The 72089-nt window shown below is 34.8% G+C and overlaps 1 pseudogene; it reads right to left on the bottom strand.

Annotated features, from left to right (window-relative positions):
• Window positions 1-15767: 15767 nt before the first annotated feature.
• LOC149558120 (G-type lectin S-receptor-like serine/threonine-protein kinase At2g19130) lies at window positions 15768-70177 on the bottom strand (annotated as a pseudogene).
• Window positions 70178-72089: the final 1912 nt, after the last annotated feature.

The raw sequence follows: 72089 nt of genomic DNA, 5'->3' as shown, positions 1-72089 counted from the left end.
ATCCATTTAATAATTGTTGGAATTAAAGATGGAGTAACCGAGAGGGAGGGGGGTGAATCAGTTGCTAAAAAAGAAAATCCACATATCCCTTGGATGTCTTAAAACATAGTTACAGCTATCACTTGGTAGCCACATAGAAAAATGCTATAACTCAGTAAATGTACTGAGAATTAACTTATTACTAATCTTTAAGCATTCACAAAGATATAACATGCATACATAAAAGAAATAACATCAACACAAGAGACACCACATTTAACATGGAAATCCAATATGGGAAAAACCACAAAGTAACTAGCTACCAATTTTCACTCTTCTGAAGTGAGCCCTGTTAGGAGTCAAACCTGAATGAGATGCAACTGAACTTTGTTGTTACAGATCTATGTTCTGCTTCACTAGATCCTCTCTGATAAAATACAACTTTGTTGCTTCTCAAGTATACTTGATCCTCCTTCAAAATTTGCTCACACCTTCCTCTTCACAATTAATTCACTTGCATAATCGCTCATTCATCCATACATTAAAGTCACAACTTGACCTTTTATTTATACATTACAAATTGCCAAGTCAGCTCATTTACAAGTTACAATTACCAATAATAATTACATCAGTCGACTACAATCATTACATTAAACAATTAGACTTTATTTGCTAAAACAATGAAATCCTTCATTGGCCAACCCTACTCAGTAAACACTGCTCCAGAAATGATTTCCAGTGTTAACCAAGTGAAGCTTGGTAAACACTACAAACTCTACAAAATACTTTGGACATCGAGTGAACTTGGTAAACACTAACTTTCCTTCACTGACCTTGTGAGCTCGGTAGAAACTAACTTCTATCATAGAATCCTTCAGGGCCTGAGTGAGCTCGATAGAAACTGTCTTCACAATGTAACTTCTAGAAATGCTTGGTAGACTCTATAATTCACTTTTCTTACCATCTAAGCTCGATAGACTCTATCTGATAATTGATAAGACATTTGTGTAACATCAAAGATAACACACAATTGAACAATCATATATAACAATCTCCCTCTTTGGCATTGATGGCAACACAATATGTCATAGTAAAATGAAATTTGAGAATGAGTATTTTCTGACAGAACATTTCTCCCTCTTAGATTTTATTCCACAAACTTCACAAATATAGTAATCTCCCTCTATGAAGGAATTACATAGCTTCACAAACAAATTCAAATTTCAGAAGGCTTATGATAGCATACTCTCCCTCTTTGACAACACATGCCAAAGATAACAAAAACCAAATGACTAGAAATGTAACTTAAGTATTAATTCTTATGCAATGTTCTCATGATTATGCTACATCAACTGATAGATCTTTAACTTGATACTTTTTGATGCATCACTAAAACTTCATTTTAGTGAACTTTAGATAGGGGAATGACCCCTAACTTACCTCTTAGATACAAGAATGCATATTTAGGTAAAGGCTTGGTGAATATGTCAGCAATTTATTCTTTTGTATGGACATATGCCAATCTGATCTCCTTATCTTGCACCAATTCTCTGACAAAATGATACTTTATTGCAATGTGCTTGATTTTTCAATGCATCACTAGAATTTTAGATATGTTGATTGCACTTGTATTGTCACAAAACATAACAACAGGTTCTTTGATTTCCTCCTTCATGCCCTTCAATAACTATTTGAACCAAACAATATTAGAACAATTTACAGCTACTATAACATACTTTATTTTTGTTGTAGATTGGGACGTGCAATTTTGCTTTTTACTTGTCCAAGAAACCAACCTCTTTCCAAGAAAGAATGTACCTCCACTCGTACTTTTTATGTCATCAATGTTTCCTACCCAATCTATATTAGTAAACACTTTTAAATCTAGATTACCTCCAAATTTGTACCATAATCCATAATCTTCGGTGCCTTTTAGGTATCTCACGATCCTTTTAATTGCCATCATGTGATTTTCTCTTGGTTTTGCTGAAAAGCTTGCCACAATACCAACTATAAGAGCAATATCTAACCTTGTATGAACTACATACTACAACTTTCCAATGATTGATCTATATAATGTCTTATCTACCTCTTTTGATTCATCATCCTTGGTAAGCTTTAGACTAGTGCACATAGGAGTCCCAACTAGTTTGCAATCCTCCATACCAAACTTTTTTAGTATCTCCTTGATGTATTTTGACTGAGTAATGCAAATGCCATTCTTACTCTGCTAAATCTAAAGACCAAAAAAGAATTTTATCTCACCAAACATAGACATCTCAAATTCCTTGTTCATTTTCTCTAAAAACTCTTTGCAAAGATCATCATTTCTTGTGAACAAAGTGTCATCCACAAAAATTTTTGCCAAAACAATCTTTTCATCTAGTCCTTCCTTGATATACAAGCTACTATTATCATTAGTTCTCTAAAAACCAAGCTGAATAAGATAGTTATGCAATCTTTCATACCATGTTCAAGGGCTTGTTTCAGACCATACAATGCTTTGTGTAATTTGTAAACCATGTCCTTCTTGTCTAGATCAACAAAACCTTCAGGCTACTCAACATAGACTTCTTCATCTAGTATACCATTGAGAAATGTTGACTTTACATCCATGTGATAAACCTTAAATCCTTTGTATGCAACATATGCAAGTAGGGTCTTGACACCTTCTAATCTTGCAATAGGAGCAAAAGTCTCTCCATAGTCTATTCCTTCTTCTTGAGAGTATCCTTTGCATACTAGTCTAGCTTTTTTCCTTAACACTTTACCATCTTCATTCAACTTATTTCTGAATACCCACTTAGTTCCAATCACATTTTTATCTTTAGGCCTAGGTACAAGAGTCCATGTTTTGTTTCTCTCTATTTGCTCTATCTCTTCATTCATAGCCTCAATCCAACTTTCATTTGCTAATGTATCTTTGATGTTTCTAGGTTCAAAGTTAGCAAGTAAACAAGTACCTTTTAACTTACTTCTTGTCATAGTACCTTCATATTTGTCTCCAATAATCGTATATGGTGCATGATGTCTCCTAACATACTTGGCTAATATAGGTTCCTTGCCTTTTGAATGAATTGCATTGTCATCTTCTTGCATTTCAACTTCAGGTTCTAGCTATTTTGTCTGATTTGACTATTTCTTGAGTCCTTCAAACTCGATAGGCATTGGCTCGGTAGAATCTGAATGTGACTCAAGTTCCTGTAGCTCAATTTGAACTTCCTACAACTTGGTTACTTAAGACTCAAAAGTAGAAGATTACTAATTGACAGATGTATCTAGCACTGTATCAGGTTCAATGAAAACAAATCTCATGTAGTCTTCTAGTTCCTTTTTTCTTTCTCCTTCATTATTTTTTGAAAACTCATCAACTCTCACATGTGCACTTTCTATGACTTTGTGAGTAAAAAAATTCAAACATCTATACGCTTTACTCTTGCAAGAACATCCCAAAAATATTCCTTCATCACCCTTCACATCAAATTTACCTTTTGTAGATTCTTTCAAAATGTAACATTTTCTTCCAAATACTTTTAGGTAACTTACATTAGTTTTATAGCCATACCATAACTTATAGGGGGTTTTGAATAAGTCCTTCTTCAGTTGTACTCGGTTCAAGGTATGAACTATAGTGTTGATAGCTTCCTGTCAATATTTGATAACAATGTTCTTTTCAATCATTAAAGTTCTTGCACATTCCATGATAGATATGTTCCTCCTTTTAACTATTCCATTTTTCTCTAGGGTTCCAAGTGTTGATACCTGCCTTTTGATTCCTCTGTTAATGTAAAAGTTATTGAACTCATACGAGATGAATTCACCACCTCTGTCTAACCTCAAGCATTTCAGTCTTTTCCTTGTTTCCTTCTCTACTGTGGCCAAATACCATTTGAACTTCTCAAATGCTTCTAATTTCTCTCCCAAATACATGAAAGTCATCATTCTAGAGTAATCATAAATAAAAAGAATAAAGAACTTTTCTCTAGTATAGTTTTCAATTCCAATGGGTCTACACAAGTCAGTATGCACAATTTTCAAAACTTCTTCAAACTGATAATTCTTAATTTTAAACCTAGTTTTTTCCATCTTACCAATCTGAAAATTTTTGCATAGACCAACCTTAGGTTTCTTTATAATAGGAATTCCTCTTACTTTTCTAAATTTGCTTATTTTCACCAAGTTATCAAAGTTTAGATGACACAACTTTCTATGCCATAACCAACTTTCTTCAAATTGAGCAATAAAGCATGAACATTCACCAAGTTCAGGATAGAACAAATTATGTTTCATTTTTATGTCTAATCCAATTAGTTTTCCTTTTTCATCTAGCACTCTTGCTTTCCCATGCATAAATTGCACTTTGAATCCATTATTGAGTAGTTGTGCCAGACTCAACAGATTGTGTTTTAGACCTTCAACCCAATAGGCATTATCACATACAAGCTCTTTGGTTAGTGAGATTCGTCCTCTTCCTTTTATGAAAAAAAGGTTCATTATTACCAAACCTCACACTACCACCATCATAGTCTTCAAATTATTCAAACTTAGTTTTATCACCAGTCATATGATGAGAGCAACCACTATCTATAATCCATGTATCATTTTTTCTCACATGAGAGATAAGTGCCATTTTATCTTCCTCATCATTATCAGATTCATCTTTAACAGCAATGTAAACAATTTATTCTTCATCATCATCAGAATCATTAGAATCCTTAGCCATGAAACATGTTTTCTTATCTTTTTCCTTGAATGATTTGAAGTCTTTCTTGCCAATGCACTTGTGACCTTTCTTCTCATCCTTATTCTACTTATTTGGGCACCTAGCAGCAATATGTTGTCATGTCCCTTTTTTAACAGCATAACTTTACAGGGGATTTTCCTATCATCGACTCTCGTAGGCAAATGATTATGGGAAGAGGGTCATTTTTGTCTTCCGATAATTACAATTGAGTAAGTGGGGCCTACTCGTCCTAATATTAAATAAAGGTTGTACTCCAACTTTATCAAGTTATTTATTTAATTTTATAAAGTTTTACATCATAAAAGATGATTCCGAAAAACTTCCAGAAACTTCTCAGCGAAGGGAATAAATAGAGGATATAGGGCTCCCATTTGGAACAAGCGATTTTGTGGATTCTACTACTTCTACAGTTGGAGCAATTTGTAGTCATTCGGTCTGCAAATTCTCAGACTATCTTTGGGAACGGTAACTCCCATTGATAAGAAATTTTGAGGGTGTGGAATATCACTCGAATTATTGCAAAATTGGAGGTGACACCACCGTCATTTCATTGGAGCAGACTTTTGTGGCCTAAGGCTGAATTTCGTGGATGGTTGACAGAGGGAAAAGGAATTAACCAGTGACAAATTGGAGGGCTTGAAGGGAGCTTAAAAAACCTTGTGATTATTGATCAAGTTGCAAGCAAATTACCACCTGGAAACAATCGCATGCAGACAACTTAACTCGCGCCAGCAAAGTGATAAGTTATGTGGCTTGCATTGTGATTCGACTGTAATGGTAGCGTCAGAATATCTATGGGGTCGATTCATTGAGTCACAACAGGACCGCGGAGCAATTCATATAGGGCCGAAGATAGACAGGCGTCCACATTGAACCCTTGCAAAAAAATATCACCTGCAGTCGGCATTAGGTACAAATGATAGAAGGCGGAATAGGAAGAGGGAGCAGATAGAATAAATTCAAATCTGTCCACCTGCAACATTCGGGATTGAGAGGAAACGGGCGGAAGAAACATCTTTACCATATATAATACAGGCGACTTCCTTTAGCATCCGTAAACAACACTGGCAATTGCATGGAGTTTGGAAAGATTAATAAATAATCAAAGGGAACAATGACGCGGGTTTGAAACAGGTTGCAATTAAATATTGAAGCGATTCCCTCTGAACAAACAAGGCCAAGTCTGAAGTTCAATACGATCCAGTCTGGACCCGCCTCAAGTTCGAAATCTGCCATCAGCCTTTAAAATGGAGGTTCGGACTTAGGTTCTTTTTATGCTAATTGGTTGTAAAAAGGAATATGAATAAATCATCTATTCTTAGCAAACCAAATTTGTGTTTAAACCAGACCTGATATTCATTTCCATTGAATTGTTATTAGCTACCCTGTTATAGAATACTGTCGGTATTATCATTTCCATTTAACTTGCTATTGTTGGCAAATTATTACATTTTTTCTTCCTCATGTGAATGCCAAATATATTTAAAAATACCACAGTCCAGTATTGTTTTCAGAGGTCTCAAGGTAAGAGTCATCACAGTTCGCTTACAAATGTATGACGAAATGTCAAACCACTGAAGTATAGAGATTTTTTGTTGTTTGAAGAATTCACAACCTGTTGGGGTTATTTCAGTGGTATCAGAGCAGTAGTCCTGCCATCCTGATTGGGTAAGAGTACTTTTATGCAACCATATTCCCAGTGTTATATTCACAAGAGAACCATATTTAAGGATGGAGATATGGGTGAAAGACAAACATAGAGTCCACCAAGATTTCCCAGAGTCGATGATGATGAAACCAGAGAATTTTATAGAATCATGACTACCGGACAATAAGAAATAACTCAGACACTACAGGCTTTGACTACCATAATGGTAAGAGTTATTTAGCCCAGGATTCAGGATCAAGGAAGAGGCACATCTGATCACGATGATAGGAGTGTGGCAGGATCACAAGGTGCTCCTAGGCGCAGATCATGGACAGAAAATAGGCCTACTCGTCCCACCTTCCTAAGGGAAGGGGCTCAAGAGATGGGAGAAGATGATGTACCAGAAGATTTCCAAGATGATCTTAGGGCTGCTACGGCAGAATGGCAGGCATTACCCCTGTATGTGCGTGAATTATTGAACTTCGACCGATATTTAAACCAAAGAAGGGAACATATGAGGAATAGCCGCCAGAATAGGAGACCTAGAGGAGGTTATGATAGTGAGTTACAGCGAGCTGTCAGTAAACTTACTTTACCCTTTTTCGATGGTAGTGGTCAGATGACAGCACAAGCTTGGATTCATAAGTTGGACACCTTTCTAGCATTAAGGCCTATGTCTGAAATAGATGCCATCAGATATGCTACCTTGCATCTGGAAGGCGCAGCTCATGACTTGTGGTCACATGGAATGGTTACCTTGCAACACAACCAGGTAACAACGTATCAGGACTTTGTGGATAGATTAGTTGAACGTTTTGATAAGAAGGATCCAAAAATTTATTTTCGCGACCTTGCACAGTTAAGACAGACTGGAAATTTGGAGGTTTATATTAGTGAATTTCAGAGGTTGTCAGTCATGGTACCAGATGTATCGGAAAGGAGGTTAGTTATCTTATTTACAGAAGGATTGTCTGAACCCCTCAAGGGATGGATTAAGGCATTTGACCCATCAACACTGCAGGAAGCCATGAGGAAAGCATGAAGTATGGAGCTTACAGCCCCTTCTAGCAGGTTCACTCCCAAGAGTACTACCTCTTTCAGAGACAATAGGAAGTTTGATAAAAATAAAGGGAAGAGCATTGAAACCAAAGGGAAATCTACCACACCCCTAGATACAGAGGCATTAAATGACTTGCGAAGGAAGAAATTATGTTTCTATTGCAAAGGTCCATATGACAGGGATCATGATTGTCCCTTGCGACCAAAAGGAAAAGCCAATAGGGTTATGTGGGCATATTACGAAGGATCAAATTTCGAAAGTGCGGCAAAAGAGGATGAACACACTGGTTCAGAATCTGAGGAAGAGACAGGGAAGTCAGAACAAAAAGAAGAACCTGAATTGCATCTATAGCAAGGGCGTTTGTCTAGCATTCAACAAGAAGGATCTTTCAGATTACGTGGTGTTCTAGCAGGACAGAAGGTGATTACATTGGTTGATACTGGAGCTACACATAACTTCATTGATGCACGATTGGTTGAACGTCGTGGTATTAAGACAGAAGAATTCAAAGGTCTTCGAGTACAGGTTGCTGACGGATACACTCTTAAGTGTAATAGGATAATTAGAGACATGCCTTTATGCTTGAATAACTATGAGTTCAAAGCGGATTACCACGTGGTTAATATGGGTGACTTGGATATCGTTTTAGGGATGACATGGTTACGTTTATTGGGTGAGGTTACCTTTCGACTCAAGGACATGGAGATCAAATTCGAAGTAGATGGGAGGCAGCATGTGTTGAGAGCTATTCAAAATAGTGACATCTGAACGATTTCTCTTAGACGATTGGAAAGATTGGTGAGACATGAGGATCTTGAATGGGCAGCCATGTGTACCCTCATGCCTACACAGGAGGAATAACAAAAGATAGAATATCATTCCGACATACAAATATTGAGGGAAAAGTATAGTAAGGTATTCAGCGATATTCCACCTGGTACACCACCTGATAGAGGGATTGAGCACATCATCGAATTAGAGGAAGGTGCTAAACCAGTCATGATCACTCCATACAGGCATCCAAAAAGGCTCAAAGATGAAATAGAAAAAACCATCAAGGAGCTCCTCACGATGGGACACATCAGACCTAGTAAGTCTCCTTTTGCTTCTTCAGTAGTTTTGGTTAAGAAGAAAGATGGTTCGTTACGGATGTGTATAGATTACAGGATGCTGAATAAGAAAACCATTAAGAATAGATATCCTATTCCACGGATTGATGAGCTAATAGATGAACTGCATGGGGCATGCTACTTTAGTAAGATTGATTTGAGATCAGGTTACCACCAGATTAGAGTCAGAGAACAGGACATTGAGAAGACTGCATTCAGGTGTCATTGTGGGCATTTTGAGTTTGTAGTAATGCCATTCGGATTGACCAATGCACTAGCTACTTTCCAGTCCACCATGAATAAGGTTTTCCATCATCAGCTGAGAAAATTCGTGTTGGTATTCTTTAATGATATCTTGGTATACAGTCGAACATGGCAGGAGCACATGGCGCATCTAGAAACAGTATTGAAGACCTTGCAAGAAGAGTCCTTATATGCCAAAGAGTCCAAATGCGATTTGGGAATGATTGATTTGTTATACTTAGGTCATATTATCAGCTGAGAAGGAGTACGGATGGATCCTAATAAGATTCGTGCTATTGTGGAGTGGCCTACTCCTGAGAACCTAACTCAGTTAAGAGGATTCCTTGGTTTATGTGGCTTCTACCGCAAATTTGTTTGCAGGTATTCATGACACGCGGCTCCTATAACAGATTTGCTTAAAAAGGGAGCTTTCGTTTGGACAGCAAAGAAACAGGCTTGTTTTGACAGATTCAAGGAGATCATGACTTCATGTTCGGTACTAGCATTGCCTGATTTCTCGAAACCATTTGAACTTCAATGTGATGCCTTGGGAGATGGTATTGGGGCTGTTTTGATGCAGGATAAACACCCAATTTCATATGAAAGCAGGAAACTCCGTGGGCCAGAGAGATCATTCAGAATTTACGACAAGGAGATGTTAGCTATCATGCATGCATTAGCTAAGTTCAGGCAGTACTTAGTAGGTGGCAAATTTTGCATAAAAACTGACCACAACAGTTTAAGACATTTCCTTGGGCAAAGGGATCTCAATGATAGGCAGCAAAAATGGGTCAGTAAGTTACAGGCATATGACTTTGATATATCTTATGTTAAGGACACACAGAATGTTGTAGCGGATGCCTTGTCACGCAGACCACATCTTAGTTCGATGATTGAGATCTCTGAGGACTGGAAGCATTTGATTATTGCAGAATATACCAGAGATCCATGGGCATCTAGGATAGTTGATGGGACACTTGTTGATACCAGGTATACACTTGTGGATGAATTGATTATTTACAAGAGCAGGATATTTTTAGTCCCAGGATCGAAGGTGAAGCAGTTCATTATGTGAGCTCTTCATGATTCACCTATAGCTAGTCACCCCGGATACTTTAAAACATATAGAAAGGTACGAGAAAGATTCACTTGGAAGGGACTCAAGACAAATGTATTGTGCTATGTCCGTGAGTGTCCTGTGTGTCAGCAGAATAAGCAAGAACACACCTTCCCAGCAGGACTCCTACAGCCACTTCCTATTCCAGCTCAGAAGTGGGAATGCATATCCATGGATTTCATTACCGGGTTGCCCAAGGCTCAGGGTCGTGATTGCATTTATGTAGTGGTAGATAGACTAACGAAATACGCTCATTTCTTTCCCATCACCACTACCTATACCGCAGTTCAGGTAGCCGAGGTATTTTTCAAAGAGATTTTCAAGTTGCATGGGATACCCCGCAGTATTGTCAGTGACAGGGATAGTAGATTCTTGAGTCATTTTTGGCAAGAGGTGTTCTGATTATGTGGCACTGAGCTCACACCCAGTACCAGTTATCATCCACAAACCGATGGACAAACAAAGATGGTAAACAAATGGGTGGAAGGTTACTTGAGGAATTATGTGGCTGATCAGCAGAAGACTTGGGTAAGATGGATTTATTTATGTGAATATTGCTATAATACCACTTTCCACATGTCTATCCAGATGACACCTTTTCGAGCATTATATGGCTATGATACACCCAGTTTCATTGACTTATTGATGGGAGATGTTCGGGTTCCATGTGCTGGGGATTTGATGCAAGAGAGTAAAGATATTATTAGCTCTCTACGTGATAACATCGCTCGGGCACAGAATCAGTATAAGCAATATGCAGATCAAAAGAGGACAGAGAGGAGCTTTGAGGTGGGCGACATGGTTTACTTAATGCTTCAGCCATTTCGACAATCTACTCTCAAAAAGAGTGGGTCAGAAAAGCTTAAGCCTAGGTATTATGGACCTTTCAGGATCACCAGGCGAATAGGGGAATTGGCTTATGAACTTGAGCTACCAGCAGATAGCAAAGTATATAATGTGTTTCATGTATCACGCCTCAAAAAGGTGTTGGGACAGAATACCTTCTGCAGTATTACCGCCTTTGGATGATGAAGGGAAATTGATCCTAGTACTAGAATTCATTTTAGGAAGCAGAGAAAAACAGCTCCGCAGAAGAGTAATCAGAGAATATTTGGTTAAATGGAAGGATCTACCAGTCGAAGATGCTACTTGGGAGAATGAGACCATTTTGCAGCATCCAGCTCTGAGATTGCTTGAGGGCAAGAAATTTCAGGAAGGGCGGACTGTCATGTCCCTTTTTTAATAGCATAACTTTACAGGGGATTTGCCTATCATCAACTCTCGTAGGCAAATGATTATGGGAAGAGGGTCATTTTTGTCTTCCGATAATTACAATTGAGTAAGTGGGGCCTACTCATCCTAATATTAAATAAAGGTTGTACTCCAACTTTATCAAGTTATTTATTTAATTTTATAAAGTTTTACATCATAAAAGATGATTCCGGAAAACTTCCAGAAACTTCTCAGCGAAGGGAATAAATAGAGGATATAGGGCTCCCATTTGGAACAAGCGATTTTGTGGATTCTACTACTTCTACAGTTGGAGCAATTTGTAGTCATTCGGTCTGCCAATTCTCAGACTATCTTTGGGAACGATAACTCCCATTGATAAGCAATTTTGAGGGTGTGGAATATCACCCGAATTATTGCAAAATTGGAGGTGACACCACTGTCATTTCATTGGAGCAGACTTTTGTGGCCTAAGGCTAGATTTTGTGGATGGTTGACAGAGGGAAAAGGAATTAACCAGTGAAAAATTGGAGGGCTCGAAGGGAGCTTAAAAAACCTTGTGATTATTGATCAAGTTGCAAGAAAATTACCACCTGGAAACAATCGCATGCAGACAGCTTAACTCGCGCTAGCAAAGTGATAAGTTATGTGGCTCGCATTGTGATCCGACTGTAACGGTAGCGTCGAAATATCTATGGGGTCGGTTCATTGAGTCACAACAGGACCGCGGAGCAATTCATACAGGGCCGAAGATAGACAGGCGTCCGCATTGAACCCTTGCAAAAAAATATCACCTGCAGTCGGCATCAGGTACAAATGATAGAAGGCGGAATAGGAAGAGGGAGCGGATAGAATAAATTCAAATCCATCCACCTGCAACATTCGGGATTGAGAGGAAACGGGCGGAAGAAACATCTTTACCATATATAATACAGGCGACTTCCTTCAGCATCCGTAAACAACACTAGCAATTGCGTGGAGTTTGGAAAGATTAATAAATAATCGCAGGGAACAATGACGCGGGTTTGAAACAGGTTGCAATTAAATATTGAAGCGATTCCCTCTGAACAAACAAGGCCGAGTCTGAAGTTCAATACGATCCAGTCTGGACCCGCCTCAAGTTCAAAATCTGCCATCAGCCTTTAAAATGGAGGTTCGAACTTAGGTTCTTTTTATGCTAATTGGTTGTAAAAAGGAATATGAATAAATCATCTATTCTTAGCAAACCAAATTTGTGTTTAAACCAGACCTGATATTCATTTCCATTGAATTGTTATTAGCTACCCTATTATAGAATACTGTCGGCATTATCATTTCCATTTAACTTGCTATTGTTGGCAAATTATTACATTTTTTCTTCCTCATGTGAATGCCAAATATATTTAAAAATACCACAGTCCAGTATTGTTTTCAGAGGTCTCAAGGTAAGAGTCATCACAGTTCGCTTACAAATATATGACGAAATGTCAAACCACCGAAGTATAGAGATTTTTTGTTGTTGGAAGAATTCACAACCTGTTGGGGTTATTTCATATGTCCAATTTCTTCATATGAAAAATAAATTAGAGGAACCTTACCTTTGTATTTCCCTCTTCCTCTAGAATATTTCCTTGCTAGTAGAGCTTCAACCACCTCAAGATCGCTATCAGAACTCTATTCTAATTCTTCTTCAATTTCTAACTAAGATTCCTTTATCTTCTTGATTTTTTCTTTGAGTGAAAGCTTGGCTTCAAATGCTGATTCAATATTTTTGGAAGCTGGAACGTAGTTTTCATAGTTATCTAGCTCAAATGCAGTCAATCTTCCAACTATGGCTTCTAAATTTATCTTATGATTTGCTTCATATCTTCTTTCTTGAATTACAGAAACTCTAATTACATAAATGGGAAGTAATGTTCTAAGAACTTTACTTACAACTGTTTCCTCCTCAATGTCTCCTCCAGAAGCCTTGATTGCATTGATAACTACTTTGACTCTTTCAGCATATTTGACAATGTTTTCATCCTCTCTCATCCTCATTTGATGAAATTGTCCTCTTAGACTTTCTACTTTGGCTCTCCTCACATTATCATCACCTCCATAGATATCTTTCAGCTTGTTCCACATTTCAAAATAAGTTTTGCAATCCTTGACATCATCAAATTCTTCATAGCTTAGGGAAAATGCAAAGTCTATAATCATGGTGTTATGATTCTTCTTCTCAACAATGTCATTAGTAGATAATGTGCCAGAAGGAGTTGCATATGCTTCATCAAGATATTTCAATCATATATCTCCAATGGAAGCTAGATGGAATCTCATGAGATCTTGCCATGCTGAAAAATTATCCCTATTAAGCCTTGGAATTTCCCTCTTGTAAGACATTCTAATCTTTATCTTAGATCCTTGAAATCCTTCCTACAAGCACCAAAAGCTCTAATATCAATTGTTGGAATTATAGATTGAGTAACTAAGAAGGGGGGTGAATCAGTAAATACAGAAACAAATCCACATGTTCGTTAGATGTCTTAAAACTTAGTAATTGTTATCACTCAGTAGCCAAATAGAAAAATGTTGTAACATAGTAGATGTACTAAGAATTAACTTATTACTGATCTTTAAGCATTCACAAAGATATAACATACATGCATAAAAGAAATAACATCAACACAAGAGACACCACATTTAATATGGAAACCCAATATGGGAAAAACCACCAAGTAACTAGCTACCAATTTTTAGTCTTCTGAAGTGAGCGCTGTTAGGAGCCAACCCTAAATGAGATGCAACTAAAATTTACCATTACAGATCTCTATTCTACTTCACTAGATCCTCTCTGATTGAATACAACTTTGCTACTTCTCAAGGATATCTGATCCTTCTTCAAAATTCGCTCACACCTTCCTCTTCACAATTAATTCACTTGCATGCTCTCTCATTCATCCATACATTTAATTCACAACTTGACCTTTTATTTATACATGACAAATTGTCAAGTTGGCTCATTTACAAGTTACAATTACCAATAATCATTACATCAATCGGCTACAATCATTACATTAAAAAATTAGACTTTATTTGCCAAAATAATGAAATCCTTCATTGGCCGACCCTGCTCGGCAAACATTACTCCAAAAATGATTTCCAATGTTAACCAAGTGAAGCTCGGTAAACACTGCAAACTCTACAAAATCCTTTAGAGACTGAGTGAACTCAATAAACACTAACTTTTCTTTGCTAACCTTGTGAGCTCAATAGAAACTGACTTCTGCCATAGAATCTTTCAACACGCGAATGAGCTTGGTAGAAACTTTCTTCATAGTGTAACTTTCAGAAATGCTTAGTAGACTTTGTAATTCACTTTGCTTACCATCTAAGCTTGGTAGACTCTGTCTGATAACTAATATGACATTTGTGTAACATGAAAGAAAACACACAATTGAACAATTGTATCCAACATGTCATCCTTATAAACATGGGATATTTTCCATCTTAGTTATAAGTTGACTAGTATGTATTTCCATAATAAGGATTTTCCTTTATTTTTAAGGAGTTGCTAGAATGATAATCATCATAGTTTAAAGTTGCATAGTATTGAAAGGCACAAAAGTCATAGTATCTTTACATCTCAATCATACATTCAATACTATAAACCTCATGTGACCATGTTCCTTGACATTGCCTCATGTGATCCCTAACCATTCATTATTTCTTTTAATCCTTGTCATTTATCCTGTCATTCAAAAATTTACAAATTAAAAATCAGCATACCATTAGATAAAAGATCTTATAAGAAACATTATGCTAGAGGTCTAATGAACAATGAACATATTATTATCATGAGAATATTAAATTGAGCTAGGGTGCAATCTACTTTATATGCGAGCTATTTTAAGAGATATAATGGCTCTCCATCCATAGGTAGCACATGTAAATAAAGCATAAGACTATAACTCTTATAAAATTGACAAAGATAATCATCTACATAAATGGATAAAGAAGAAATATGAAGATTATCATGCCAAAAACCATTAGAAAAAAGGTTCATTCAGTCAAGTGTCATGAATTTTGTTGTTTATGAAAGTTGTTATAGAAATTACATTAAGAGTCATATACAGGCTTAACATTTTCATTAATAGAAAAAAAAAAAAAAAAATGAACAATGCTAAAGTTATTTACATACTAACTATTGAAAGTTAGAATATTCTAAAATTGTACATAAACCAAACATTAACTCATTGAATAAATATAGAAATCTTATAATATATTAGAGTAATATAATTTTTTATCTAAAATATCTACAAGAAATTTTAAAATTTACATCTAGACACATAGAGAGAGATATACATATAAACAAACATTCAAATATACACAAATGTCTTTTGTGCAAGTTTTCTATTCTTTCTAGATTGCACTCTCTATTTACCATACTCTACTCTAATAAAAAGTGTGTCTTCGTATTTGTGTGTGTGTAGATCTTATGAGCCTTCCTTAAACATCACACAACAAGAAAAAAGTTTGTTTGAAAAAAGTAGATAAACCTTGACTATTTAACATATTTAACCTAGAAATCAAGTCTTAATATATGATATATAAACTATTTCAACCTTGACATACTCTAAGACTCCATCTAAACTTAGCTTGGCTTGTGTTGCTAATTAGCTTGTGCTACTTCCATTTGTTTGTTGTTTGTCCACCAACTCTGAGCTCAGCATGTGCAGAATTGGAGGATCCATCTTCCCTTCCAGCATACGCACCACTTGTTCCATGCTTGGCCTCTTCTCCTCCTTCCTTTCTATGCATAACAAACCTACGATGCCCACTCTTCTCACTTCTTCTACATCTGTCTCTGCTACAATAGCTTCATCTATGATATCAATAATCTTCCCCTGGCAAACTTGATTTGTAACCCACGTGGGAAAGTAATATTGACTTGACTTCTGTACAGTCAAGTCTAGACTCCTCCGACCAGATAGGATTTCCAAGAGCATAATACCGAAACTGTACACATCAACCTTGGACGTGATGAGAACACTAGAGATCCACTCTGGAGCCAAATATCCTCTCTTTCCTCTTGTTGTAGTTAGCACACGACTAAAGTCTCTACCCACAAGCTTTGCAAACCCAAAATCTGGTAACTTTGGTGATAAATTACTATCCAAGAGAATATTCTCATTCTTCACATCGCCATGAATGATGCGATCTCTGCAATCTTCATGGAGATAAACTAAGCCTCGTGCAGTGCCTAAAGCAATCTGGAGTCTGGTCTTCCAGTTCAATACCTTACTTTTAGTTTCGGAATCAGCAGTGAATAATAGGGAATTTAGAGAGCCGTTGGGCATGTAATCATAAACAAGTAGCCATCTAGATTCTTCTACACAAAATCCTTTCGGTCTGATCAAATTCACATGTTGTATATTGCCAAGAGAACTGATTTCGGCCCAAAATTGCTTATGATGTTGTCTTGTACCAGTGTACCATCTGTTAGAGATCCCTTGAACACTGACCCGAATCCTCCGCTCCCCAACTTGGTTCTGAAATTTCTTGTGGCAATCTTCAACTCCATGTAACTATACATTCTCAGAAAAGAGACTGAGGATTCCTCAGACGTCTCCAATGGTGGTGGCAATCGATACCTTTGCCACATGATTAAAATTGAAAACATACTTAAAGCAAGGACGAGAACAATTGCAATAATTATGATTTGCAGTATGGGAGAGGACGTCTTATTCTTCTTACCAGCTACTTGAATGGAGACATTCCCTCTTCTATTTGACGAAGACTTTTTCATGTTTAACAAATTTCCAGACTAGACTTCGCAATTCCCAGAAGGAGAATCGAAAGTAAATGCAATGCACGAGCAATTATGTAGGTAAGCTTTCTGGCAATCTTCCTTCGTGTGTGCAGGGTATGAAGAAGTTGAATCATAAGGCAATGTTACACCAGCCTCGATAAATTTGTCTGTACTGCCATTTTGGGTATCACAATTTAATGGCCTTTCACGAACGCAGCCGCTAGACCACCAATCCTGCGAGTCCCAAGCACGGTTGTCTACTGGGACGAATCCTTCCAAACAGGTGCAGAACTGAACGTTGTTGGAGTTATAACTTCCAAAGGCTCCACAAAGACCAAAAACATTGCACTGATATCTAGGATGAGTTGCCACCAACGTCGATTTAGTGCCATCAAACAAAGCATATTCTTGTATTCCTGCGGACTTGATTTGGAGAAAACAAGTGATCCTTTCAGTAATCTCCAACTGAGATACAAACCAGAGCTTGTATATTGGACCGTTGCATTGAAGTAATCCCCATATACCAGTTCCGGAAATCCACTTTAAAAATGACCATCCCAAGTTCTGATGAAAAAATAAATATAGAAACAAATACACAGAGAGAGAAATCAGAAGAAATCAGAATATGAAACTATTTTATTAACTAATAATTTTTTGTGATTGAGATACATCTGTTGTAGTTTTACTTCTAATTTATAGAGGGTTCCAGCAACTAAACTAGTAGAGGAAGGTTCTAGGCTTTTGACAAGTGGGTGATTGCATAAGACATAGGACTTAGTCTACAAGAAGATGTGGATTTCTAATATTCAGGTTTCTAAGAGTATACAACTAGTACTACAGTTTGGTTGAAACTGATTGTGAATATGGAGTGTTGAATCAGTCTTTTCCAACACCCTCCCTTAATTTCTGCCACAAAGACTTAGTTTGTGGGAGAAATTACAATAAGAAATTTAAACATGATAGGTCCTGGCATTAAGCCTTTTGAGGTACCCATTTACAACATAGATATTTTTAGTTTCCCCTAGCACTATCACTATGGAAAATTCATTCCTCTTGTTAAGTGGCTTTAGCTTACCACAAACCATTCGAAAGACTTATTTAAACAAGTGTGTTTTGGATTATCACAAACCCTTCAAACTTCACAAAACCATTGATCCAATGATGGAGAAACCAACTCTAAACTTTTCTCATGCACACTAATATTGAGTCCATATGAAAAATAATCCATCTAATGAATCACATGGGTACCCAGCCATTGTGCCCTCTAGTTCTCTAGGAATATTTTTTAGATACATGGTTCATCAATATGTCAAACCAAAAAGAAATAAAAAAACTTTTGAGGTGTCGAGCACAACCGATAATGCACCTCTTACAATAGATTAGGTACAATATTCACTCGAGGGATATTTGATTCAATAATCTTCCATTACATGACCAAAACTTGACAACATAGATTTCACATTTAAATAGACATATCCACTTACTGCCAATCCATACACTTACATCCCACATCATCTTCATTGTGTGATAGAAAAAACAAACTTTAACATACCATCTCACAACTATTTTCTATACCTAGACACTTAACTCCAATTAAAAAACATAGATTTAACAACCAACATAAAGCCCAAACTACTCAATAATTTTTTAAGAACTACACAAACAATAGTGTCTTGCTTACTACGATATTCAACACTTTTCTTATCTTTCTTCAACTTGGCATTGAAAGACATTTGCTCATATGATTCTGATAAACACTTTATTGGATTCTTCTAGCTTTCTCCAAAACATTCACAGATTTATTTGATGTTTCTTAATTAGAATAACATGCAGAAAAATACTAAAACTTCACACAAACAATTTCTACCATAAGTTGTAAATCATAGAGGCTCTAATGTAGTCATACATTAGAGCAAGAAACCATATCACAAACCATGAATCAAAACACGCTCTGATACCATGATGAAAAATTAAATATAGAAACAAATACACATAGAGAGAAATCAGAATATGAAACTATTTTATTAACTTATAAATCTCTGTGATTGAGATACATCTATTGTAGTTTTACCTTTAACTTATAGAGGCTTCCAACAACTACACTAGTAGATGAAGGTTCTAGGCTTTTGACAAGTGGATGGTTGCATGAGACGTAGGACTTAGTCTATAGAAAGATGTGGATTTCTAATATTCAAGTTTCTAAGAGTATACAGCTGGTACTATAGTTCGGTTGAAACTGATTGCAAATGTGGAGTGTTGAATCAATCTATTCCAACAAGTTCCATTGTCCCAATATTTGACAAAATTGTTCCATGTTAGCATGAACTGTAGGACTCCAGATGGATCCAAGTGAAGGGAGTAGAGACCAGGAATGAGATCCATTGAGCCTTTCCAACCGATTAACTTTTCCTGTCCACTGAGCCATATTCCGACCAAAGCGGTATCTAGAGGAAAGTCAAAACTTTGGCAAAAAATCTTGGAATTATTTTTATTGCTAAGCAATATAAAATTACCAGAATCTAATAGCATAGCATGTGAGCACTTGTCAAAAATATTGACAAACCAAAGATATGTGCCCTCCAGGTTAAACATGCTAAATAATCATTTAGGATATGTTTAGTTCAAGAAGTAGTCTGACAGTTTGATTATGTAACGATTAATATAGTTTTCTCAACTTCCCAAACAGTTTTTAGGTTGTATATATTCTTTTTTTATTTTAATAAAATTTGCTTGTGTGTGTGTGTGTGCATTTCATTTCATTTCTTTGGGCCTATTACAGTGGTATCAGAGCCAAGTTGTTGGAGAAAAATAATTTAGATTGAATTGGGATTCCAATGCATTCTTTAATTTCAATCGTTGGAATAATTCTTTTTGGAAAAGAGAATTATCATGAATAGTTTCGAAAAATTAAAAATACCCTTATTTTTAATGATTTTTGGGATGATGTTTGTGAAAGCAAAGATGACAAAGAAGAGCTAGAGTAGCCTACAAATGCAAAGGAACTCGTCATCTAGAAGGGTAAAGACAAAAAGGCTTATGCTCTCATTGCCGCCTCCATCACTAAAGAGGTAAGTAGACATATAATCTCTTGTAAGAGTGCATTTGCAGCATTAAAGAAACTCAAAGATCTGTACGATTCTCATTCAGACCTTGAAATCATTCAATTATTGATGAAGTCATTCAATTTAGAAATGAAAGATAATGATCCGATGAAGTTAGCCTCTAAAATTAGGGCTCTATTTCATGATATCGAAGCCACGGGTGTAAAAGTAGATTTACAACTCACTATTTTTATTAAAGCTCTTTATCCTACCTATTCGCACTATCTTGAATCTCTTCAAGCTAGTGAAAAGATGAAAGATATAACATTAGACAAACTTGTGGAGAAGATTGCAAAGAGGGAAAAAGCATTTGGAAAAAAAATTCACTTTCAAATGCAGAGACTTTGTGTCTTGCACAGAAACAACAGGGGCAAACATCCAAAGATGAGCCTTCTAGACATGACAGTAGCAACAGAGGTCATGGAAGAAGACAATCTAGAGGTAGGGGGAATAAAAATTATCAAGGTGATAGACAATATTCTCAGCCACAACACCAACATAGGGATTATCAACAAAAAGAACGGCAATCTATACAATGCTATAGATGTGGAAAAATGGGTCATAGTGCCAATGCTTGCAGAACCCCATGGGAGACGATTTGTGAAAAGAAGGAGAAGCCACTAGAAAGAGGTAACCCTCCTGAATCTACACATTGCAATGTTGGGATTGAAGAAGTTTTTAGTACTTCAAATTCTTTTTTGAATGATACTTGGTTGTTAGATACTGGAGCCACATGTCATTTGACCTTTAGAAGAGATTTTTTTGAGACATTCAATGATCAAGTGGATGGAGTAGTATATTTTGCTAATAAATCTGAGATAAAACCTTCAGGCATTGGGTCTATTAGACTTAAATTACCAAGTCTTTCTGATTATATACTTTCTAATGTTCTATATCTTCCATAGTTGAAGAGAAATTTAATATCACTTGTGCATATTAGACAGCAAGGTCATTCAATACATATGTTTGATGGTATTATTGAGATTAGAAGAGATGATGATCATGTGATTGTAATGAGTGGAGTTGAAGATGACAAACTTTTATATTTGAAACGTAATTCAACAAGTTCTCAGAATTATGCAAATTTCTCATAGCATGGTGGTAATATTTCTTCCAGTTTGTTATGGCATGCAAGATTTGGTCACATTAACTATGATAGTCTCAAAATTTTGAAACAAAATGGACTTCAAGGACTTCCCACTATCCCAAAACAAATTTAAACACAGTAATATTTCTTCCAGTTTGTTATGTGATGCTTGCATTTTAGGCAAACACAGTAAACAACCTTTTCATGATTCTATGTTTAGAGCTTCTAGAAAGTTGGGTCTCATTCACTCAGATTTGTGTGGGCCTATGCCCTTTCCATCAGCAAATGGAAATAAATACATAACGACTTTTATTGATGACTATACCAAGATGTGTTGGGTTTATTTATTAAAAGAGAAATTTCAACCTTTTGATACTTTCAAAAATTTCCATTTGTGGATTAAAAATGAGACTCAACTCAATATTGGAACCCTAAGAAGTGATAATGGTGGTGAGTACACTTCTAAAGATTTTAAAAATTATTTGCAGGAAAATGGTATTAAGCATCAGAAAAGTGTTCCATATAACCCATAGCAGAATGGTGTAACAAAACGTATGAATTGAACACTCTTGAATATGGTAAGATCTATGATGTTTTTCAAAAATGTTAAATTAATGTTTTGGGGAGAAGTGGTTCTTTGTGCTGTCTACATAAAGAATAGAATTCCTTCTGTTGCACTGCAAAGTAAAACCCCCTATGAAATATGGTATAGCCATCTTCCAAGAGTTAAGTATTTTAGGGTTTTTGGTTGCACATGTTATGCTTTAATTCTTGCTCACTTGAGAAATAAATTGGAAGCTAGGAGTAGAAAGTGCATTTTTTTGGGATATTCTACTACTTCCAAAGCTTACCGTCTATATGATGAGGAGAATTAAAAAAAAATCTTTCTAGAGATGTTATATTTCTTGAATTTGACAAAGATGCACACAGTGTTGACAAACAACTTTCTCATCTTTATAGATTTCAATAAAAAATTCCATCATGAATGGGACAATGAGCTTCCAACTCTTGAAGGGGGGATTCCCTTTCTAGGTCATTCTTTGGAAGTTACAAAGAATGAAGAACCTGTTAAAAGAGAAGACAATAATTCTCAAAAATATTTACAATCTAAAATATTTTGTGACAGAGAAGATAACAATTCCAAAATATTAGGAATCTTTTGTGAAGAACCATCTGAACTTGTTGCACAAGAATGTGAACCAGCTTGTGAAGAATCTAATTCAAAGGCTTTGGAGGTTGATAAAACATTAGAGCAATCAACCCGTAGATCAATGTGGACCAACAAAATTCCTCATAGGTATGAAGATTTTGAATTAAATTTTTCTATTGTTGATGAACCTTCTTCATTTCAAGAAGCAACAACAAGTGATGCATGGAGAAGTGCAATGCAAAGGGAGTATGATGCTCTCATAAAAAATGGAACTTGGAGGTTAGTGGATCCTCCAATTGGTGCCAAACCTATTGGCTACAAGTGGGTATATAAGAAAAAATATAAAGCTGATGGTTCACTTGATAAACATAAAGAAAGACTTGTAGCAAAAGGATATGCTTAAAGAGAAGGTGTTGACTATAGTGAAACTTTTACTCCTACAGCCAAGTGGGGAACTATTCGAGCATTATTTTCTTTGGCAGCACAAAAAGGATGGCATATACATCATATGGATGTTAAAATAGCCTTTTTAAATGGAAATTTGAAGGAAGATCTCTATATGTTGCAACCTCAAGGTTTTGTTATCAAAGGCCAGGAACAAAAGGTATGTAAATTGGTAAAATCTTTGTATGGTTTGAAGCAAGCACCACGTGCTTGGTATGAAAAATTTACTAAGCACCTCCTAAAATTAGACTACAGGCATTTTAGTCTTGATGATGCAACTCTCTTTGTCAACCAAATTGGTAGATCAATTGTGTATCTAGTTGTATATGTTGATGATCTTCTCATCACAGGCAATAATGATGGTTATATAGAATCCATTAAGAGAGAGTTGAAAAAATGTTTTGATATAACTGACTTCAAATTTCTTCATTATTACCTAGGTATTGAAGTGATTGAAAATCCTAAGTTCATTTTTATTTCTTAGAAAAAAAATATTGGAGAATTATTATACAGATTTGGCATGAAAGATTATAATTTTGTTTCCACTCCAATGGAGCAAAATATGAAGCTTTCATCCAATGAAGGAAATAGTTTTGAAGATCCAACCAAGTACAAGTAGCTTGTTGGAAGTTAGATTTATCTCACCACTACTCGCCCTGACATTACCTTTGTAGTAGGAATTTTGTCCAAATTTATGCATGGGCATATGCACTGAGTTGTGGTGCCAAAAAGGTGACAAGTAGTTTTTTTTTCCTATTTTAGTGCGTGCGTGCTATAGCGTGTACGCACTATTAGAAAAACATAAAAAGTATATATGATGGGCTACAGACTCGCAACCCATCATTTTCATCAGTATTTTCTTATACTCCTACAGTGAGTAGCGCGTACGCGAGTTGAAAACTTAACATTTTCACCACCATTTGCAAAAATGCCTCCTCGTCGATGAAATCCAAGACAACAATCACACCCACGACAACACCATAAGTGATATAAACCTAACTTTGCATTGTTTGATATATTTTTCATATTGTTTTGTAGATTTTTTATATTGTTTTGTAGGGTTTTTACAAATTTCATTTAGATTTGTTTATTTATTTGGATTTCAATTGATTTTTTATCAGGAAATATCCATAATCAACTAGAAAATCCACAAGAACATCAAAACCCTCAAGAACCTCAAAACCAAAACCCTCCTCAAGAAGAACAACAAATTCCACAACCCGAACCAATTGCAAGACCTCCGCCAAGCACAAAAGAAAATATAATAAATGAAATAGTGAGAGGCAAAATTGAATTAGAAAGACTCATTGCTCGGTTGAAAGAATCTGGACAAACCAATCCAATGAGGGCTCAATTGGCATCATCCCTCGAATCCATTAACACCCAGATAGCCTCAGTTAGTGGTTAGTTAGATATTTGGTAGGTTAAGAGGGATGAACAAAAAATATTTTATGCAAATAAATTTTCATATGAAGATGTTAAAAAAAAAGAAATACCAAAAGGTTGTATATGTGCATTATTTAGAAAACCCAGTGAGCAAAATACTGTTAGAGAGGGTACTAAACGATTCCCCATCCATTGGTCCATACACAGTGCTATTAGAAATAATTTTTGAGATAGATGGTGGATGGTTTTTGATGCCCCTCCTTGCAACAATCATGAGGTCCCCATGTATTTTTTGAAGAAATTATATTGTGAGTTTTTCCTTGGGGAGATCCCCAATTATTTTGATATATTAGACTCCCAGGGTAGAGGTGGGGGGTCATCATTTGAGAGGCCAAGAGCACGTCGTGACCCTAATGTAGTTACGGCACCTGTGATCAAGCCACAACACGAGCATGTGACTATTCCTTTAGTTTTGAAGGAAAATGTAGAGGTCGGCACTCTAGGGACCATTAATGCTTTGACGCAGACCCTCATCCATTCCACAAGCCCATTAGTGGAGGGGGAGCCTTCTATGCAACGTGGTCACATGTGCACTTCATGGGGATCCCTATGCACATTTGGCACTCATGCTGGAGATGGTGCAGATGATGGGATTGTCACCTATCAGTTCCTAAACGACACATTTGGCATTGACACACAGGTAAATCACAATTATAATTTACTAATTTGATCACATTTCATATGTATAGTGAATGATTAATTGATTAGCATCTATTGACATTGTTCAAAATTCAGGGTCAGAGTGTTGTTGGGCCTAGCAGCGATCCTCCAGGCCCATTTTTTGTCCCTTCCACGAGTCCTGAGGTATGTATCGTTTTAATCATTTTAATTAATACATATATTTATTATGTAATCATATTAAGGATTGACAAAAAAAATTATGCATGTGCATCAATTCTCCACAGGACCCTCAACCTTTACCATAGACTTGGACCATAGACATCATACGAGCTTCACACAGGTATAGTTGCTTCATGTTAATTTAATTCATTTGATTATATTTATTTTATGTTTCATGTTAGATGTAATGTGTATTGTATGACATGCAACTCATGATGTTGGACACACCTCCTCATCTGCGATAGTTTGTTGATAGTGGAATGGCCACAGCTGTGGCTAGCTCACAGCCACTGATGAAGGTATGAAAGAATTTTCTTCATTTTAGTTGTTGTTTATAATAGTTAATCTCAAAATTTCTAATGTTAACCTTTGTTTATATATTACTATAGCTTTTATGGTTTTTACACAAGCAGTATGTATGTTAGGCCTACTGATACTCTTTTAATTATGGATCGAAACCTTGTTTTTGTTTTACTAAGTGGTAAGCGGTAGTTTTGTTTAATGGTTATCTGCTGATAGTAGGTTAGTTTGTTGTTAAAGGGTAGTGAAAGAATTAGATAAAGAAGAACTAGGAGCACCTATTGAAGTTAGAAGTAGAGAAGAAGTAGGAAAATCAAATAAAGGTATCAGGACTAAGAGTAGGAGATAATGAAATTAAAACTAAACATAGGAATAGAAGATTAGTTGTATTACAAGTTGATTGCAACTAGGAGTAGGACCTACAAGATGGAAGTTATATGTTTTCTATAAATAATAGTCAAGTTTAAAGATATAATTGGTGATTAGATATACTCACCTTGGTCTAGTAGAGTCATAAGTGCAGGAGAATTTGTGTTTTAAATTAATATTATTCATAGGCCAAAGTCAAATGTTGAACTTGATAATAGAACTAGGCATATCCTTAGGATTCAAAGAAACTATAGTTTTTGCAATCAACACCATCAACTCTCCTTCACTATTTCTTTGGGATGAATGGAACTAGCATAAAAAAATTCTATATTCTTTCATTCTCGTCCTCCTCCTCCTCTCATACAAAATAAACTTGGATAAGATAACTTACTAGACTTTTGGATTCATTGCCCTTCTCTCTTCTTTTCATACTCTTATAGCTATGCTAGTGGGATAAATCATTGGGTATTTTCTTATCATTTATTTTTGCTCTTTCTTTTCTCAAGTGACCTCTTGAGCTTTTGCTATAGCTTTTTCAACACGATGCTTGAGATTGAGACATTTTCTTGAGTGAGATCTCTTCAACTAATTGACCTGGAATCTTAGTAAGCTTTAGGATTTTGTTGTTCTTTTATGTATCCTTGAAAATTAATGTAATAGTTAATATTCTTGGTTTGGGAGCTTTTTTCCTTCAGCTTGGTGATATTTAATCTCCTTGTAGTTTTCCCAAAATCTTTACCTCTTTCTCTTTTTTTCTTCTACTTTATTGTGTCCATGAGGTGGACACATGCTTCCAATAAAGTGGGGACTACATGTATCATTTGAAAAATTAAAAACACTTATTTGGTATTAATTTTAGCCCCATTTTAATATACATTATGGGTTCCTACATTGATTTCACACTCTCCTAACACTCATTGGACCTTCAAATTATTTTTTAAGTCCTATATTGATTTATTTTCTTTAAAAACTCAAGGTTACCCTTATCTATAAGTGTGCTTCTCTATTTCAACTTCAATCAAATAATTCCTTTCATTTATTGGACCTTATCTTACCATTTATGACAAGTATTTTCTCTCTAAACCCAAAAATAAGTTGTTAGATCAAATTTCACACACTCTAAATATCTTGGACCCACAATCAAAACTTGGGTTGGAATTGGTGGGTATAAGATGACTTTGGTAATATTTACTTGGGTACAATATTTTTTTTGGTGATATGTGTATTTATAAGTGATTATATTTATTGAATTTTTGTAGGGTCTCGTCACACCTGATCATCCACGAGCATTTGAGGTGAACTTACAGAGTGACTATTTATTGGCAGTAAGAAAATAATTGATTTTGTGTGTACATATATTTGATTTCAATGTATAATAAATATTGATTCATATCTACTTTCTTTGTATTAGTTGTAGCTGGAGAAGAGCCTCAACAAGAGGTCGAGTGAGCATGTCAGGAGGGCCCTGTCATCTCCACTATCTCCCTCCACATGAGGGCAAAGGATGTCAAGAGACTTGTTTCTGTCCCCTCGTGGGAAGGAAAAGATGTAGTTGATCTAGACATGTATATATATAGGCATCAGTGGACATATTCGATACACATTTAATATATATGACATTCTATATTTGATGTATGACATAAAATTTGATGTATGACATTATTCAACTTATGACATTATTGGTTAATATATGATATGTTTGTTCATATACGACATATGATATGGTATGTTTGTTCATATACGACATATGATATGATATGTTTGTTCATGTATGACATTAAATTAGATATGTTCATGTACATGACATTAAATTAGATATGTGCATGTATGAAATTAAATTCAATACCTAATCTATTCAAAACTTTGATAGAATATTGATTAACAATAAAATTTATCATTGTTTAAGCATAAGTTAATCTTTTGCAATATGTCATCATCATATGATTTATGATCTTTTTCATGTTTAAAGTTTTCCTTCTCTATCATTTGTTTATCAAGTTTAATTCAATACCTAATTAGTTTGAATTTTTGATACAATATTGATTGGCAATAGACTTTATCAGGCAATATTCGTGGACGTCCTGGCAATTGGTCACCTAAATGAGAACCTTGAGATTTATTAGGAACTCCATTAAAGAAATCAGTAGTTTGAAATTACTCTATCCAACAAAATAGTGGTCTACAAATATTAGAGAGATAGACTTAATATTTACCAAGTGGCCATCAAATGCCAAGTGTTGTAGATGTATCTCCATTCAAAGTTCAATCGCATGTTAAATAATAGACATTTTAGGAGTAAGAATAAGTTATCTAACCTTATTAACATTCTTTTGTATGAGTTCTAAGTAAGGTATCAAGAGTGCTTGAAATTCAAGACTTTGTCTTTTCATCTTGTCCATGTCTTTACTTAAATCAACCTGGATCAACTAAGGTACCTCAATTAACTTAGAAACACTATTCTTTAAATCCTCATCAATATTTTTCAACTTTCTTTAAAATATATTGTGTCAAATGTAGTACATCACATAACTATTGGAGTAGGTGGATTATCTCCTTAAGAATATTTTCTAGCTCGGTTGTAATACCACCAAGTTCAACTTGTTGAGCAGTAATGGACTCATTTATTTTCTCCATAATCTTCTTCTCTATTCTTTTCTCTTCTAATTGTATCAAATTTTCATTGAAATCAACATCAGATGCATTTACCTATTTTACAAGTAAACTTAATTGATCAATCATTGGAGGTTTGTCATTGGCTGGTGCATCTAGAACAATTTGTAATAAGATGTCCTTTACATCTTATAATACTTGTTTGTACTTCACTTCCTATCTTTCTCTTTTGCATCTTTCCCTTTCATAATTCTCCATAATTTATCATAGCATCAGAATCCAATTTTGTATGATCATAGATTGAAAGTATGATAGCTTCATCTAATATTACATGATCTCTTCTACTCTTTTTCATCTTTTTATTGTCTTGTAATGTGATTGATCTTGTACTTGGTGATATAATTGGTTGCACTAAAGCCATCTCCTTCTTAGATTTCTTATTTTTCTCATCAATTAAAGGTTTGTCTTACTTTACCCACTTTTTGTTGTGCAAATATTAGGCTATTTAGCTAGTGTCCCTATAACAACATTTGAAACAACAATTTTGTTTAGTTTTGGCTATGCGTATACAACAGTGTTCATTATTATTTAAGGGAATAGTGATAGTTACTAATCCATGTAACCCCAATAATGTTTCCTTTTATTCATTATAGTCCTATAATAGTTGATAATTTCTATAAGGATTTAACTAATTCTGACTTAGTTGTGCATAAGGTGCCTAGTAGTAAGTCACATTTTGCGAATAAGGACTCTAAGAAGAATTTTGATCCTTTGGAAAGCTATTCTCCATATCAAACTCCCATGCCTAATTCAAATCAAGTGTCTACTTGTAAGAGACAACAAAGGAAACCTAATGCTTAAAAGATTAAGGAGAAAATTGACCTTGGTATTCAAGCTACTCTGGATAAAAATTTGATAGATAGCAAAAGGAAAAGGAGTACAAAAGGTACTCCTTAGAAGAATGAGGGACCTTTCGTGAATGTCAGACAAAAGATCTGCTCTCTAATCTAACTTGATGTGGGTGGTGCTGATGTAATTTTGCTTCAAAAAACCAAATTATTTCAAATAATCATATTCTTCTATAATTGCAAAGTTGACTAAGTGGAACTCATTTCATGTTCATGTTGCAGGTGCTTCAAGTGGTTCATGTATTCTTTGGAACCATAAATCTTGCACTGCTATATATTCAGTCTTTTCCTAACTAGTGGCAAGTAGTTGTTACTAATTTTGGAATGTCATTCATAGTGCTCAATATATATGGCCCTACTTCTACATGTGATGATAAGATAAAACTTTTGGATTCCTATTTTTAGGCTGTTTCCAGCATTGAAGATGATAAATTTATTGTGCTTGGGGATTTCAATGGCATTCTATCTCAGGATGAGAAAATTGAAGGTATATTCCCCCTTTGATTGTTTCTAAACAGAAGGAGATTTATTTTTGGAAGAGAAACTATGGATGGTGCATTAGTTTTTCATGAAGTATTGCATTCCATTAAAAAAACTCCCTTCCCTCATGTCTCATTAACCTAACTATGATGAAAGCTTATGATAGGCTTCAAAGGGATTTCTTGCACAAAGTTATGATTAAATTTGGTTTCATTAAGAAATGATGTAAATGGAATATGTCTTTTTTAGAGGGTGCAAGATTTTTTGTAATTATCAATGGTTCAATTGGTGATCATTTTCATGCAACAAAAGACATTCGACAAGTCATTAGAGAGATAGACTTAATAGTGGTCTACAAATATTTGTTTAATAAGTTGAGGATAGGGTTTACCTAGCCACCCAGAGCTAACAGAGTAGACAGTTCAATCCCACAATGAAAGGTGAGAGAGATTTGGCAATTGGCAACTTTGTACTAGCCAACACTGTAAGTTTCAGCATCACCCGAGATGGCATTGTAAATTCAAAATAGAATTTAATCTTCAAAAAGAGAGAGATTATTTTAGGTCTTTGCAACATGGTCATATAGGAATTGGAATTGCATCCATACCTCACACAAGCTCCGAGATATGCCCCATCAAAGATCGCAGCCTTGTGGGATTTAGTGACCCTTGGGGACATTCTGGTTCGGCATGCCCAAGAATGTTTGAGCACTAAAGGGGACATGATGAGGTTGAGGATAGGGTTTACTTGGCCACTTGGAGCTAACAGTGTAGATAGTTTGATCCCACTACGAAAGGTGAGAGAGATTTGGTAGTTGGCAACTTTGTACTAGCCAACAATACAAGTTTCAACATCACTTGAGATGGCATTGTAAAATGAAAATGAAATGTGATATCCGAAAAGTTAGAGAGGTTATTGTAGGTCTTTGCAACACGCTCTTGTAGGAAATAAAATTGCATCCATACCTTGCACGAGCTCTGAGATATGCCCTATCAAAGATTCTAGCCCTTTGGAATTTAGTGACCCTTGGGGATATTCTGGTTCGGCATGCCTGAGAACACTTGAGTGCTGAAGAAGATAGAACGAGGTTGAGGATAGGGTTTACCCAACCAACCAAAGCTAATAGAGTAGACAGTTCGATCCCACGACAAAAGGTGAGAGAGATTTGGCAGTTGGCAACTTTGTACTAGCCAACACTGCAAGTTTTAGCATCACCCAAGATGTCATGGTAAAATGAAAAGGGAATGTGATATCCAGAAAGAGAGATATGTTATTGTAGGTCTCTACAACATGGTCCTGTAGGAGCTAAAATCACATCCATACCTCACACGAGCTCCGAGATATGCCCCATCAAAGATCGCAGCCCTATGGGATTTAGTGACCCTTGGGGACATTTTGGTTTGGCATGCCCAAGAATGGTCGAGCACTGAAGAGGATAGGATGAGGTTGAGGATAGGGTTTACCCAGTCACCTAGAGCTAGTGGAGCAGACAGTTCAATCCCATGATGAAAGGTGAAAGAGATTTGGCAGTTGGCAACTTTGTATTAGCCAATACTGCAAGTTTCAGCATCACCCAAGATGGCATTGTAAAATGAAAATAGAATGTGATCTCCAAAAAGTGAGAGAGGTTATTGTAGGTCTCTACAACATGGTCTTGTAGGAACTAGAATCACATCCATAGCTCACACGAGCTCTGAGATATGCCCCATCAAAGATTGTAGCCCTGTGGGATTTAGTGATCCTTGGGGACATTTCGGTTCAGCATGCCTGAGAATGTTTGAGCACTGAAGGGGACATTAAGAGGTTGAGGATAGGGTTTACTTGGCCACCTGGAGCTAACAGAATAGACCGTTCGATCCCACAATGAAAGGTGAGAGAGATTTGGCAGTTGGCAACTTTGTACTAGTTAACACTGCAAGTTTCAGCATCACCTGAGATGGCATTGTAAAATGAAAATAGAATGTGATCTCCAAAAAAGAGAGAGGTTATTGTAGGTCTCTACAACATGGTCCTGTAGGAACTATAATCACATCCATACCTCACACAAGCTTCAAGATATGCCCCGTCAAAGATCGCAACCCTGTGGGATTTAGTGACCCTTGGGGACATTCCAGTTTGGCGTGCCCGAGAATGTTCAAGCACTGAAGGGGATAGGAAAAGGTTGAGGATAGGGTTTACCTGGCCACCTAGAGCTAATGGAGCAGATAGTTCGATCCCATGACGAAAGGTGAGAGAGATTTGGCAATTGGCAACTTTGTACTAGCCAACACTGCAAGTTTTAACATCACCCGAGATGGCATTTTAAAATGAAAATGGAATGTGATATCCAAAAAGTGAGAGAGGTTATTGTAGGTATTTACAACATGATCCTATAGGAACTAGAGTCACATCTATACTTCACACGAGCTCTGAGATATGCCTCGTCAAAGATCGTAGCCCTGTGGGATTTAGTGACCCTTGGGGACATTCTGGTTCGCATGCCCGAGAATGTTCGAGCACTGAAGGGGACATGATGAGGTTGAGGATAGGGTTTACCTGGCCACCTAGAGCTAATGGAGTAGACAGTTCGATCCCACGATGAAAGGTGAGAGAGATTTGGTAGTTGGCAACTTTGTACTAGCCAACACTGCAAGTTTTAGCATCACCCGAGATGGCGTTGTAAAATGAAAATGGAATGTGATCTCCAAAAAGTGAGAGAGGTTATTGTAGGTCTCTACAACATGGTCCTATAGGAACTAGAATCACATCCATATCTCACACAAGCTTTGAGATATGCCCCATCAAAGATCGCAACCCTGTGGGATTTAGTGACCCTTGGGGACATTTTGGTTCGGTGTGCCTGAGAATGTTTGAATGCTGAAGGGGACATGAAGAGGTTGAGGATAGGGTTTACCTAGCCACTCAAAGCTAATAGAGTAGATAGTTTGATCCATGATGAAAGGTGAGAGAGATTTGGCAATTGGCAACTTTGTACTGGCCAACACTGCAAGTTTCAGCATCACCCAAGATGGCATTGTAAAATGAAAATGGAATGTGATATCCAAAAAGTGAGAGATGTTATTGTAGGTCTTTGCAACATGGTCCTATAGAACTAGAATCGTATCCATACCTTGCACGAGCTTTGAGATATGCCCTGTCAAAGATTGCAGCCCTCTGGCATTTAGTGACCCTTGGGGACATTCCAATTCGGCATGTCCGAGAACATTCGAGCACTGAAGTGGATAGGATGAGGTTGAGGATATGGTTTTCCTAGCCACCTGGAGCTAATGGAGCAGATAATTTGATCCCACAACCTTTTTTCCGCTAAGTTGCTAATTTGAGCAACTTTTACAACTTTCAACAATGCAACTTTGCACAAAAAGTGCAATTTTTACATTTTTGACTTGATTCCAATTCTATGACATAGAAAAGGTTCAGCAATAGTAAAACCTCAAAGGAATATAGGAATATAGACAGTTTTATGGTTATTTCTTAAAAGTTGCTAAATTGTTGCAAACGTTGCTAATGCAAGTTTGCAATTTTTGCATTGACAACATTTGGGTGAATTATGCATTTTGGCTTGGAGGGTATGGAAACTAAAAGGTGTTGATGGGAACATGCTAGATAGGGTAGAAAAAACCTATTAAAGCCTAAAAAATCTTAGAGTTGACTGTTTGTAGGATTTTCCCATTAGGACCTAGAAGGGTCACTTGGCACATTGTTACAAATTTGCTCATTTTGGGTTGTTACTTGGGTCCATCACCCTATCCTCTACATCAGGATTGATCCTAGGTTAGGGGTGGATAGAAAAGACCTATAAATTTATTAAATAATGTAACAAGGCTATCAAAGCCTCTAAAAGATGTAAAAGGCACTACAAGTGCAATATTTTGTAAAATTGCCAACATTGGCAATATAAGCCAAAATGGGCTTAATCAAGTCATGTAAAGGGTCCAAAGGGACGTTTAATTTGGTTTTGAGAGTCTAAGTGAGTTTAAAACCTCATTCTCACATGTGGGAGACAAGTTTGGGTAGTCAAAATTGATTGCTCCAAGGTGGCTTTAGTGTTTTCTCTAAACAAGAGTTTCATTTTACATTGGAAGTCATCTAATATAACCAAAGTGAAGGTGTTTGAACCATTTTTGGGATTCTAAAGACGTTACAAAGTAAGATTTCTAGAAAGCCCTAGGGTAAAGGGGCTAGAAAGGAAGGTTTTGTAAAAACCATTGTAAAGTTGATCATGAGACCAAAAAAATAAAAGAATCCTTGCATTTGAGTCATCTCTTAAGACTGTTTTGGGTCACTAGAGTTCCAAAAGTCAAGGGATTATGAGTTGCTTGGTAAATGGCCTTAAACTAGGCCCATTTGGCAGACTGAAATAGTTAGTTTTGAGTCTTTATCATAGTTGGTATGTACTAGGTGCATGATGCATGGTAATCTAGCCTTCTGGTGTTGTCAATTTTGATTGTTCTAGAAAATCGGTTTCAGTTTGGTATTGGAAATAGTTTGGAGTTGGACGACAAATGATGGGGAGGATCTTGAACAAGGTTCTAGCCTCAATTACTAGAACTCACTCCAGGCTTTCTCCTAGCCTCTTAGGGTATTTCTCCTATACCCTATTCCAAGGGAATCTTCTCTTTATTCCCTTATTACACTAATCCTCACCAATCAACTCAAAACTCTATTTCACCATGGGTCTCCCTAGTGCTCTCATTGCACCATTCTTTACAACTAGCTTCCAAGAGTGCATTCTTGGCTATATTGAATTCCAAGGCTTTTATTAGGTCTCATTCAATAGTTTTTAGGATCACTAAGTGGATTGGAGTATTGGGTTTCCAATCGATTTGCAGATTGCATAGTTAAGAGGGCTACTAGGACTAATAACAAATTAGACCTCCAAAATTGATTTTTGGCTTATATCATTCAAACCCTTAGGAAGAACTTTTAAAAATTTATGATTTGGGTACCCTTTTGGCTCCCCTTGAAGATTTTTTAGGTCTGCAACACCCAAGTCATCCATACAAGGGATTCCCAAAAATATGCCTATTTACAAGGGTTTCTTGTTCGTATGAACAGGAATATAGAGGGTTTTTCCTTCCACCACTCAAATTGAATCTAAATGACTAATCTTCTAGAATTAATTTCCTTCACTCACCACTCTTGCCTTCCATGAATTTGTATTGCACCCAACTGATAGGTAGAGAAGGGATGAATCAATCACTGATTCATGTTTCCAATCTACCTCTGAGACTTAGGGTGTCCTCCAAGATCACCACATGGATTTATAGGATCTTTTTCAAGAAAAGATCCCCCAATCCTAAACCCTTCTCCACTATCTTGAGAATTTTTCACTTCTTGCTACGTGTCAGGCTGTCATTCTCAATGAAGATCATTCAAAACCTTCAATCAAACTAGGTCTTCTTGACCAATCTTACCAACCACTTGTATTATCATGGAAGGAGTCCCACACCCTTGCAATGTACTCCTTTATCATGTCAAAATAGTTTGCTGAAGCCTTCTTTTTTACCAATTTCACCAAATTGCTCCAAAATAGAGCTACAAGGAATCAAAGGACAACCTGTTGTCCTATCTTGTTTGTTGGCCAAATGGATGGTGGAGCACTATCCTTTCACCCAAAGAATCTCTTTTCACTCTTCTTCCAACCTCCTTCAGAAACCTACAACAAAATCTACAATCTTGCAATGTAAAATGCTTATTTATGCAACTCTTCCCTAACAGGGCTTGCTTTGGCTCGCCTAGGGCAAGAGATTAAAAATGCTTGCCAGAATTTTGAAGGTCCCTACTTTTTCTTGAATATAGTACATTGAGTTTACTCACTATCCCAAAAAGGCCATACAATTCCTACAGTGGGATAGTGAGTTACCTCATTTTCTTTATAAAGTGTTGTAAACTGGACAGCAAACTACCTAAAAACAAAAGATTTTTATAACTACCAAATGAAATTCTTTCAAGCCAAACTTCCTAAACAAAAATTGTTCTAAATCATGCCATCTAACATTATATCAGGTCCAGCACACAAAAACAATGAAGGAAAACCTCAAAACTCAAAAAAACCAGTCTTTTTGCTCTGAAAATGCATGCTACAGCACTTGTTTTTTTCAACTCTTTCAGTGAAGGAAAACCTCAAAACTGAAAAAAAACCTATTTCCATGTAATTACAACTTTTAACATGTTTTCCATCTTTCCCATCCTCCTGGGTTCTTGATCAATGTTTGACCATTCTAGGCTCTAACAAGCAATTAAGCAATTTTGCCAAAATAGAAGCAACTTGCAAACTCAAACATAACAAAAACCTATTTACAAACACAACTCACACACTTTGGGTTTTATCACATAGCCCTTATTCATGTGGTCTGGCCAAGACCACTACAAGCCAAAAATGATTTAGGAGACTTGGCATATTTCCTAGGTGCTCTGGCACCAACTAAGATGACTAGAGATAAAGGGGAAATGCTTTCTTTCTTCAAAATGGAAATTATTGATTTTTAGGTGATATTTTCCTTTATAATATGTCATTTATGTTAAAGGAAAGGTGAAGTAACCTTTATTTGAATTTGGAAGTGGTTGGAGAAGGCACTTTGAGAAAGCCCTAGTTTTGAGGGCATAAGACTGAGGTTTTGGTAGTTAGCATATCGAATGCCCATGGCTAGGTAGATGGGTGTCAAAATATGTTGTTTTAGATCATGATAGAATATTACCATAGCCCGTATAGGGCCTTGGGTTAGAAATATTGAGAGTTTCTTTGTAAGTGAAGGGTAATTAGGCCTATTTTGTTGAATCCATAGTGTTGGATCAAATAGTTGGTCCAAAGGAACTACAAATGAGATTTCTATATGTTTTCATACTCCAATAATAGTATTTTTAACTATAATTTACTTGTATGGGGTTTTCAATAAATTGGTGAAAATAAGGAATTACCTTATTTATAGCGATACTAAAATCAAGCCTAGATAATGTCCAAGTAAGGGGTTTTGAATAAACTATCAAAGATATGCATTTAAACTATTGGAACAACCTAATTGAGATATTTGAAGACCTTAGAAAGAGTTGGGACAAGCCAATAAATTTGGTAACCCAATTTGAACATTTGAAGGGACCCTTGTGGAGAAGGGTAGGTATTTAGTTTAATGGTTTGAATCTATTCTTGAAACAAGTCATTTGCTGAATGTTTATTACTTCTTTGGGATCTATTTTGACTCCTCAAATAATTGGTATCAAATCTAGTAGATCTATTGAGGGGTGCAAAATTAGTTACTTGTGTTGTAGATTGTTATATTGAGAAGATGCCTCCAAAAAAATATATATAGAAGGAGATACAATAGCTGATATAAGCTACTAAAATAATGGATAGAGAGTTGAGGAAACAAAGAGACTAAGATGCAATAAGGTAAAAAGAACTGATACAAGTAAGCAAGTAAAATGCAACCATCTTGGAAATCTTGGAAGCTTTGGAAAGGATTCCTACGAGGGATGTGCATGAAGAACAAGAAAGTGATGCTTAAGCACTTGAGAATCCTCATGGAGAGGATGGAGGGGACTTAGATCCTGAAGAAAGATGGATTATAAGGTTGTTGAAGATATTTCAATGTGGTAGAAGAAAGAAAATAATTAATTTCCATATCTATCATGGCAAGATAGATAGTGAAGAGGTTTTGGGGTTGATAGATTCCCAAGAGAACTATTATAATTATGGAGATATAAGTGAAGTAAAATAAGGTAAAGCTATACAAAACATATCTAAGAGGGACAACATTGACATGGTGGAGTAGTGTAATGGAAAAGAGGTTTTGTAAGGGTGGAACAAACATGACCAAATGGTGAAGGATGTGCCTCTTCCATCAAATAATACAATCCAAAATAGAGGATAAGGAATAACTTGAAAGAAAAGGATATGGGTTTGATGACCTACATAGAGGAATTTCACAAGTTGAGCATAAGAGGTGGATTAGAGCATAAAGATGAAAATGTTGTAGGGTATCTTAATGGGCTCATATAAAACTTGCAAAATGGGATTACCTTGATTTTTCCTAAGATGCTTAGAGATAGTTTCCAATTGGCTATAAGTGCATAAGATATGGTCAATAGGAAGAAAGAGAGACAAGAAAGTGGTAGAGGAAATCCAAATAGAGGAAGGGGAAGAAAAACCAATATATAGGAATAGGACAAGGAAGAAATGACAAGGGTAATGAACCTTTTTTTCTTATCAAAGAGGAGGCTATAGAGTTGGAGGAAGATTTTTTTTAGGTAGAGGAACATGGATGTTTACAAGAAGGGTAGGGAACACATCAATTAAGTGTCAATTAAATGATCAAGGTGAAAGGAAGATTAAGAAGAGGGTCACAAAGTTAGAGCACATACAGGTTCAGATCCTTATGTTTAACTAATTTTAGAGACTAAAGGATAGATGTTGATTTTTATAAGGGGAAAACAGAAAAAGTGAAACCAAAGCTATTAATTTTTAGAGCACAATATAAGAGTCAAGATAAGTTTTGAAAGACAATAATTCATCTAGGTTCCAATGATAGTTTAGTTTCATATGAAATGGTGAACAATTTATATTTGGAATGGTCACCACACAATAGGTCATATAGGGCATCACATGTAAGTAGTGATGATTTTCTTAAAAGATAGATGACTATGAGGTGACTATCCTGAATTGAATGACATCTCTAGGAATTGATTGGAATCTAGTTCTATATGATTGTGCTCTACTTTAAACAAATGGAAGTTCTGAGCATTGTAAATCTGTTTCAAGTCATTAGAATGTGACTTCCAAGAAGTATGTACTTATAACTATTTTAAACTATGTCAAACTCTTCATGAAAGCTATGACCCAAATGCATCACCATTATGTTGAATCTTCTAATATACATCTCCATTAAAATATGTTTGCTGGTGTAAACCTGTGAGGAATTGTTGGTCCCAATTTAGTTGTGTGTCAATATTAGGAATGTGACCAATTAATGCTACAAACCTTAGTATTGACATAATTTAACCATATTGCAGGTTGAATTCAATTGGGTTTGGAAATAAGTTATTATTAACATGTGTATGAACTGCCAGAGCAATTCTAAATATAGTAGATAATAGCCTTCCATGTTTGATATTGAGGGATAATGTATGCACATGCTATAAAAAAACCAGAGGATCATATTATATCCAGATTGAAATTTCTATTTGTCATTCAAAGCATAGTAAAAAAATTATTCTAGGAAGTCTATGCTAAAAAATATAGTGTACAAACAACCATTACTTCATAAATCACTTCAACTCAATCATTACGTTGTACAAACAACCTCATTGAATATGTCACTTGAACAAACTAATCATGTTACAATAGTATTAACCTCATGGAACACACATGGGATGAATATACATAATCAACTATTAACCCTTTCCAACACACCAACTTTATGATAATAATGACTCAAATTCCAAAAAATTGGAATCCTTAGAGAGAACTATATCTATCACTGCCCCATTATCATCAGATCGAGACCTGTTTTCCTTCTTAATTTTTGATGATTGTGATCCTCTGCAATTCCAGGCATAAGATGATTATCATACAATGGTACTTGAATAAAGCACACTAATAAATATTGAGGATGTGAATTGATAATACCATTTCACAGATTATTTTGGCATCTCACCCTTTATCCCTTGTGCGTCAACTTTATTAGCCCTCTTCTTTGGTGACCTGCAAAAGAAGAATTAGCACAGTAAAAAATCTAAGATAAGATTAATCAACTAAGATTAACACACATGGGATGAATATTCATAATCAACTATTAACCCTTTCCAACATTCCAACTTTATGATAATAATGAGTCAAAGTCCAACAAATTGGAATCCTTAGAGAGAACTATATCTGTCACTGCCCCATTATCATCAGATCGAGACCTATTTTCCTTCTTACTTTTTCATGATTGTGATCCTCTAAAATTCCAGGCATAAGACGATTAGCATACTATGGTACTTGAACAAAGCACACTAATAAATATTGAGGATGTGAATTGATAATACCATTTCATAGATGATTTTGGCATCTCACCTATTATCACTTGTGCATCAACTTTATTAGCCCTCTTCTTTGGTGACCTGCAAATGAAGAATTAGCACAGTAAAAAATCTAAGATAAGATTAATCCACTAAGATTAACACACATGGGATGAATATTCATAATCAACTATTAACCCTTTCCAACATTTCAACTTTATGATAATAATGAGTCAAAGTCCAACAAATTGGAATCCTTAGAGAGAACTATATCTATCACTACCCCATTATCATCAGATCAAGACCTATTTTCCTTCTTACTTTTTGATGATTGTGATCCTCTACAATTCCAGGCATAAGATGATTAGCATACAATGGTACTTGAACAAAGAACACTAATAAATATTGAGAATGTGAATTGATAATACCATTTCGCAGATGATTTTGGCATCTCACCCTTTATCACTCGTGCGTCAACTTTATTATCCCTCTTCTTTGGTGACCTACAAATGAAGAATTAGTGCAGTAAAAAATCTAAGATAAGATTTTTAAAATGGGTCCTATTAAAGAATCTTATATAAATTCAAATAATGTATCTAGATTCTAAACAAATAAAAACTAAATCTCATCACTTACACATCATAACAATACAGTCCACCTTAGACATGTGATAGTCTTGGGGAAGAGGTTGTAACATTGTATTTGGATCCAATTGATCACTTTTTATCTCTCTCCCTCTCTCCCTATTCAATCTAATGAGCCAACTGGATCTGCTCGACATTTTAATGTCTCAAATATTGCCTCATGGTCTGACTCACAAACTTTCCAAAGAATCTTATTATGTGGTTTTCCACCATATTTTATCAAGTGGACATTTGATGTGACAACAAGATTTAAATAATGAAGAATCTTCCGCTCTATTTTCCAATCCATGAATAACCACAAGTTAGGATTCTTCATAGGATATCGTCTAAGCCATGTGCCTGTTACAACCACCACACAGACATGGTACTCTAAACCTTCACCATCTATAATCGAGTGATCCAATTTTTTTTTTGGCTTCAACACAATGACACATAATAATCTATCCCTTCTTCATTGTCTTTAGGTGCAATAACAGCAAAAACATGGCCTGTAGTGACAAATGTACAAAATGTGGTTATTAATTTAGAAAATACTTGGGTAAAAGTTATAAAGTTACATATTGAAATTACAAAGATATATAAATATATATATATATTACCAAGTTGCACTAGATCTGACAAGCGGTCAAAGTTAATAGATGAATCCATCTCTACCATTTCCACTGCTTAGGGTGGACGATAGGTGTCAATTGGGTCCAACAACTGTATATCCCATTTGTCCACCCATTCAGTTGACTCACAATCATCCCAATTTTCCTCTGCACATGATGGACAATAGCATGTCATTTTTTGTGTGTGGATACTCCATGAACCTGCATCAAAGCTTCTAAAAGAGAGTAACTCACTAGATCCTATTAGTGTGCAACAATCCTGATATAGTGCAATGTTAGTATTATCTATCAACCAAAAAAATCTACAAATTGTAGACTCACCTTCCTTACCTGGACCCATTGTAGCATCACACCATTGGATGATGGATTTTGCATCTATCAATATTGCTCCATCTTCGTACTTTAGTTCCTCACAAGCCAAGGCTCTTTCAATGCATGCACCTGCATCATTGTGCTCTCCCTTACCATGACCAGCCTCTATGAAATTCCACATATATTGAATTCTACACAACCTGTGCATCCTGCTTAACCAATAGAACATCCTTGCATTCTTGAATTGAGATGCACAATTGTCTAACCAAATAATGTGTTGACGATATGATATGCCCTTGTTAGCCAAATCTCCATAAAATAGTTGAAAACAACCATGTACAAACTTCGTAGAATGTGATCAATCATCACTAATGTAAAATTGGTACTCCCTCAAAATCTTCCTATCATCCTTTGTACTTGTAGGTGAATGCATGAATGTTATGTGAAAAAATATGAAAACCTATTGACATGTATAATACTTTGCTTGCACCTCATTTTGTCGTTGTAGTGTGTAGTTTTCTTCAAAATCTACAACTAAAACAATGGTATCCAATGGAAACATATCCTTGCACAACTTGAATTGCAAATCCAACCATCGAGCTCTATGGGTATGCCTTGCATACTCGTAAATAATCTTTTCACGAAAAATTTTCATGAACTCATACACTGTAATCTTTTTAATGACTAGATCGCATCTTTTACCATGTTTCCATCTTTTAGAGCATATGTCACTGTCTTGAATTTTTTGTAATCTACTATTTCATTTCCAATTGCATGTGTACTATCCATATGTTGACAAGTTGATAAAAGTTGCAAAAAACCACAAAATAAGCACATACCATCCAAGTATGATGTCTTGTAAAATTGTTGGCCATCCCCTATTTCACATAAAATGTTGGATATGAATTCCCTTGAAGATCTTGGTGGCTCTTTTATGTCACAATCCTGCAAAACAAACTGAGAATGCAAAACTACGCATATATGCCTAAAAACATCAAAATGGTTAGAAAATTCAATATGTATCCTACAACAACAAGTTGTGTGTGTGTGATTTATTTTCACATAAAAAGGTTTACCCATCTCAAAAAATCTTTGACTTATTCAAACTTGAGGATACATACCAATAAATTTTGCAAAAAATTGTGTCTAAGTTGAGTCCAAAAAATATTTCGCATGTGGCTCGCGATTTTGGCTACCAATCCTCCTTCTTACAACATCTCTTTGATTAGGAGAAACACGTGTATTATTTTTCTAAAAATCTTCAATCAATGATTTCAAGGCTTCACTAATTTCTCTATCCTTTCACGGTAATCTACCACTAAATGTCCATAACTCATTTTTTGTTGGATCTTCTAATCTCTCACGCCTTAGCATGGCTCTCCTTAGGATACCTCTACCAATTTTTAATATTTTTCTTGTCTTTCTCATGAGTTGAGCTTTCTTCATTTGGCTACTTACTATTGTCGTTGTGAGTACTCATCTTGTGATATTACTATCTTTGGTGTGTGATTTAGAACCCACTTTGTCATAAGAACTCATTAGATTCTTTACAATATTTCTTTCATTTGAATCGTCCATTTTTCTTAGCTGAAGAATCTTCATGATAGGCCTAAATTTCAAATTTCTCATCATTTCAACAAATAATTGGCATTGACCTGTAATATTTAATTCTTCAAAAAATAATCTCCACATACTATTAACTTTTCTTTGACAAGTACGCTTGCTAATCTTGTCAGGCATTGATTTCAAAATGTTAGTATCAATATCAATCAAATATTTTGGTCTTTTAAAATGAATTCTAGAAGGTGTTCTAATCTCTTCAATTCTCTCAACATTTTGAACATCAATATAAGGTTGAGTGTATTGCGTACCTTGAATCGAAGATGATGTGCCTTGGCAATAAGACATGTAAAAGATGGAATATCACCTACTTGATGTGTTGATGTTGTGCTTTCAACATGACATGATGGAGTGTGTATATCGTCGGATCTACAAATCAGTGTCTTTTCTACATGAGAGGATGATATGCCTTCAACATTGGAAGATGGTACTCCAAAATTGGAAGATGGTGTAGCAGACGATATGACTCCAACATTGGACGATGTTGTAGCTTCACAATTCAATTGTCTTCTTGAGTGTAACAATCTCATTCGTTCTCTTTGTCTTTCTAATTCTTCCTCTTTATTTCTTTGTACTGGTGGTTCTTGATCCTCTTCAAAAGTCAATTCTTCATTATTGCTTTGTAATTTTTTTTGTTCACATAGTAATTTCATTTTATCTCTTTTAATTGCCAAATCTCTATCCCTATCTTCATTTGTTTTAATTTTTGGTTTCTTCCTTCGCATGATGATGATTTCTACATGTCAAATTATTCAAACATCTGAATTACTTAAAATGTGTAAATTACAAATTATTCAATTACATATAAAAATTATAATTATTTGAATGAATACACAATATATATCAAACGACTTGTCTAATTTCTAACCATTCTGAAATAACATTTCATTCAAACATACAATTTTCAATGAATTCACTATATATTAAATAACGTGTCAAATTATAATCAAATTTGTATCTATATATTGACAAACAATATCTAAAATGGATTGCACTAACCTTTTCCATACAAGCAATATTCAAAAAGTCTTCAAATCACGTATCCAATGATTGTATTTGGTGTTTGCTAACTTCCAAAAGTGTTGAAATAGTGTTTGCTATGTTGAAACCCATGATTTCTATCAGAATAATAGAGTGCATAACAAACCAAAAGCAAGAAATGGATGAAATGGGCCCCAAGGTTGGTTTTTTACCATTTTTAGAATATTTGAGATAGTGCGTACGAACTATAGCATGTACGCACTATAAAGCGCGTACGCACTATGTGAAATCACATTACTCCTATCCTCCCTACTACTCTCTATCCTTCCTACTCTCTCTCCCATCCCCTCCCTCTCTCTCTTCCTACTCTATCTCCCCTCTCCCATTCTTTACTCTCTCTCACTCTCCCTCTCCCACCACCTACTCTCTCTACCTCTCTCCTCTCCCATCCTCGACTCTTTAGATCTCTCACACACACTCTTATCCCCCCTATCTCTCTCCCTCTCCCTCTCCTACCACCTACTTTCTCTCCCCCATCCCCTACTCTCTCTCCTCTCCCATCCCCTACTTTGTCTCTCTTACACACATTCCTATTCCCCCTATCTCTCTCCCTCTCCCTCTCCCTCTCCTACTGCCTACTATCTCTCTCTCTCAAGTTCTCTCTCTCCCTCTCTTCTCTCTCTCCCATCTTGTACGAGCTCTCTCTACCACCACCTACTCATTCTCACACTCTCTCCCATTCCCTACTCTATCTCTCTTACACACACACACTCCCATTCCCCCTCTCTCTCTCTGTCTCCCACTCCCTCTCCCATCGCCTACTTTCTCTCTGTCATCCCCTGCTCTCTCTCCTCTCACATCCCCTACTCTCTCACACTCACACTCTCTTCCATCCCCTACTTTGTCTCTCACACACACACACTCCCATCCCCCCTCTCTCTATCCCTCTCCCACTGCCTACTTTCTCTCCCCCATCCCCTGCTCTCTCTCTCCTCTCCCATCCCCTACTCTCCACACTCACATTCTCTTCCATCCCCTACTCTGTCTCTCTCACATACACACTCCCATCCCCCCTCTCTCTCTCCCTCTCCCACTACCTACTTTCTCTTCCTCATCCCCTGCTCTCTCTCTCTCTCCTCTCCCATCCTCTACTCTCTCACAGTCACACTCTCTTCCATCCCCTACTCTGTCTCTCTCACACACACACTCTCATCCCCTACTCTCTCACACTCACAATCTCTTCTATCCCCTACTCTGTCTCTCTCACACACACACTCCCATCCCCCTCCTCTCCCATCCCCTACTCTCTCACACTCACACTCTCTTCCATCTCCTACTCTATCTCTCTCAAACACACACTCCCATCCCCCCCCTCTCTCTCTCTCTCCCACCACCTACTTTCTCTACCCCATCCCTTGCTCTCTCTCTCCTCTCCCATCGCCTACTGTCTCACACTCACACTCTCTCCCATCCCCTACTCTGTCTCTCTCTCACACACACTCCCATCCCCCCTCTCTCTTTCCCTCTCCCACTGCCTACTTTCTCTCCCCCATCATTGTACTCTCTCTCTCTACCACCCCCTACTCTCACACTCTCACACTCTCTCCCATCCCCTACTCTCTCTCTCTTTTAGATATACACACACTTTTATTCCCCCACTCTTCTTCTCTCCCATCCCCTACTCTCTACATTTTTCAGACACACTCCCATCCCCTATCTCTCTACATTTGTTAGACACACTCCCATCCCCCCTATCTCTCTCCCTCTCCCTCTCCCAATCCCTCTCCTACCGCCTAATATCTCTCTCTCTCAAGTTCTCTTTCTTCCTCTCTACTCTCTCTCTCTCTCTCTCTCTCTCTCTCTCTCTCTCCCTCTCCCATCCCTTACTATCACTCTCTCTCTCCCATCCCCTACTCTCTCTCACACTCTCCCATCTCATAATCTCACTCTCTCTCTCTCTCTCCCATCTTGTACGAGATCTCTTTGCCACCACCTACTCTCTCTCTCACTCTCACACTCTCTCCCATCCCCTGCTCTATCTCTCTTACATGCACACTCCCATCCTCCCTCTCTCTCTCTCCTCTCCCATTCCCTACTCTCTATATTTGTCACACACTCTCATCCCCCCTCTCTCTCCCTCTCCCACTCCCTCTTGCACCACCTACTATCTCTCTCTCTCTCAAGTACTCTCTCTCCCTCTCTACTTTCTCTCTCCCATCCCCTACTCTCACTCTCTCTCTTCCATCCCCTACTCTCTCTCACAATCTCTCCCATCCCCTACTCTCTCTCTCTCTCTCTCTCTCTCTCTCTCTCTCTCTCTCTCTCTCTCTCTCTCTCTCTCTCTCTCACCCCCATCCTGTATGAGCTCTCTCTGCCACCTCCTACTTTCTCTCAAACTCTCACACTCTCTCCCATCCCTTACTCTATCTCTCTTATAAATAAATACACATTCCCATTCCCCCCTCTCTCTCTCGTAGTCCCTATCCCACTACCTACTATCTCCCATCCCCTACTCTATCTCTCTTACGTGCTTCCATTCCACCTTTCTCTCCCTCCCACTCCCTCTCCCACCACCTTCTCTCTCTCTCTCTCTCTCTCTCTCTCTCTCTCTCTCTCTCTCTCTCTCTCTCTCTCTCTCTCTCTCTCCCTCCCATCCCTCTGCCATTGCCAACTCTTTCTATATCTCTCTCTCCCTTCTCTCATTCTCTACTCTCTCTCTTTCACACATACACACACCCATCCCCCCTCTCTCCTCTTCCATCCCCTACTTTTTCTTTCACTCACTCTCCCTCTCCCACTGCCTTCTCTCTCTCTCTCTCTCTCTCTCTCTCTCTCTCTCTCTCTCTCTCTCTCTCTCTCTCTCACACACACACACACTCTCTCTCTCTCTCTCTCTCTCTCTCTCTCTCTCTCTCACTCTCTCCCATTCCTCTGCCATTTCCTATTCTCTCTATCTCTCTCTCTCCCTTCTCTCATTCTCTACTCTCTCCCTCTTTCACACACACACACCCATCCCCCTCTCTCCTCTTCCATCCCCTACTTTTTCTCTCACTCGTTTTCCCTCTCCCACTCCCTCTCCTATTGCCTACTCTCTCTCTCTCTCTCTCTCTCTCTACTCTTACATTTTCACACTCTCTCCTATCCCCTACTCTCTCTCTCTTTCTCTCTTACACACATTTCTATCCCCCCTTTCTCTCCCTCTCCCACTCCCTCTCCCATCGCCCACTCTCTCTTCCATCCCCTACTCTCCCTCGAGCTACTTTGTCTTCCCCCTCTCCCAGTCCATACTCTCTCTTTCACACACATGCACTCCCATCCTCCTCTCTCTCACTCTTCCTCTCCCACTCCGTCTCCCATCGCCTACTCTCTCTCTCACCCATCCCCTACTCTTAATCTCTCTCTCCCAACCTATACTCTCTCACACACTTCCTCTCTCTCCCATCCCCTACTGTCAATCTCTTTCCCCCGTCCCGCACTCTCTCTTTTCCACCCCTACTCTCTCTTGCATCTTGTACTCTCTCTGCCATCCCTAGTCTCTCTTTCATCCTATACTCTCTTTGCCACCCCTACTCTTTCTCACTTTCTCTCTATCTCTCTCTCACTCACACACATGGTCATTCCCTTATCCCCCCCACCTAGTTCTCTTATGCAATTTAGGTCTTAATAGTGTGTGTGCACTATAGTGTGTGCGCACTATAGCATGTGCACGCTATAGGGCGCACACGCTATTGAAAGCTTATTTAAACCCAAGCCTAAGGCTTGGTTTTGCCTTGGAGATCCAACCCAAAGGTTTGGAGTTTATGAACAGGTCTGAGATGTGTTTTTGAGCAAACATACCAAAAATGATTTTATTTCTTGTGTGCTCCCCTTCAAGATTCCTCGTGGTTGGGTATCGATAAGATTGGGTTACATAGCATTATAGGTCTCTGTGTTAGCTATCTAACCATATAATTTATTTTAAATTTGAACTATTTGAAACCTTTCATCTATAATTTATTTTGAATGTATGTTCATTTTTTGTCAAAAACCACCATGTATTAATTGGGCTATAGATTTTAGCTCATTTATCGAATTTTGCAACAACTTAGTTTTTTAGAAACTAGACTCCATTCTACACACTTTGGAAAATAAAAGTTTTGATTTTAGATTAGTTTTCAATTATTTCTAGGGGGAGCACATAGATATTTCACATTTTTGGGACGTGTTTACTTTAAAAATTCATTAAAAAAAATAGACATTATAAAATTACCTGAAAAATCTGGGATAAACTACATAGTGTTAAGTAACTTTTGACCAGAGTGATTAAAGAATTTCAAAAAAAAAGTTAAAATTTTAGGGGGGCCACACTTTGTACTGTGTTATGTTCTTTTGGAATAAACAATACCACTTTTCGTGGCCCCCTTTTTTGAGGACCTAAAACTAAACCATTTTAAAAAAATATTAGTAGTTTAGAAACTAGATTCAAAGGACTATGACTTTGGTTTTTTTCATATCTTAAAATTTTGAGCGTAACTATCTTCAAATTCTTGTTCAAGTTCAAAATTTGTAGATTTTAGGAAAAAGGTGTCCACTTATAGCCCCCTTTTGGCACCACAACTTTGTGCACTTACCTGCATAAACCATTTGAGGAGCATTGGATTGCAGGACAACAAGTTTTGAAATATTTAAAGGGAACTAAAAATCTTGGCATAAAATATTCAAGAGTTTTAGACTTCCATCTTACTGGCTATGCTGATTCAGATTTTGATGGTGACAAAGAGCATGGGTTATCTACTTCTGGCTATTTGATGACCCTAGGATCAGTAGCTATTACTTGGAGATCAAAGAAACAAACAATTCTTGTTGACTCTACAACTGAAGCAGAATATGTAGCAGCAGCTCAAGCTACAAAGGAAATTGTGTGGCTGAGAAAAATTCTTGATGACTTGCAAGTGGCATAGACAGCTTCAAAAACTTTATTTGTTGATAATAATTCTGCAATACAATTGATAAAGAATCCTAAATTTCATGATCGAACCAAGCATATCAGCACCAAATATCACTTGATTCCATATCATGTTGAGGCAAAAACTATACAGCTGAAACATTGTTCCACTGAAGAACAAATTGCTAATATTTTTACTAAAGCATTGGCACATGTTAAATTTGAACAATTTTGAATGCTACTTGGCATGACAAATATCCCTTCAGATTAAGGGGGGAATGCTAAATAATCATTCAGGATATGTTTAGTTCAAGAAGTAGTCCAGCAGTTTGATTATGTAACAATTAATATATTTTTCTCAACTGCTTGAACAGTTTTTAGGTTGTATATATTCTTTTGTTATTTTAATAAAATTTGTGTGTGTGTGTGTATTTCATTTCATTTCTTTGGGCCTCTTACAGAACAGTCCCAACTCACCTTCTATTGACAGCTTTATAATGCCAGGCTTGTTTTTCATAGGGCTCTCCCTATTGGCCACCGAAATGATTATTTTCTCTAATATGTTGGCATACCAGATACCAACATACTAGTTATTTCTTCCAGTTGGCCTAAAAAATATCAATTGAAACATTCCATTCTTTGAAATTATTGTCTAATTTCTAGAAAGCAAGGCACCCAATGAAAGAGAATCTCCCACACCAGTAGATAAGTTGCCATAGTTGCAAATTATAATTAATGCAGTAAAAGAGAACATCATAAATGCTGCAAGAAGGCCATTATTTCCCATTTATGGATTGTTTATTTTATGAGTTAATTGGTATATGGAGTAGAATTAGCTCTACAAACTTTGGAAGGTTAGGCATCATTTTTCTGAAAAAGTATTGTGTTTTAGAATGCACTGTGTCTGGGACAAATGCAGTCATTTCATATTTATTTCTCAGAATGATGTACGCAAGTGTTGTTCATGATTCAAAATTTTCTAAAGCAATGATGACATGAACATTTGGGGTCTTTTTGGCTGGAGGAATAGGAATAGCTATTATGGAATACTTATTCTAGAATAGAAAATGGGGGTATGTCTTCCTATTCTCTATTTGGTTTTCCCACAATTTGATGGGGAATTTGCAGACCCAAAAATTTATATTTTGTAAAATAAATAAAACTGGAATAGGAATTGGAATTGCAAAACCTCATTTTTGGGCCAAAATTGGAATACATGTTCCTATTTTACTTCATATTCCAATTTTGATTTGGTGCATCCAAACAAAGAATTCAAAATTTTAAGAATTTACATATGCTTATGTGGGGAGACAAGGTTGGTATGAGCAAGTTATTTCCAGTCCACTTTAAAAAAACCCAATTCATTCGCATTCAAAATAGTACACTTGTATGTGTTGGATTCAAATCATAATGAAATGAGGAAGTGTATAAAAGTGAACATCTATAAACATGTGTCATTATATGAGGAAATTGTATATATAATTTTGTTAAATTCTACTATTTATTTGAGAAAATGAGATATCATTAAACATTTAACATCATTATAGATAAATTAAAGTTAAACCCACTTTTTTATAGTGTTCTTTAAGGCTAGTTAAAAAATTCTAGGGTTTAAATAGAGCGAAAAGCATTAGAAAATAGATTTTTAATAATTATTTTTATTTTCATATTAAAAAAAGTCAAAAACAAGGGGGCCGGTCCTTAGTACATTACCACAAAAATATTAAAAAAAATATTCCTCCAAATAATAATTCCAGTCAAGATAGTAGACATATTTACATATAATGACAAAGCTTAAACCACTAATGCAAAGAAAAACCCAACCAATTGATAATTATTTTGTTTCCTCCAAGATTATGCCTACTTTTTGGCAATCATATTTTCAAAACCTTTATCAATTGTTGAGTAAGTCAAATTATAATATTATTATCAAGATTAACTCTATAGTTTTTGAGTCAAACTCATTGACCCGTGTTTCATGAGTAGTGGCTCACAAGAAAACATCTACCATGAGAATTAATTGAACACTTAACACTCATTGTAGTTACCAAAACTTCCCATAAGGTCACCCATCCAATATTACTACAACTCATATGTAAGTTTAACATGTAACCATAATAATTATGATAAATATAATCCATTTCCTCTCTAGATCATTTTTTCTTTGTTATTGGTAACAAATATCACTCGCAAGACAAATGAGATGGAGAACAATATTGAAGCATGACAACATGTTGTAGACAAGAGTCATGGATTATTGATAAGACTTACATACACATTGAAACATATGACTTGTATGATACTGAAATAGCCCATATCCTACTTAACCTAATTAGGTCTTGTGTTGTTCATCCTTTTCAATAAATTAAAATGTTCAACTTATGGGAGAACAAAATAGAGAAATATAATAAAATAACTGAATTGTATTAAATGGAAACCATATTGCTAGTCTAAATTGAAATTTTATTTGAACTACAACAATTTTTGTAAGTATATATGAAGCTGTCATGCATAACATCTACAAATATGTAACAATGAGCATATCCCATTTTTTAGTTATTATTTCCATAACATGCATATTTCTAATAATCATGACTATAAATGTAGGAAGTCTAACTGATACAAAATTACAAGAAAAAATTTATACTAGAAAATTATAAATGTACCAAAAAATATTACATTTTATACCTTGGATACTAAAATATTTTTCATTTCCTTTCTTGTGCACTTTTCACACATAACACTTGAACTAAGATTACAATTTTGTGTGAAGATATTTTTTTTGTGGAAGTCACAATATTGTCAACCATCATTTTTATATTCATTTTCTCAAGATTTTGTACTGCTACAAGTGTTATAATACAATTATTTTCAAATAATTTGACCCCACATAATTAAATTCTAAAGTAAGAATAATCCTTGGCTAAGATTTCCTAGGCTTGACAAAAGCTTGAATAATTGCTATGAGCCAATTGATTTATAAGAAACAATAATAATAGACTAGAAACTTCAAAATCATTCATCATTTGTTTGTAATTTATATACTTCTTATTTATTTCCAAACACTATATTTTTTCTTCACTTAACTCCACAATCATATGCTTACATTTTATAGAGTAGTTGTATAGAGTAGCTTTACAATCAAAGGCTTCTAATGATGGCTAGGGCCCAAATGGAGAAGAATAGGAAACTTCTAGATATTTTTTATTCTATTATTTTGCGATATACTCTAAAAGTTGTGTATTTTGTTCATGCTATTTGTACTCTATATACTCTCAATTTGGCTATATGGGATACTTCTCTGATATGCAATCAATTGTATAGCGTTGCTAGGTCTAAGATATTGAAGTAGTTGCTTATGTTTGATACTCTTTATTGATCACTTTCAACTAAACTTTTTGCATGGAGTTTCTAAATTATTCTAATATAAACAATAACTTTCTAAGTTAATTTTTTATCTAAAATGTATTCATACACATTGTATTATTTTTAATAATATAAATATAATTTTTATAATATATTAAAGGATTTTTAATAAAATCTAACAAATCATTTAGATTAGATCAAACACACACACACACACACACACACATTTATGATTATATATTAAAATATATATATATATATATATATATATATATATCGATAAACGACTGAAGCCTAGATTAATTATTATTATTTGTTGGAATTAATTATTATTATATGTTAAGTGAAGGTAGATTCGAACCCAAGACCTCCTACATGAGAGGCTCGCAAATTACCATTGCATTGTAGACTTTTGCCTGATTATATATAAATTTTAATTAAAATATTTATAAATAAATTTATAAAATGATGAATCTTGTAGTTTCAATCAAATAGCAATTTTAAATTATAACTCCATCAAATTAACATAAACATTGGCATACTAGAATTTAAAATTTTCACATTAGAATTACATAAGTTCTATTATACTCCATGTTTCTTATTTAAGTTTATAGTTTTTCAACAATTGTATAATCATATGAATAATTTTAAATGTGACAAGTATTAAAACTTTGAAAATCACTCATGTAAATAATATGTGCATACATATTGATACAATATAAATTCAATTCAATTGAAATTAACTATTGACTATTGACTATTATTCTCAAATAATTTCACCCCATATACTTAAATGCTAAAGTAAGAATAATCCTTGGCTAAGATTTCCTAGGCTAGACAAAAGCCCGAATAATTGCTATGAACCAATTGATTGATAAGAAATAGTATGAATAAACTTCAAAAAAAATTTGAGAAATTTGATAAGCACTTCCCAAAAGTTATCACAATTCTTCTTAAATCTATTTTATATATGTGGTATCTTAGAGAACTAATATGAGTTTTTTATCTGAAAAAATTCTTTGTATAGTCATCTTGATATAAAATATATAATTAATTCTTCTTGGAATTATGATTGGATGTGCCTATAGAATGTTCAATTCATGGATGAGGGAAATATTCTCCCTTGTGTTATTTTGTTATTGTTTAAAATAGGGTTTTTGAAGGGGATCCAAAACCCCAACAAATATTACAATATAATAATAAAAATAGTTTACTAGTTCAAATAGTACTAAAAAATGAAAACCATCACCCCTTTACATCAAAAAACCCACCATAGAACCCACAATAAACTTAAATAGAGAATAACAAACAAAACAAAGCTATGGACCTGTCCCTTAGAAACAAAAGGAGTAAAAGAACTTTCAGTTAGATAACTAAGCTAGACCAATAACCAACCAAACTTTAAGCTGGCTCAAGAGCCATCTCCTCCTATATGTCCTTGATCTTTTCCATGGCCACTTTGACACCCTCTTTGTTAAGCTTATCACTCTTATCCAACAACTTTATTGTTTTTGATCTAGTTCATTTTTTATCTGCAAACTCTTCCACTACCTTAGGGCCATCTAGGTCCAACAAGATAATCTTTTTGCATTCAAATCAACATTACCTAAAATTTTGTTCATGCTCTCCACCGTCACTTGCAAGATTTTTTTATAATTTTAAACCATGTTGTTAGTAGTGTTTTCTATGTTCTTAATTCTATTTAGTAAACTCTACAAATAATTATTTTTCTTCATATCATACCCATTAGCTTCATTCCTAGGTCCCTGATTTAGCTTATTCACAACTTCTTCCATTTTAGCATTTAGGATTCTATAATTTATATTGAGCTTTCTAATGGATTTAAAGGTCATTATTCCTTTCTAAAGGTACAAATGGAGATTTTCTTCACTATTTTTAGATCACCCATAGGAGCTAAATGTCCACCCCTTTCAGACCATCTTCCAATAGTTTCACATTGACCTCACTTATATCCACTAGGTTAGCCATTGTGAAATTCCTTTCTCTAAATTCCTTACTCTTGATTTCCACTTCTTTAGGGGAAGTGTCTCCTTACCATTGTTCATCATAAACTCAAATATCAATATGATCAACCCTTCATGGAGAATGGGGTTGTTCAATTTCTCCTTAAAATCCTTAATACTAAGCACTAGAGATAAATGAAAATAAAACAAAAAGTGAACCCTAATTTAATGCATGGAATGATTTAACATTTTAAAAAAAAATATGTGATCCCTATCTTACCTCTCAGCCAAATTAACATACTAAATTGTAGCTTTTAGGACCAATATGTACAATGTTTGAATAAAAGAAATAGAATAGACTTGTCCCTTTTCTTAACCAAAGGCCCATCATCAAATTTTAGGATTTTATTAATTGCTTCCTCGACAATTTTTTTACGATGGTAAAGCTCATATGTTTATCTCTGAGCCTTGTTATCACCACTATGATGTTGATGTCCAACTTAAGATGTCCCCCTACTAAGGAAACCATTCTCACATCCCAACCATTCATAAATGCCTCATTGATCTCTAGTTTGGCATCTTTAATTCTCTCCATATATGGCAACAATTTTCCATTTTCCAACTTATCCCAAGCTTCTTGTTCTTTCCTCCATTTCACACAATCTCCGCATTCTTGTCTTTTTAGAGTTCCACCCATAGTTATGTTTATGCAACTTTCCTTAGCAACAAAAGTATGCCAAATAAAGCACTATTTTTTGAGAGTAGGGCTAAGATAAATGAAATATTAAAAAAATCACCCACAAATTAGGAGAAAATCTCTTAAATCAGTACATCACCTTTCCATATGTATTGTCATGATTGTTATACATGTCAATGGGGTTTTCTTTCATTAATAACCAAAGAATTTAAATCCCCCACTGTACTAAAAAACTTCTCATGATTGATTGTTTCTTTTAAGTTCATGTACCCTTTCATGTTAGCATCCCACTATATGGCCTTTGAGCTAATGATTTCCATGTTAGCTAGTACATTTTCTATGTTATTCACTTCTTTGTAGATGTTGCTAATAACAGACATATCTAATTTTTTACAATAGTTTTATAGTATATCATAATATTAGGTATGGTCCACAAGCCCTTAACCTTTTCATTTTAGTAGTTTAGAACAATCATAGAATCCCCATTAATTCATAACCATATGCAATTATAATTCTTTACTAGTCATAAACCATGAAGGAGATCCATAGCTTTGGCTATGTGATTATATTGAAATCCTAGAGGACCAATGATGACCTTAATAAGGCCCCCATTCCCATTTCAAATAATCATATCGCAACCATCAACTCCAAGGTTCCCCTTTTTCACTCCATCAAAATTTGTTTTGTTCCAACCCTTAGGATGATGATCTCATCTATTAGTCTCTATTTTCCCTTTGATAATATGTTTTATCATATTCAAGAAATATTAATCAATCCCCTTATCAAAGTCCACCTTTCCCTTGAATAAACTATGAAAGGTTTCCACCACATGTAGTTTGATTCTATAAGCCAACACTGCTAGTAATCAAAAGGACTAGCTAAAAGCCATATTATTTCATTATTTCAAGAAGTTACACAATGCATGGGAATCTAGGAGAAACTAGAGGCCTTTATCCATTTGTGGCTTGCAACATCTCTACATAGTTTATAGCTCAGGAACCATCTCTAGAAAGGTCCAATTATTGGAATATTTAGAATAATTGAGCAGGGGGTGGGAGAATCAATTATCCAAGGTCTAAATGCATAAATTAAAAAAATTAGTACTGACCAACCATATAAGTGCATGAAATGATTAGATCATCTAATAACTCCATTACTTAGTAGGTCACTATTCTAGGTCAAAATAACTTTGGAAAAATGTAAACATAAAGGATAGAAAAATCATTCACAAAGATTGAGACAAGGATTTAATGTGGAAACCCAATTTGTGAAAAAAACACTAGTAACATGCTACCAATTTTCACTCTTCTAAACTAAGCCTTGTGAGGAGGCAACCCTATTAAAGGTTACAATGTAGACTATTAAATGTGATCTTGATTAAAGGATCTCAATCACCCTGTTAGGAGTGAGGCTTGTTAGAAGACTTTAGAACATTCCATTAAAATGTCACCTGGTTAAAGGATTTAAAAATGACTATTAGGTCAATGTTAATTCAAAGAATTTATCCAGATTGATACAATGATTAGAAAGTAGTAGTAGGACTTGATTTGATTAGAAAAACAAATCACTTACAGATTATAGATCTCTAATTGAGTCCTCCAGCACTCTACTTGGCATTCATACCCTTCATCTTTGATTTCTTGTTCACCCTTCAAACCTTCAACTCCTTAAGTCTTCTTACTGAGTGTGCCAATAGTAGGTTCTTTTCTTTGGCCACCATATGAAGCAACAATCATCCATCTTAGGATTAGGTTAGATTCATTGAATCCTTCTTTCCATTAGGTTCCCTCTAGAAACTTCTCTTACAATCCTCATTACATTTGCCTCATAATGGGATCTTGAATTATGTGCCAGTGCTGTAATATTGTGAAACTTGATCCACTAAGCTTTGAAACGTCAGGGTATTTCCATAATTCAACTACAATTAACCATGGGTGGAGGTATATAGAGGAATGAGCCCATTGATCATCGAGTTCTTTTAGGAGATGCAGTTAGCCATGAAATGTTTAGGAGAAGGGGATGGTTGGATTATTGTCTTAGTTTGAACATATTTGATGAAGAGGTAGCTCTTCAATTTATGACCACCTTAAGGAATGGTGTTGCAGTGGTTAAATGTTTGAGAATCAAGTTCTCAAAGGACGTGATAGCTGAGGTCACTAGGTTGCCCCAAGAAGGAAAAAATTGTGAGAAAGAGTTTGACTTGAAGATAGCTAAGGCACAATTTAGTATGTACTAGGACCTACCATTGTACATTGATAAGAAACAAGGCACTTCTAGGCTATCCTTGCTAATGGATTTTATTCAACCTGCCACATTTATCATCTTGAATTTCACGTGTGAGGGATGTTACAAATATCTGCATGCCCTACACTTCAAAATGTTGGCTCACCTATGACATGATTATAGACAAGTAAACCTTCCAAATTTCCTATTTAACATTATTAAGAAGTAAGCTTCTCTAGTACAGTCAGGAAGTGATCAATCTATCTCTAACCGTGGTTTAATAAAATTAACTATAGAAAGAGAATTAAATAAGCAAGCAATTGAGTCATGGGAGGAGTTCTTATAGTTAAAAGAGGTAGAGCTTAGGTTGGTCGGCCCTAGAGGCCAGGGTGTTGGACAAAGGGAAAGAACATCCACAAGTTTTTGTAAACTTGTTCCTAGAGCTAAAAATGCTCCTAAAGCCTCTCCGTTTGGTCTTAGGCCAAATAAGAAGAGGATTTACAAAGTTGAACCCTCCATTGTTAGCAAAAATGTAGAAGTTTCTAGTGCTCCTAAGGCCCCATTATCTATTAAGAATAGGTCTTCTTGTGAGAAAGACAAAGATAAAAATTTTGGAACTTGAAGTAGAATGGCTAGAACAACTAGATGAGGAGAGTGACCTTAATGAACCTTTGTACTCTCAAGAGAAGGAAGGTCTAGAAAAGCTTCTTGAAGAGCATGCAATGGAAAAACCTATAAGTAAGGGGAAACAAAAGAATCTTCCACACTTGTCAACACCACCTACAAGGAAAAGTGTGAGACTCTCTGAGAGTAGGGTTCCAAAAGCCTCTATTCCCATTGTTACCCCTGAAGTGTCTGAATGTGAAAAGGAATCCTCTCTGGAGGAAAAATAGTAGACAAATTGAATCCAATGAAATTGAGAGCAAAACCTAGAATCTACAACCAAAATTGAGTGTACTATTGATTATGTGCTTATAAATAGAGATAACAAATCTGGAGAGCTTGAAATGTCTAAGTAATTTGAAGAAAACCCTACTATGAAAGGCATTAGTGAAAATTTTGCAGAACTCCTTTCAAAGGATTATCTAGAATTTAGACCTGAAACTGTCAAAGAAGGACTAGAAAAATTGGATCAAGAAGGGTTGGACACATTAGCCACATTAGTTACAAAATCCAGTAAGGAAGAAAAGGAAGAAAAAACTATTATCATAAGAAAAAGAGGGTACTCCACACTACAGAGTGTCAACAAAACTCATCATTTGGCACTTGAATGGATAGACCTCTTTAATCATGAGCCATTACCACCACCAAACCTGTCTACACCTTTGTCTACAAGAATTAATTTGTTTCAATGGTTGTCATGGGAAAGAGCTCAATGGAAATTGAAGAAAGAAAAATTAAAGCATGTTATTGATGAGCAGAGTTGCTAATTGAAACAAAGTTTAGATCAGAATGAAGTTCTAAAGAGAAGAATTGAGCAGATCACTATATTGATTCTTAAGTTAATGGAATGTAGGTTGCCATCGTTAGTATATGATTTATTTCTTAAAGAACAATTTTCAAATTATAAATTGATTATAATTTTGGAAGGTCTTAAACCCTCTATCTCTACCCCACATGAGTTTTACGATGAATTTCAATCTATTCCTATGGCCTTGAAAATTTTGATGTTTGAATTGTATCTTCACAATCTAGCAGTGTGTAATGACATTGAATAGAAACCAATCCTATATGTAGGGGATATGTAGTTAAGGCCAACAATGTCATGGATACAGAATGGAATAAGCAAAGAACATCAAACTACAGCCTATAGAGAAAATGAAATGACAACACCCTTGTTAATGAGATCAAAAGTTTGACATTCTAGATGAACATATTTGGATTGGATTTCTATTTTGGGCAATCCTGGAGGACTTGGTAAGGTGAGTATAGTCAAAGAAAGAGCCTTTATAGACTAGGAATGACACTTATCTTAGAAAGTTCAAATAATAATTGTTGCCTCAAGGTGGCGATGGGTTAGAATTCCACATGATCTAAAAATAAGAGAATCCCACTCTCCACAATACTTGACTCTTGCTACAATTAGGATTCCTTAGTATATCAACTTGGGGAGAAATCAGTTCAAACATTGGCTACCATTAAGGTATCAGCCCCCAATTCTCCTATAGCCACTACTAGTAGTAAATGACAATACAAAATATCATGACATGACTACAGAATTTCAGAAAGCTACAAGAGGCTCAAGAAAAATTATGGTTACTTTGATTATGTACAAAATGAGCTAGGCGAAAGGACACCTAGTGAAAGGAGAGTGTCAGCTTAGATCAGGAACTTCATGATTGCTGGAGAACAACAATAGATCAGTTGGGGGGAATGATGAGCCTATAAAAGGCCATTATTTTGAGAACCTTTTATCTTTTTTTTGGAAAATTATCTTGCAGGGAACATTTTATGACTATGGTTTAAGCAAAAGAAATTAGGTTTTATGAATATATTATCTATATGTTAAGACATGAAGATTGAAGTATAGATTGTTTAGATATGTTGTGTTTGCTTGAATCTATGGACTTCTATGGTTTAATAGAGGAATATTACATGTTGATAAATATTTCCTCATTTATGCTATGTTTAAATAGGTTCCTTCCTATAGCTATAGGATTTGCAAAGAGTGATAATTTGAACATTATATCTTTTCTAACATTGATGATGAAATGAATATATATGTGTGTGGAAGTTGTTTCGCTTAATATTTTGTAGGTACTTGCCACGCATATTCAAGTTAGCATTTCAACACTAACTCAAAATTGACCAGATTGAGGAATCATCACAACAAGCAGATCATTGTGAGATTTCTGTTATTTCAATGCACGAATATAGCTTCCTCAACATGTTGTATTATTGGAAGAGTTAAAACATAGTTAATGATATTTCTATTGTAAATGATTTGTAATTGATCCTCATTGATGGAGTGATTGTAGAAGTAGGAAGTTGTTGTAGCTTTCTTTTAAATAATTATCACTATAACTTTTGAAAGGAGATTTTTCCTAGTTTTGACTAGAAGAAAGATAGAATAGATTGTTTGTTCAGTACTGTGTAATCTTCTTTTTAGATGTAATTTCTTACTATGAATGAATAGAATACAAAGTTCAAGTTTACACCTTGTTAGTAAATAATTTTTTCCCTTTTAAATTTAAAGCTCGAAGAGAGAAAAACTCTTGATAAACTGACAGATTTGAAATTCCCTAAATGTGTAAGGAATTTCTCTGCTTAGTATTATTTCACAATACTATAAGGTGAAACAACCAGTTTGAAAAGAACTTCATTAATTCCTCCTTTGAGGGAAAATCTTACCAACGAGTATTTTAAAGAAAATAATAAAAAAGCTTAAACAATCAATTCATAAAAATGAAAAGAATGTGCAGATTGAAAACCCACTTAAATTTTATAACCAAGATCATCCACATGATTAATCCCTATACATGAAAATTATTTAGAATCCACTTTTATCACCATCAATTTGAATTCTCTCAACCTCAATAGCATGACTCTAAATTACAATAAGACAATATAAATCTTTACACACATGATCAATCTCCTCAAGGATACAAATCATTACAAAACAAATCGTATTATCTATTCCAAAAAAGCTTCAAAACATAAAACTACAGAATCTTATATATCCTTATAACAACCAAATTTTGCATCAAAGTTTTCTTTTTAGAATGTAGACATCAAATCCAAAAATATTTTTGGTTTCGCACCCACTGATAGAGAGTATTTTTTTTAATAGTTATTACATATATATCCATTGGGGTTGGATAACAGAATCCAAAATTACCCCACCAGGAGTAGATGGTCATTTGGTTATTCAACCAAACTAACTGACTAAAAAAAATAGAGAAAATAGAAATGAGAAAGTATGCAACTAAAAACATTCCAAGTGTCACATGGGCTTGTTCACACCAGTAATAATTCTTCCATCTTTCTAGCTTTCATACATGGTAGTAAAAGGTGAGATGACTAACTGATGTGGCAGGTCGAAAAAAGCAATCCTCTACTTCTAGACTTCCTTTTCCCTTTTCAGCTCTATTATCTTTCCTTCATGCATCACTAGGTGCTTCTGATTGATTATTAGCATGGCCTCAACATGGGTGATGTTTGAAAATTCTTGTGTCATAGGCGATTTCTTTTCTTGAAGCTCCAAGAACCTTTTTTGTACTTGTTTGATGATATCTTATGTGGGTAAGACAAAGTCACTTTCTCATTCTGCACACTGCTTATACAACCACTTCAAGTTATCGAGAATTATATCATCTATGACCCCAAGCTTAGATAGCATTTCTTTGACTTTAGCTATACCTTGTGTGATTGTTTCTTTCCTCCATTCAATACATTCTTAGATTGTAACGCCCCGCCAAGAGATCCAAAAGAATTAACCTAAAGTTTTACTAAGTTTATCAAACATTTTTTTTTAAACAAAAAAGAATAACATACACATCAAACATATAGTTAGAATCAATAACATACAATCATCTATCAGCATACTTAATAAGTTACATTCCTTAAGGATCCCACAATGTTGAATCACATTTAATACTAAGTCTAACAAATACCACATCCATATGAAAGAATAATTAAAATTTCAATGTCTATTTAAATAATATACATTTGTTCCAAATGTCACTTGTCAATAAAATTTGGAATGCTCAATCATCCATTGTACATGTCATAGGGTATGAAAGGCTAAAAGAATATATATTTATAAAAATAGAATTATATTATCCTTCTTGGATCCATGATACAAAGTACAATACAATAAAAGAAACCATCCATCATAATGATACAAATATAGAATGAAAGGAAATGCAAACAAGGAAACTCCAGCTATGGTATCAATGGATGGATCTCAATGGTAAGAGTAGAAAGCACTACTACCTGACCATGTGGTAACCCAAAAAGGCCCACTCCCACTGTGCTAAGGAGATAGTCTCAAGTCCCAAATAGGATATCAATCCAAATATCAAAAGTACTCTCTAATTCCAGGAAGTCCTAAAAGTAATCTAACTCAAAGGTTCGAAGATAAATCGACCTCTAAACCTAGAGGCACAAAAAGACACGTAGGAAACCTACTATGTAAGTGGGCAAGTGTCATCGCACGAATCACGCTAGAGTTACCCTAGTAATCTCTCAGGACCTCGGCTCCCCAGTGATCCCTATGTGGTCACTAATATCCTCTCGTACTAACAAGGCATACTATGGATGTAAGGTTGCAACCAAGCATTCTCTCTACTCCCATCCTATTTTGTACTAGCACTTGAGGCATGGGCAAGAACATACAAAGACTCTTATTAGGTTAATTTTACTCTCATTTAGTGTAGTGTTTTCACTTATTAAAAAATTTATAATGGGTTACCTTGGCAGCCACTTAGGGCCCTGGCCTCCATTGCAAGCCACTTCCCGACATTACATATAGATAAACTACCCTTAAGCTCATAAAAGTATAAATCAAAGAATCATATAAAATCACCTCAGTCCTATACAAGTGATTGGAAAGCATCAAAAGATAAATCACAGTAACACATTAGTTCTTTATGAGCAACTGGAAAGCATCCCCAAAAATATTGATCGAAGACTCAAATTGGTTAAGTCAAATATGTCATAACATGACATCATCAAAAAAAATCATACAAATATCTTAGTCCTATATAAGTGACTAGAAAGCAATCAAAATACAACTAATTGAGACTCAAAAATGGTTAAGTCAAATAGGTCATACATTCACCTCAGCATCACGCAAGAACACTAGAAAGAAATAACAATCAATTGATCAATACACATCATAGAGCATACGAGACACATTACCATGGTTGGGTTTAAAAGATCAAAATCAATTCATCATAACATCACAAATGTAGAACTCCCAAGCCTTTGGTAACATCCTAAGACTAGTCAACACTCTAGTCAACCCAAACTCAACACACATAAAATAGAGTGTAGGTTTCACAGTTTGGTTTGATTTGGAAACACATCGATGAGTTAATAGTAAGGTTTTAGTTTTCATTTTCTCAAAGTATTATAATTACTAAAGTTTTTGAATAATAAAATTTTCCTAGTATTACAAACCATTTTCATATATCTGAACCATATAAATACATCCAAGTTTATAAAAGAAAACATTAATTCTCTCAATTAATTTCTTTGATTTTTAATTTACTTTAGAATTATATTTAAATAATAAAGTAATAAATCAAATTTTTAAATAATTAAATTTCAAATTTTAAAAATACTTATTGAAATTATTAGTAATAATAATTGTCAATTATTACCATAATAATTTTAATTTAATTAAACTAAGAAAAAACTTTCCCAAAAAGGAAACCTGTTAAAAATAGAAACCCACTAAGAATATAAACTTTCCAAAATGGAAACTTACTAAAAACGTAAAATTTCCAAAAATAGAAACCTACTAAAAATAGAAACTTTTCTAAAATAGAAAGCTTCTAAAAATAGAGACTTTCTAAAAATAGAAACCTACTAAAAATAGAAACTTTCTCGAAATAGAAACTTGCTAAAAGTAGAGACTTTTTTAAAATAGAAACTTTCTAAAAATAGAAACCTACTAAAAACATAACTTTCCAAAATAGCCCTAATATAGAAATCTAAACCAACCAGTCAAATTCTATAAAATGGAACTTGTTTTCTTTTCAAAACCCAAAATCTGATTTAACAATTCCATATATAGAACCTCAATTTAACAATAAGGGTTTCAATTTAACTCTTTCACAAATGCATTCAAAAATAGAGAACAATAAATCTTAACATGAGGATTTTCTAGTTTCCAATTTGTATATAGATGTTTCTTGAAAATGATGAACAACCATATCCACACACAAGGTTTTTAATCATTAAATTGCTTACAAAAGTTTCCAAAAATGAAGAACAATAAATATACAAAACAAGGGTCTCAACCTAGAAGAATTCTAAAATCCAAAACACAACAGACATATAGAAGACAGGAATTCAAAGGACAGAAAACCACTATACAAATAGACCACGAGATCCTACTTGGATTTGATGCCTAAACAACAATCACATGAAGCATGCAAAACAATCCCTTTACTCTGAAAACTTCCCTCTTCAAAATTGCTCCTCCAAAACCTGTGTAATTGCATAATGAGCTCTAGATCTCACATAAAGAGTTCTCCCTCAATTTGGGACTCTGATTATGCAATCACACAATCTTTGATAAAGAGTTCTCCCTTAATTTGAGGCTCTAATTGTGCAATCATGTGAGGGAACTTGCTGATCAATTACTGTTTATTACTTGTTATCTTTTACCTCTTTATGCAAAAACTTTTAGATATTAAAATATATTTATTAAATTAATTAGGTTTCTCACTTTATTTAATTTATTATCTTTTAATTTCATGCATACATTTTATGCAATTTAATTAAAATAAACTTTATTAAATTATGTTTTCTCTCTCTTATTAAATCATGAGATGCTTAAATAATATATTTATTAATTCAAGTAACAATATTATTTAGAGTTTATTAATTAAAATAAAACTCCTAAATAAATTATTATTAAATTAAATAAATATAAAACCTCAAAATTAGAACTATAACTTTATTTTTTTCATGCACATTTATTGAATTATAAAAATTCTTATTTAATTTCACTTGACTTCTCTTTTTAATTAATTTATTAAATTTTAATCTCATGCACACTTTATGCAATCTTTAAACTTTTAAATAATTTAAAATCTTTTCCATGCTTTAATTTTTTTTTTGAAACATTAATTGATAAAATATTTATTAATTAAATAATAATATTTAGCATTTGTTTAAAAATAAACTCTAAATATATTATTATTAAATTAAACAAATATTATCATGTTTTAAAATTAAACTTATAACGTTTATCTTTACATTTAATTCTTTTTATTTAATTAATTTTTCAATTAATTAAATATTATAAATACCATAATAATTTTTTATTATATTAAATCATTAATTTAATCATTTAATTTGACTTAATTAATAGAAAAATCACCAAAGACTTATAAAACAAAATATGAAAATTCATCATAGAAAAACACATACAAGTTCAAATCAAAGGGTTATAATCACAAATTAATGTCATACGATGCATTCGAAAGGTAATCAACTTAGATACTTGTCCTAATTTTTTCTAAGACAAATGGCTTAAAGGTATAGGATTTGGACTCGAGAATTTATCTCCCCTCTCTTACCATTGAGATAATGCAATAGGGTATGCTCATCCTGGCAATTCAACGAAGTCAATACCCGGTACTTACAATCTGCATAAAATCTACGCATGCACAAATATAATATTCTAAGCTAAATAGAAAATGGCAGGAAGTGGTGCATCATGTAGATCCTGACTAGCAGGTGACTACGACTCCCTTCCTTAACCATATTAGAAACGACATAGAAAAGAAAACATACATGCACACCATACACATGCAGTATGGGGTAAGTATTCATAAGAAAATATGTATGATAATCCATCTAACTAATCAATAACTGAAGATACTGTAATAATCACCATGCATACATGAAGTATAGAGTACCAAGTAATCTCATCATATATCAACTAAATCTAAAACAATATCTGATAATCTCAAAATAATGCTACTAATCATTGAGCATAAAAATGGCCTAAAAGAGTTCAGCAATAATAGAAAAACTGTAAACTAGGGGCAGGCACTACATCCACCCCCCCTAGACTTAGGCTTACTCCTAGAAGCCTAAAAGAAAGTTAACACTAAAGAACACACTATGTGGATCCCATTGGACCCTTTCCCCACTGTAGGAGGATTTGAATCCACTTAGAATACTCCAACAATAATATCCAAGATAACAAGATGCTTTAATAGCCATAGACATACCACTATAAAGCATATATTAAAGACACATGTTTTGAAAATAGTATAAGTTCAATTTTTAGTTTTGCCTATTTTTAGGTTTACATATTAATTCAGTTTTGAATTTAAGTGTTCTAGTTTGAAAATACACAACTAAAAGTTTAAGTTTTGTTTCAGTGCAACTAATTCATGTTTCAGTTTTTAATAAATATACATAACAGTTTAAAATTTTGTTTTTGTTCAACTAGTTAACAACTAGTGGCATTCCAATATACCCAGAGCTCCCAATGTAGAACTCGGGCTCTAATACTAGATATAATGCCCCACCAAGGGATCCAAAATAATTAACCTAAAGTTTTATTAAGTTTTTTAAACAATTTTTTTTTTTAAGCAAGAAATAATAACATACACATCAAACATAAAGTAGCAGAAGCAATAACATATAATCATCTATAAGCATACATAACAAGTTACATTCTTTTAGGATCCCATAAAGTTGAATCACATTTAAATTTAATTAATACTAAGTCTAACAAATACCACATTCATATGAAAAAATAATTAAAATTTCAATGTCCATTTAAATAATATACATTTGTTCTGAATGCCACTTGACAATAAAATTCATAATGCTCAATCATCCACTATACCTATCATAGGGTATGAAATGCTAAAAGAATATACATTTATAAAAATAGAATTATATTATCCTTCTCGGATCCATGATACAAAGTACAATACAATAAAAGAAACCATCCATCATAAAAGATATAAACATCCATCATAAGATATAACCATCCATCATAATGATACAAAGATGGAATAAAAGGAAATGCAAACAAGGAAACTCTAGCCATGGTATCAACAGATGGATCTCAATGGTAAAAGTAAAAAGCACTACCACCCGACGTCATGGTAACCCAAAAAGGCACATTCCCACCATGCTAAGGAGATAGTCTCAAGTCCCAAATAGGATATCAATCCAAATATCAAAAGTACTCTCTAAGTCCAAGAAGTCCTAAAAATAATCTAACTCAAAGGTTCCAAGATAAATCGACCTCTAAACCCAGAGGCTCACAAAGACACCTAGGAAATGTACTATGTAAGTGGGCAAGTGTCATCGCACGAATCACACTAAATTTACCCTAGAAATCTCTTAAGACCCTAGGCCCCTAGTGATCCCTATGCGACCACTAGTATCCTCTCGTACTGACGAGGCATACTATGGATGCAAGGTTGCAACCAAGTGTTCTCTCTACTCCCATCCTAGTCTGTACTAGCACTCAAGGCATGGGCAAGGACATACAAAGACTCTTATTAGGTTCATTTTACTCTCATTTAGTGTAATGTTTTCATTATTAAACAACTTACAATGGGTTACCCTGGCAGCCACTTAGGGGCCCAGCCTCCATTTCAAGCCACTTCCCGACATTACATATAGATAACCTATCATAAGCTCATAAAAGTATAAATCAAAGAATCATATAAAATCAGCTCAATCCTATACAAGTGACTCGAAAACATCAAAAGATAAATCACAATAACACATTAGTTCTCTACGAGCAACTAGAAAGCATCCCCAAAAATACTGATTGAAGACTCATAATAGTTAAGTCAAATATGTCATAGCACGACATCACCAAAACAAATCATACAAACACCTTAGTCCTATAAAAGTGACAAGAAAGCAATCAAAATATAACTTTATGTAATTTAATTAAAATAAACTTTATTAAATAATTGCTTACTCTCTCTTTAATTAATTTATTATATTTTAATTTCATGCATAAGCTTTATGCAATTTAATTAAAATAAACTGTATTAAATAATTGCTTACTCACTCTTTAATTAATTTATTATAATGTAATTTCATGCATAATCTTTATGCAATTTAATTAAAATAAACTTTATTAAGTTATGTTTTCTCTCTCTTATTAAATCATGAGACGCTTAAATAATATATTTATTAATTCAACTAACAATATTATTTAGAGCTTATTAATTAAAATAAAAATCTTAAATAAATTATTATTAAATTAAATAAATATAAAATATCAAAATTAGAACTATAACTTCATCTTTTTCATGCACGTTTATTGAATTATAAAATAACTTTATTTAATTTCTCTTGACTTCTCTTTTTAAGTAATTTATTAAATTTTAATCTCATGCACACTTTATGCAAGCTTTAAACTTTTAATAAATTAATATATTTTCCATGCTTTAATTTATTTTCAACATGTTAATTAATAAAATATTTATCAAGCATTTCTTTAAAAATGAACTCTAAATATATTATTATTAAATTAAATAAATATTATCACATTTTAAAATTAAACTTATAACTTTTATCTTTACATTTAATTCTTTTTATTTAATTAATTTCTTGATTAATTTTATATAATTAAATATTTAAAATACCATAATAATTTTCCATTTAGTTTGACTTAATTAATAGAAAAATCACCAAAGACTTATAAAACAAAATACGAAAACCCATTATTAAAAACACATCCAAGATCAAACTAAAGGGTTATAATCATGAATAACATCATATGACACATTTGGAAGGTAATCAACACAAAACTTGTCCTAATTTTTTCTAAGACAAATGGCTTAAAGGTTTAGGATTTGGACTCAAGAATTTATCTCCCCTCTCTTACCATTGAGATAGTGCAATAGGGTATGCTCATCTTGGCAATTCAGGGAAGTCAATACCTGGTACCTGCAATCTACATAAAATCTACGCATGCACAAACACAATATTCTAAGCTAAATAAAAAATGGTAGGAAGTGGTGCATCGTGTAGATTCTGACTAGCAAGTGACTATGACTCCCTTCTTTAACCATGTTAGAAATGTCATACATAAAGAAAACATGCACACACACCATACACATGCAATATGGGTTAAGTGTCTATAAGAAAACACATATGATAATCCATCTAACTAATCAATAACTAAAAATATTCTAATAATCATCATGCATACATGAAGTATAGAGTACCAAGTAATCTCATCATATATCAACTGAATCTAAAACAATATCTAATAATCTCAAAATAATGCTACTAATCATCAAGCATAAAACTAGCCTAAAAGAGTTTAACAATAATAGAAAAAATGTAAACTAGGGACAGGTACTACACAAATCACGTGGAAGGTTTTATTGTCAAGACTCACTACAAGGCATTCAGAGAGGATTTTTTGTAGACCATGCCCTTGTATTTCATCAATCCATAGCATCTTTCATCCAATTATTTTTCTCCTTCTCATCTTCCTCGATATTTAATTCAACATTCTTAATGACAATCAAAGTTTCTTGATGAGTATCACTCAATAGATTCACTTGTGTTACTACTTTAGTCTATACACTCTTGATCCATTCTTCAAATTTCTTAACTATGGATTTATACTTTTGCAAATTATCTAACAATTGTTAATTAAATGGAGACTTGACATCAATAATGGCTAACAGTTCATTCATTGGCTTCAGTTTAGGATGTACTAGAATTGCATTGATATATTGGGCCATACTTCCCATAGCTTCCTTCATACTTTGCTGATCATTATCATCTTTCCATACCTGATATGCAATCTTATTGTTAGACACTTCAACTATTTTCATGCCCATGGCTCTACTACAATTAACTTGGTCTACTTTTGACACCTGATAATCTTGAGGCATGAGTTCTTCCTACAGTTTATCCTATGCAGGTTTGCCAATTTTTTCCAACCATCATCCTATTTCTTTGTCAAAATTAAGCTGAGACTCCATTTTTTCTTTCTTAATTTTAGAACACCTTCCAAGACACTTTCTCACCAAGTCATCTACCAACATTGAAAGAGGTACCATGCTTCTTTTCTTTTCTACAAAGATCTCCAACCACTTAGGCATTGAAGGCTCTTTTCCAGGCATGGCATTATTGTCAATCAAGGCTAGAGTGCTCATCAATGCACTATCACCTTCCATCATTTTCTACTGGACTTTTATTAAATTAGACATATCAAGGGCAATGATATGTTCTGTTACCTCTTCAGTTTCTAGGGAATCCAAATTTACCTCAATCCCACTCTCTACACTCTATTTTATGTAGTCCGCTTGCTTCGAGTGGATGAATGAATAGTTCTTTTAGTGCTTATTGTTTGAAGTTGAACTAGAGGAATAGATACTTCAACTTCAGCTTCATTTTCACCTGCAATAGAATCACCAGTAGCAGCATTAGAGGGCATAGTCAGCTTTTTTGAAGGCTTCTCTTTTTTAGCTCTTGAATGCTTTTTGGGCTTTTCTTGAATTGATGCTGGATTCATCTTTTGAGCTAACCAATTTTATGTTCTCTTCAAAACTCCTATCATGCAAGAATACAAATCATCCTCATCTCTTTTGTTTCAGTCTAGCTTAGGGATAGGGAGACATTCAATTTGTTCAATATACAGAGGATCAACCATTTCCTCATTATCATTTTCTTTTATACCATTGATGTCAAGTTGAAATTTGAATGCTTTTATTTGGCCTATGGTCAATCTCGACCATAATCTTTTTCTCACTTCAAACTCATCAGAGCAACTGGCCCAGTAGTCTTCTAAGTGAGGAACAAGTCTAATAGAGGATTTATATTTTAGATTATCCCTAACAAATCCCACATAATCAGAGTTCTTTCTAGGAAGGTAGGGCTTTAGGCATAATTTAGACATTGTTGAATCTATCAACATAGCCTACTTGACATTAGGACATCTATAGTGGTTGATTTCTATAGGAAACAAGGAATCACGAGTCTTTTTAGTGTTTTCAAACAAATGAGTGACATACAGGAGTTTCCTATAGATTTCAAAAAGGACAGTATCATCAAGAAAATAGCGAGGCAACTTAAAAGGTTCTCCAATGAAACCCCCAACTCTGATGTAGGTGAATCTAGAGAATTGTATGCAAAAAAAGCCATAAACCTTAATAGCTTGAATAGATTCTTCAGAGATCCTATAATTTTCCTATCCTCGGAATTCAAAAAATACTCTTGCTAAGAAAACATCATTAACCCTCTAAAACTCCTTGTATTTCTTGTAGACTGCCATAATACTGATATATGGTCATATCTTCTATCCAAGGTTCATGTGGTAGCCCTTCCCATTCTTTTGACATAGCTAGAATGTAAACCAAAAAGGAGGCCATGAAGAAAGGACCGAAAATATTCAAACCTACAAGACCTAAGTGCAAACCTTCAGCTATCAAATCTGCCCAATCAATGAACTTTTGTCCCTCAAAAAAATTTTGAATGAACAAATACATTCAGTCATCTCAATGAAAGGCATGCTTATTTCTTTTTACTCTATTAAGTAGAAATACTATGCCAGCTATTTCTTTGATGAAATGTTATATAGTTAGTGGTTTGGGTAACCTTGAGCCTCCTAGTGTTGGCTTTACAAGCTAGGTCTATGCCACAATAGAATCATAATCTTTATTTTTCTTTTCATACAAGTGCCCAGATTCTTCAAAAGTCCATGGCTCATAGGGTTCTTTGTGTAGTATCCTTAAGGAGGAACTAGTTACATTACTTTATCAATTCTAACCAAAACTTCACCTATGACCTTCTTTATGCATCTAGTATGAGGATCATAATGATTCACACACTCAACAATCAACTCTAGACACCCTATCATAGTTGGGAAAGTGGCAACTTCTATCAAACCACTACTAATGAGTTTCTGGTAAATAGGTCCAGCCTGTGCATTCTTTACTCTCTCTACTAGTCAGGTTAGGTCTACATTGACTAGAAAATTATCTTATATCTTGGATAGAGAGCTTAACAAATAGGGTTTCTCAGGTTTAGGAAGCTTAGGTCAAAAAAGAGTCATGGTCACCTTGATAGGAAATCAAAAACTTAATGCTTAAAAGGAAAATTTTATTTACCAGAGAAATAGGAGTAAGAAAGAAAAAATAGATAAAGGAAACCAAAATGTGCACTCACAGGTTTCTACTAAGTCAAGCACATCTAGTTTTGTTCTTACTAGCTTGATTTTTAGGCTCTAACACATCAAGATAGGCAATTAAATCATAAAAAGAAGGATTTTAAAGCACAAGATTTTGAAAAATCAAGGACAAATATGCAGTGTGTGAAATCATTAATACTGACGTATGAATTTATTTGACAAGACTTTCAGCCATTCATCATTATTCATCTCCATCACATCAGCATGAAAACTCATTTTAATGATGTAAGATAATCAC

This window comes from Cupressus sempervirens, chromosome 5, assembly GCF_028749045.1.
Source record: "Cupressus sempervirens isolate cs-2001-9-10 chromosome 5, ASM2874904v1, whole genome shotgun sequence".
Lineage (NCBI taxonomy): Eukaryota > Viridiplantae > Streptophyta > Pinopsida > Cupressales > Cupressaceae > Cupressus > Cupressus sempervirens.
Note: the sequence above shows the minus strand (reverse complement) of the source record. Positions and strands in the feature narration are given on the sequence as shown.